The sequence below is a fragment of the Salvelinus alpinus genome, chromosome 5 (genome assembly GCF_045679555.1).
Source record: "Salvelinus alpinus chromosome 5, SLU_Salpinus.1, whole genome shotgun sequence".
Lineage (NCBI taxonomy): Eukaryota > Metazoa > Chordata > Actinopteri > Salmoniformes > Salmonidae > Salvelinus > Salvelinus alpinus.
Window position 1 is genome coordinate 55,778,096 of NC_092090.1, and position 72,089 is coordinate 55,850,184.

The 72,089-nt window shown below is 41.8% G+C and overlaps 1 protein-coding gene across 2 annotated transcripts; it reads left to right on the top strand.

Moving 5' to 3' along the window:
• The first annotated feature begins 31,784 nt into the window (after window positions 1–31,784).
• Window positions 31,785–52,921, top strand: utp15 (UTP15 small subunit processome component). Of its 2 annotated transcripts, none has more exons than XM_071402372.1 (13): window positions 31,785–31,909; window positions 32,401–32,540; window positions 32,715–32,807; window positions 33,108–33,292; window positions 33,578–33,756; window positions 34,297–34,422; window positions 45,678–45,813; window positions 46,095–46,179; window positions 46,317–46,472; window positions 50,494–50,595; window positions 50,691–50,824; window positions 51,082–51,140; window positions 52,150–52,921. In XM_071402372.1, the coding sequence occupies exons 2-13, from the start codon at window positions 32,451–32,453 to the stop codon at window positions 52,389–52,391; spliced, it is 1,587 nt and encodes a 528-aa protein (XP_071258473.1). In that variant the 5' UTR covers window positions 31,785–31,909; window positions 32,401–32,450; the 3' UTR covers window positions 52,392–52,921. The 2 variants fall into 2 exon arrangements, with proteins under 2 accessions (XP_071258473.1, XP_071258472.1); XM_071402371.1 differs by having other exon boundaries at window positions 31,856–32,022.
• Window positions 52,922–72,089: the final 19,168 nt, after the last annotated feature.

A 72,089-nucleotide genomic window follows, 5' to 3' on the forward strand; every position in this document is an offset into this window, starting at 1 on the left:
ACACAAGTGGCTCAGGTAGTGCAGCTCATCCAGGATGGCACATCAATGCGAGCTGTGGCAAGAAGGTTTGCTGTGTCTGTCAGCGTAGTGTCCAGAGCATGGAGGCGCTACCAGGAGACAGGCCAGTACATCAGGAGACGTGGAGGAGGCCGTAGGAGGGCAACAACCCAGCAGCAGGACCGCTACCTCTGCCTTTGTGCAAGAAGAAGCAGGAGGAGCACTGCCAGAGCCCTGCAAAATGACCTCCAGCAGGCCACAAATGTGCATGTGTCTGCTCAAACGGTCAGAAACGGACTCCATGAGGGTGGTATGAGGGCCCGACGTCCACAGGTGGGGGTTGTGCTTACAGCCCAACACCGTGCAGGACGTTTGGCATTTGCCAGAGAACACCCAGATTGGCAAATTTGCCACTGGCGCCCTGTGCTCTTCACAGATGAAAGCAGGTTCACACTGAGCACATGTGACAGACGTGACAGTCTGGAGACGCCGTGGAGAACGTTCTGCTGCCTGCAACATCCTCCAGCATGACCGGTTTGGCGGTGGGTCAGTCATGGTGTGGGGTGGCATTTCTTTGGGGGGCCGCACAGCCCTCCATAGGCTCGCCAGAGGTAGCCTGACTGCCATTAGGTACCGAGATGTGATCCTCAGACCCCTTGTGAGACCATATGCTGGTGCGGTTGGCCGTGGGTTCCTCCTAATGCAAGACAATGCTAGACCTCATGTGGCTGGAGTGTGTCAGCAGTTTCTGCAAGAGATAGGCATTGATGCTATGGACTGGCCCACCCGTTCCCCAGACCTGAATCCAATTGAGCACATCTGGGACATCATGTCTCGCTCCATCCACCAATGCCACGTTGCACCACAGACTGTCCAGGAGTTGGCGGATGCTTTAGTCCAGGTCTGGGAGGAGATCCCTCAGGAGACCATCCGCCACCTCATCAGGAGCATGCCCAGGCGTTGTAGGGAGGTCATACAGGCACGTGGAGGCCACACACACTACTGAGCCTCATTTTGACTTGATTTAAGGACATTACATCAAAGTTGGATCAGCCTGTAGTGTGGTTTTCCACTTTAATTTTGAGTGTGACTCCAAATCCAGACCTCCATGGGTTGATAAATTTGATTTCCATTGATCATTTTTGTGTGATTTTGTTGTCAGCACATTCAACTATGTAAAGAAAAAAGTATTTAATAAGAATAGTTCATTCATTCAGATCTAGGATGTGTTATTTTAATGTTCCCTTTATTTTTTTGAGCAGTGTATATATACGTATATATATATATTATATATATTTATACATACAAATACATACACAGGGGTGCAACTTTGGTTTTAGAAGTGTCATTATAATTTTTTTATCCTCTCGGATAAACACTCCAAACGCTCTTATGCGTCCGTACAGTCATAAAGCACACCGTTGCCTCGTTTTGTATCACGTTTCAATGATAAAACCGGGGGGAATGCAATTATGACTCATTTCAGGAAACTAGGCATATGTCGCATGTCACTGATTCACAGGAGCGCCATTTGAACGTAAACATAACTATTTTTATCAAAATGCATTTTTTGGCAGAAATACCTTCTGGAACATATAAACTTTCATGTGCCTTAATAACAAACTTCTCTTCCATCCATAAATACTAATAAAATGGTTAACTTCTTATGGCTGCAGGGCGGTGCCGGTACACTTATGCACGTCCAAGTGCAGGGCGCGAAATTCAAAAGATATTTTTTAGAAATATTTAACTTTCACACATTAACAAGTCCAATACAGCAAATGAAAGATACACATCTTGTGAATCCAGCCAACATGTCCAATTTTCAAAATGTTTTACAGCGAAAAATCCACGTATATTTATGTTAGCTCACCACCAAATACAAAAAAGAACAGACATTTTTCACAGCACAGGTAGCCTTCACAAAACCAACCTAACTAACCAAGAACCAACCAAACTAACCAAGAAACAACTTCATCAGATGACAGTCTTATAACAAGTTATACAATAAATCTATGTTTTGTTCGAAAAATGTGCATATTTGAGGTATAAATCATAGTTTTACATTGCAGCTACAATCGGAAATAGCACCGAAGCAGCTAGAACAATTACAGAGACCAAATTGAAATACCTAAATACTCATCATAAAACATTTATGAAAAATACATGGTGTACAGCAAATTAAAGACAAACATCTTGTGAATCCAGCCAATATTTTCGATTCTTTAAGTGTTTTACAGCGAAAACACAATATAGCATTATATTAGCTTACCACAATAGCCAAAAACACAACAGCATTGATTCAAGCCAACAGTAGCGATAACTAATAAACCAGCAAAAGATATTAATTTTTTCACTAACCTTCTCAAAATTCATCAGATGACAGTCCTATAACATCATATTACACAATACATATATTGTTTGTTCGAAAATTTGCATATTTAGCGGCACAAATCGTGGTTATACAATGTGAATACTAGGCAAAATGCAATAACAATGTCCGGAGAAATCTTGGAGAGGCACCTAATCTAATTTACATTTACATTTAAGTCATTTAGCAGACGCTCTTATCCAGAGCGACTTACAAATTGGTGCATTCACCTTATGATATCCAGTGGAACAACCACTTTACAATAGTGCATCTAACTCTTTTAAGGGGGGGGGGGGGGTTAGAAGGATTACTTTATCCTATCCTAGGTATTCCTTAAAGAGGTGGGGTTTCAGGTGTCTCCGGAAGGTGGTGATTGACTCCGCTGACCTGGCGTCGTGAGGGAGTTTGTTCCACCATTGGGGTGCCAGAGCAGCGAACAGTTTTGACTGGGCTGAGCGGGAACTGTACTTCCTCAGAGGTAGGGAGGCGAGCAGGCCAGAGGTGGATGAACGCAGTGCCCTTGTTTGGGTGTAGGGCCTGATCAGAGCCTGAAGGTACGGAGGTGCCGTTCCCCTCACAGCTCCGTAGGCAAGCACCATGGTCTTGTAGCGGATGCGAGCTTCAACTGGAAGCCAGTGGAGAGAGCGGAGGAGCGGGGTGACGTGAGAGAACTTGGGAAAGTTGAACACCAGACGGGCTGCGGCGTTCTGGATGAGTTGTAGGGGTTTAATGGCACAGGCAGGGAGCCCAGCCAACAGCGAGTTGCAGTAATCCAGACGGGAGATGACAAGTGCCTGGATTAGGACCTGCGCCGCTTCCTGCGTGAGGCAGGGTCGTACTCTGCGAATGTTGTAGAGCATGAACCTACAGGAACGGGTCACCGCCTTGATGTTAGTTGAGAACGACAGGGTGTTGTCCAGGATCACGCCAAGGTTCTTAGCACTCTGGGAGGAGGACACAATGGAGTTGTCAACCGTGATGGCGAGATCATGGAACGGGCAGTCCTTCCCCGGGAGGAAGAGCAGCTCCGTCTTGCCGAGGTTCAGCTTGAGGTGGTGATCCGTTATCCACACTGATATGTCTGCCAGACATGCAGAGATGCGATTCACCACCTGGTCATCAGAGGGGGGAAAGGAGAAGATTAATTGTGTGTCGTCTGCATAGCAATGATAGGAGAGACCATGTGAGGATATGACAGAGCCAAGTGACTTGGTGTATAGCGAGAATAGGAGAGGGCCTAGAACAGAGCCCTGGGGGACACCAGTGGTGAGAGCACGTGGTGCGGAGACAGATTCTCGCCACGCCACCTGGTAGGAGCGACCTGTCAGGTAGGACGCAATCCAAGCGTGGGCCGCGCCGGACATGCCCAGCTCGGAGAGGGTGGAGAGGAGGATCTGATGGTTCACAGTATCAAAGGCAGCCGATAGGTCTAGAAGGATGAGAGCAGAGGAGAGAGAGTTAGCTTTAGCAGTGCGGAGCGCCTCCGTGACACAGAGAAGAGCAGTCTCAGTTGAATGACTAGTCTTGAAACCTGACTGATTTGGATCAAGAAGGTCATTCTGAGAGAGATAGCAGGAGAGCTGGCCAAGGACGGCACGTTCAAGAGTTTTGGAGAGAAAAGAAAGAAGGGATACTGGTCTGTAGTTGTTGACATCGGAGGGATCGAGTGTAGGTTTTTTCAGAAGGGGTGCAACTCTCGCTCTCTTGAAGACGGAAGGGACGTAGCCAGCGGTCAAGGATGAGTTGATGAGCGAGGTGAGGTAAGGGAGAAGGTCTCCGGAAATGGTCTGGAGAAGAGAGAAATTAATCAAATAACTATTCATAAACGTTACTAAAAAATACATGTTGGACAGCAAATTAAAGATAGCTTAGTTCTTAATGCAATCGCCGTGTTAGAATTCTAAAAATAACTTCATTACGACATGCAGCTTACGTTATGGCGAGAGAGCGCCCAAAATCTGGGCGCAAACTAATAGTACACATGTTCGACAGATATATGAAATAACATCATAAATGGGTCCTACTTTTGATGATCTTCCATCAGAATGTTGTACAAGGGGTTCTTTGTCGGGAACAATCGTTGTTTGGTTTTAGAATGGCATTTTTCCCTCTTGAATTAGCAAGCACACTAGCCAAGTGGCGCGAAGCTCTCCTTCCTGAACAAACGCAGAGAACGCAACACGCCTAACCTCCCGGAAAAATTTCAATAATATGATAAAACTATATTGAAAAAACATACTTTACGATGATATTGTCACATTTATCAAATAAAATCAAAGCCGGAGATAGTAGCCGTCTATAATGACAGCTTTTCAGAAGGCAATCCCCGGTTCCTTCTCGCGCCTTCCAGAAAACAGGAAATTGGTGTCACGTCATGCCAAGAGCTCTTATTCGACCTCAGATCAAGCTATACACACCATTTCTTCTCTCACTGCCTATTGACATCTAGTGGAAGGCGTATGAAGTGCATGTATACTAATACATATAAAGCAAATGAATAGGGATGCCCGGGAACAGAGCATCGATTTCAGATTTTCCACTTCCTATCAGGAAGTTTGCTGCAAAATGAGTTCTGTTTTACTCACAGATATAATTCAAAACGGTTTTAGAAACTAGAGAGTGTTTTCTATCCAACAGTAATAATAATATGCATATTGTACGAGCAAGAATTGAGTACGAGGCCGTTTGAAATGGGCACCTTTCATCCAAGCTACTCAATACTGCCCCTGCAGCCCAAAGAAGTTAAACTACAAGTCTAGTTGGTTAAGCCACGGAAAAAGGCAAGAACCTTCCTGCTAGCCATGATTGGCTGAGATAATGGATGAGCTGGACATTAGTTTGGATTGGTCTGTCATGTAGCATGCTTCTGTCTATAATGTGAGCTGTTCAGTATGTGTTGACAGTCCTTTCTACCACACTGTTTTTGAAAGATATAACATTAGCCATCGATAACTACAAAAGCTTTGCTACTTTTCTCGACAACATTGATGCCCTGAATTTAGCAAGCACTATCAACAGATCAGTTGGAAAAAGTGATGGGCTACTTTCTGCACACGCCACTGTCAGTGTGAAATGGAGTGCCTTAACACAACGCTGGCCAAGCAAGACATAGCTATAAACAAAATCCGTTAAATGGTTCTTGTCTGCCGTGAAGCATTCATCTATGTTTACGGGTAAGAGTCTAGCTACATTTTCAGATATAAGTTTCTAATTTTGTAAGAAAGTCGTTTTAGCTAACATTGAACCTATTTTGTTAGCTTTAGCTACCTACAGATTCATACTACAGCTATGACAATGTTCATATTGGTAGTAGTATGAGTTGGGATTATGCCGGTTCATTGTTTAGCGAGCTAGCTAGCTACATGTCTAAACAAAAGACTCCACTTCAGACGGATTATTACATGACCCATCAAATTAGCCAGGTGTGTCTGGGGGTGATAACAGACATCTATTGTATTTGATGAACATGTGTACATGTCTTGACAATAGTGACCCATACACTTAGTTAGACGTGTCAGTTAAGTATCATCTAATAATGATAAAATATTTTCTGCACACTTTGATGTTTTTGATATTGCTACTTTGCAAGTAACTTCTTATGGCTGAAGGGGCAGTATTGAGTAGCTTGGATGAAAGGTGCCCATTTCAAACGGCCTGCTCCTCAGTCATAGTTCCTAATATTTGCATATTATTATTAGTATTGGATAGAAAACACTCCAAAGTTTCTAAAACTGTTTGAATGATGTCTGTGAGATTAACAGAACTCATATTGGCAGGCAAAATCCTGAGTTGAAATCAAAACAGGAAGTCAGAAATCTGAGCTTGTCTGTATTCACCAGAGTCCCTTAACTTGGGTCTGGCCCGAAACCAGCAACATTGCATAAAATATTCTGGGCCCTCAGAGTTTACTGAGCCAGTGAGCTGCACCTAAATATAAACAGTACCAGCACCCAAAATGAGTACCAGAACCTATTTCACTCCAAGTCAAGCACTGATAAGAAGCCTATTTTATGACGTTTCCACTGGATCAGAGCATAACATTTTCCCCTTTCACGCTGAGTGGTTATCGAAAGGATTTTTCAAATACAGTACATTGAACTATTGGAATTCTCAATGGATGTAAATGTTTGAGGTAAAGAAAACATTACTTTGAGATGCTCCACAGGTCATTAGTGGTGGTGCTTTAAGCCAACCAGAAATACTATCAAATCCCCAAATGGGCACATTTATATGCCTACATTTGCATGTAGGCCAGGTAGCCTATAGGCCTACTACTATGTGTGCGCATCCTTACTCAACATTGACAGGGGTGCTCCAAACAAAAGACAATTACTAAATTGACAGAACTCTTAAATGGAATTAAATAAACCAAAACTTGTTTCTCACAAATGTAGCATAGGTTGTGCGCTCTGCAAACAATGTGTCCACTCTGACAATGAGAACAGAAAGACTGGAATAATAATTTTGAATGCATTAAAATAAATTACCATAACCAAAGTAACAAACATTGTAGATTAGAAATTATAGGAATTAATGATAAATGTACTACTGGTGATATATGTAATGGGGAATTGATATACACTAACAATTAAAAAACAAAAACAATTCACACAATGAAGTTATGAAACAATGAATGTGCACAAATTTGGCGGGAGAATGCACATTCTGGAGAGAGAACTGCATTGTGAATCTGGGCGGATGGTCAATCTGACTTCTGCATTGGCCATGCAGCATATACGGTGTACGGCCCCAGCAGAAGGCAGGGCATTCATACTTCTTGCGCTTCCCGGAGCAGCGCAGAGCTGTTGTCAAGGAAGTGAGTTTGTGTTTATACAGGATGTACCACCCCCACCTACCGTCAACTAATCATGGCAATGCAGAGCTATACAGAGCCCTCCGCATTGTTACAACATTTGGGAGGTGCATGGCGATGTGGTACAGAGCTCGATTTGGCCTCTGTATGCCTCTGGATGCTCAGCAATTGCGTCAGACCCTCCATATGGAGCCTCTGACCACATTTTAGAATCAATAATAAATTGGCTTTTAGTCTAGGCCTCTGTAATGGATTTGTTCACTGAGATGGGTGCATGTATACATACAGTACCAGTCAAAAGTTTGGAGACACCTACTCATTTAAGGGGTTTTCTTTATTTTTACAATTTTCTACATTGTAGATTAACAGTGAAGACATCAAAACTATGAAATAACACATATAGTATATCATGTAGTAACCAAAAAAAGTGTTAAACAAATTAAAATATATTTTTGAGGTTCTTCAAAGTAGCCACCCTTTGCCTTGATGAGAGCTTTGCACACTCTTGGCACTTTTTTGTTTGTTTTTAAATCAAATTTTACTGTTTGCATCAGTTACTTGATGTGGAATAGAGTTCCATGTAGTCATGGCTCTATGAAATACTGTGCACCTCCCATAGTCTGTTCTGGACTTGGGGACTGTGAAGAGACCTCTGGGGACATGTGTTGTGGGGTGTGCATGGGTGTCCAAGCTGTGTACCAGTAGTTTAAACAGACAGCTCGGTGCATTTAACATGTCAATACCTCTCACAAATACAAGTAGTGATGAAGTCAATCTCTCCTCCACTTTGAGCCAGGAGAGACTGACATGCATATTATTAACATTAGCTCTCTGTGTACATCCAAGGGCCAGCCGTGCTGCCCTGTTCTGAGCCAATTGCAAATTTCCTAATTGTGGCACCTGATCACACTACTGAACAGTAGTCCAAGTGCAACAAAACCAGCACCTGTAGGACCTGCCTTTTTGATAGTGCTGTTAAGAATTCAGAACAGCGCTTTATTATGGACAGACTTCTCCCCATCCTAGCTACTGTTGAATCAATATGTTCTGACCATGACAGTTTAAAATCCAGGGTTAATCCAAGCAGTTTAGTCTCCTCAACTTGCTCAATTACCACATTATGCATGACAAGATTTAGTTGAGGTTTAGGGTTTAGTGAATGATTTGTCCCAAATATGTAGGACTAACTTATTCCTTGCCACCCATTCTGAAACTAAATGCAGCTCTTTGCTAAGTGTTGAAGTCATTTCAGTCGCTGTGGTAGCTAACATGTATAGTGTTGAGTCATCCGCATACATCCACACACTGGCTTGTGATGCCTAAGTTTGCTAATCTTGCCAATAAAAAATCATTAAAGCAGTTGGCATTATCAGTGGGTTTTGTGATGAATGATGGAGCGAAGTTTGCCTTTTTGCAGAAAATGTAGTTTAAGGTGCTCCAAAGCTTTTACTATCATTCTTTATGTCATTTATCTTTGTTTCATAGTGTAGTTTCTTCTTCTTTTCATACAGTTTAGTGACACAATTTCTTAATTTGCGGTACGTTTGCCAATCCGTTGTACAGCCAGACCTATTTGCCATTTCTTTTGCCTCATCCCTCTCAAGCATACAGTTTTTCAATTCCTAATCAATCCATGGGGATTTAACAGTTTTAGTAATTTCCTAATGGGTGCATGCTTATTAGTAACTGGGATAAGCAATTTCATAAAAGTGCAGCGTCTGGTTGCTCCTCATTACACACCACGGACCAACATATTGTTTACATCAACAACACAAGAATTGCTACAGAACTTCTTGTATGACCTTTTATACGCTATATTAGGCCCAGCCTTTGGAACTTCGGTTTTCCTAGATATGGGTACTATATTGTGGTCACTACATCTGATGGATTTGGATACTGCTTCCAAACTAATTTATGGAGCATTAGTAAAGATGTGATCAAAACATGTTGATTATTTAATTCCTGTGCTTTTTGTAACTACCATGGTAGGTTGATTGATAACCTGAACCAGGTTGCAGGCACTAGTTACAGTTTGAAGCTTTCTTGAGCTTTCTTGAGTGGGCAGCCTGATGAAAGCCAGAAGGACAACCATCTCTGCAGCGCTCCACCAATCCGGCCTGGAGTGGTCAGACTGAAGACACATTTCTGTTTTTTCTGTAGATCTTATAACCATGTATTGCTACTACTGTATCATCAACATTATTATTTAAGTGAGTTTCAGAGATTGTCAGAATATGAATGTCATCTGTTACTAGCAAATTATTGATTTCATGAACCTTGTTTCTTAAGATACTGTACATATGTTAACGTGGGCAATTTGAACACTTTTCTGGGATTCTTGATTGTTTTTCTTGCTTTACTAGGAAGCTTAGCAGAGGCAGACATGCACAGGTTATTTGTGTTAGTGCAGGGTGAGCTGCACACAGTGGACTTCCTATTAGGGCACACAACCTCAGTGCTAACAGTATAACTCTGGTTCATAGGCATATGATTACTGCATAGAATAGCTGTAGGATCAGCAGAGGCTTCAGGACAGTAAGAGGGACATACATTAGGTTGCTTACATTGTGTTTTCCAACGCCCCTTGGGATAATGTATATTTGCTGAAGCGTTATGACAACTCATCGACACAATGGTAGGGATTAAAGGAGCTGAGCTTGCATCATTGATAAGTCATTGTCTCAACGCAGACTTATAATACTGTGAAAGGATCCAGGGGTTCTCATTTATCAATGTTGTGTACAAACAGAAATGTTCCTAAACCATGTGTGTGATCATTTCTAAGCAAAGTGTGGGATTTATCAATTTGTATTTATACTTGAGAATGTGCGGACATTTAAGCACACCTCTGACCATGCGTGGGTGAAAAGTCAAACTCCTAATGAAATAACATCCCCAAAATGGAGAAAGGCTTGACATACTGGACAAAATCATAAACTATGAAGAAAAAAGGTTATACATTAATAGTTTATTCATGTATTTCTTTTATAGACACTATAGCTACTAATAGTTTTCTCAGGGTGCTATCGAATTCATAAACATGAAACCATTTAAGCCAAATTGAATAATAAAGTCAATTAGAAAGAGAGTGGAATGTAACGTTGGAGGCAATTTAGTTAAACCAGTTAAATAGTATAAAAGGTAACACTGAGACATTGTGACTTGTCCAAAATGGCAAATCTTGCATTGTTGTCTGGCACAAGCTGCAATAAGCAGGGAGCGTGTTTTTAATGAGCGTGCAGATTTTTTTGCTGAGAGCGACGCTTGGTTTATTAGTAGATGTATTTTTCAAAGGCATATTTTATTGTATCTCTGCAACCAACTCTCTCTAATATTAGAAAGGGAGCGGAAACGCACCAATGCCATCCCAGTGCATACCCAAGTCCTCTCCAACCTGGGATTTTTGGCCACTGGAACATTCCAACGGGAGATTGCGGATCGGTCTGGCAGTCCTTCATGGCATTATTTTATTGACCCCACAATACATACAGTTTCCATACACTGCTGTGCAAAAGGCCAGAGTGAAAAGGGATTTACATACCATAGCTGGATTTACCTATGTCATTGGAGCAATTGACTGCACACACATCGCAGGTAAAAGCACATCATTGAATGAATTCAACTACGTCAACAGAAAAGGTTTCCATTCTGTCAATGTGCAGGTCATCTGTGAATCACATTTGGCTATGTTGAATGTAGTGGCCAGGTGGGACACATGATTCATTCATTGTGCAGAACAGTTCAGTTGGCCTTATCCTCCAGGAAGGAGCTGTTGAGGATGGATGGCTTATTGGTAAGTGACTTATGTTTTATTTGCAAGGTTTTATTTGCCATGTTAGACCTCTACTGGGAAACAATATCTGAATGTTGTGTTCATAACTGCAGGAGACCGGGGCTACCCGTTAAGAACATGGCTGATGACTCCCCTCACAAACCCCTCAAACCAACAAGAGGCAAGGTACAACCAAGTCCACACACGCACAAGAAAGACAGTGGAGCGCACCATAGGCCTGCTGAAAGGGCGATGGCTGTGCTTGTCTGGAACAGGAGGCACACACTGCAATACCAGCCTAGCAAGGTTTGCCTCTGAAATGACATTCCTTCAAATGCCATCACGTGAATGTAATACAATGTGCAAATTCCTTTTTAGGTTTGCTACATTGTCAAGGCTTGCAGTGTGCTCCACAACATTGCAATCAAAAATGGCATTCTACTGAATGATCCACCCAGACCCGATGAGCCCATGCCTGACAGGGAGTGTTTCCCACCACCCATAGCTCTGGCACTGAGGGCAAGATTCAATATCATACAACTGTTTTAGGTATCTGTTCTTCCAAATATGGTAATCAAATCGGCAAGGAAAACACTTATTATTTCAAATTTAACTAGGCAAGTCAGTTAAGAACAAATTCTTATTTACAATGACGGCCTAGGAACAGTGAGTTAACTGCCTTGTTCAGGGGCAGAATGACAGATTTTTACTTTGTCAGCTCTGGGATTTTATCTAGCAACCATTTCGGTTACTAGCCCAACGCTCTAACCACTAGGCTACCTGCCGCCCCATTTTTGTAAAAAAATAATTTGTTCCTAACTGACTTGCCTAGTTAAATAAAGGTTAAATAAAAATTCTTAAATGGGAGAAGTTTGGAACCACCAAACTTCTTCCTAGAGCTGGCCAAACTGAGCAATTGGGGGAGAAGGGCCTTGGTTAGGGAGGTGACAATGAACACTCTGACAGAGCTTCAGAATTCCTCTGTTGAGATGGGAGACCAGAAGGACAACCATCTCTTCAGAACTCCACCAATCAGGCCTTTACACTAGAGTGGCCAGATGGTAGACACTCCTCAGTAAAAGGTACACGACAGCCTGCTTGGAGTTCGCCAAATTGCACCTAAAGGACACACACCTGGCACCATCGCTACGGTGAAGCATGGTGGTGGCAGCATCATGCTGTCAGGAGCAGGGTCTAGGAGACTAGTCAGGACCGAGGGAAAGATGAACAGAGCAAAGTACAGAGAGATCCTAGATGAAAACCTGCTCCAGAGCACGCAGGACCTCAGACTGGGGCGAGGGTTCACCTTCCAACAGTACAACGATCCTAAGTACACAGCCAAGACAATGCAATCTCTGACAAGTCTCTGAATGTCATTGAGTGCCCCAGCCAGAGCCCGGGCTTGAACCCGATTGAACATCACTGGAGAGACCTGAAAATAGCTGTTCAGCAACACTCCCCATCCAACCTGATAGAGCTTGAGAGGATCTGCAGAGAAGAATGGGAGAAGCTCCCCAAATACAGGTGTGCCAAGCTTTTATCATCATACTCAAGAATAATCTAGGCTGTAATCTCTGCCAAAGATGCTTCAGCAAAGTACTGAGTGAAGGGTCTGAATACTTATGTAAATGTGATATTTCAGTTTTTTACTTTTAGTAAATTAGCAAACATTTTGCTTTGTCATTATGGGGTATTTGTGTGTAAATTGATGAAGGAAAAAACAATTGAATCAATTTTAGAATAAGGCTGTAATGTAACAAAATGTGGAAAAGGTCAAGGGTCCTGAATACTTTCCGAATGCACTGTCCCCCACACATTCTGAAATTGTAACTGAGCACCTCGATTCGATCTTACTTAGCAAAATACATTTTTACATTAGATAAAAGTAAAGACTCAGAGCTAGAAAATGGTATATCATACACTGCAGTTGAGGAACAATGGGAAAGTAATTCAGTTTTGAAAGTTGATAAACTTTTGAGAAAATGGCCCTTGAAGCTTTTGGTACACCTAGTGGGGAGCTCTTCTTTGTCTACACCCATTCGGCATTGTTCACTCCCTCTTAAGCCTTAGCCCCACCTGTCTCTTTAAGGATTCACATGTGAGGCCATGTGGTAAACACACGCTATATCAAATAAAATCTACGTTTATTTGTCACATGCAGAGGATACAGAATGTGTAAACGGTACAGTGAAGTGGTTAACTTCTTATGGCTGCAGTCCCGTTAACGGGATCGATATGACAACAGCCAGTCGAAGTGCAGGGTGCCAAATTCAAAAAACAGAAATCTCATAATTTAAATTCCTCAGACATTCATGTGTCTTATATCATTTTAAAGGTAATCTTGTTGTTAATCCCACCAAAGTGTCCGATTTCAAATAGGCTTTTCAGCGAAAGCACTACAAACGATTATGTTAGGTCACCACAAAACCACAATAACCACAGCCATTTTTTCCAGCTAAAGATAGCTTCACAAAAACCAGAATAGAGATTAAATTAATCACTAACCTTCGATTATTTTAATCAGATGACACTCATAGGACTACATGTTACACAATACATGCATGTTTTGTTTGATTATATTTAATAAAAAAATCTGAGTTTACATTGAAGCGTTAGATTCACTAGTTGCAAAAACATCAAGTGACTTTGCACAGCCACATCGTTTCAACAGAAATACTCAGCGTAAATATAAATGATAACACAAGTAATACACATAGAATTATAGATATACCTCTCCTTAATGCAAACGCTGTGTCAGATTTCAAAAAAACTTTACGGAAATATAAACCATGCAATAATCTGAGACGGAGCTCAGATGATTAGCCAAAATAGCCACCATGTTGGACTCAACAGAAACCAGAAAATACATGATATATGTTTCCTTACCTTTGATGAATTCATCAGAATGCAGTCCTAGGAATCCCAGGTCCACAATAAATGCTTGATTTGTTCGTTCATGTCCGTTATTTATGTCAAATTAGCTACTTTCGAATTGTTTACCAAATACCCTAACCAAAGTCTCAAAGCGTGACCACTATAACGTGACGAAATGTCCAAACGTTCCGTTACAGTCAGTAGAAACATGGCAAACGATGTACTGAATCAATCTTTAGAATGTTGTTAACATACATCTTGAATAACGTTCCAACCGGAGAATTAAATCGACTTCAATTGAGAGATGGAACAGAGCTGCCTCTCACGTGAACGCGCGTGTTGAATGCATGGTCACCTCATGGCACCTCATACTAAATTCTGTCTCCTTCGACCCCCCTTCACATTAGAGTAATCTATTGACTGCTGACATCTAGTGGAAGCCGTAGGAAGTGAAACCCATCATAAAGTAGGTTTTTTCAACCGAGTTTTATCAGTTTATTCAACGTTTATTGGGACTTTTGGAGTTTTCTGTTCTTTGCACCAAGAGAGGATGGGAATGTTAGCAACCTTGGCTAGCATTGTGGCGCGAATTCGACATAAGAAATGGACATTCTAAAACCAAACAACGATTTATTCTGGACCAAGGACTCCTTGTACAACATTCTGATGGAAGCTCAGCAAAAGTAAGAAAACATTTATGATGTTATTTCGTATTTCTGTTTAAAATGTTGACTCCTATTCTCCGCCGTGTTGGTGAGTGCTGTCTCACAATAACGCAAGCTGTATGTTATGGTAAAGTTATTTTTAAAAATCGAACACAGCGGTTGCATTAAGAACCAGTGTATCTTTCATTTGCCATACAACAAGGATTTTTATGTAAAGTTTATGATGAGTTCTTTGGTCAGATTAGGTGAGTGTCCAAAATATCTCCGGACATTCTGGGAAAATGTTGCTACGTATTCACAATGTATAACCACGATTTGCAGCTCTAAATATGCAAATTTTCGAACAAAACATAAATATATTGTATAACATGATGTTATAAGACTGTCATCTGATGAAGTTGTCCAAAGGTTAGTGATTAATTTTATATATTTTGCTGGTTTTTGCAAAAGCTACCTTTGCGGTGAATAAATGTGTTTGTGTGTTTGGCTATTGTGGTAAGCTAATATAATTCTGTATTGTGTTTTCGCTATAAAACACTTAAAAAATCGGAAATATTGGCTGGATTCACAAGATGTTTATCTTTCATTTGCTGTACACCATGTATTTTTCATAAATGTTTTATGATGAGTATTTATTTATTTCACGTTGCTCTCTGTAATTATTCTGGCTGCTTTGGTGCTATTTTTGATGGTGGCTGCAATGTAAAACTATGATTTATACCTCAAATATGCACATTTTCGAACAACACATAAATGTATTGTATAACATGTTATAAGACTGTCATCTGATGAAGTTGTTTCTTGGTTAGTGACTAATTTTATCTCTATTTTGTCGGTTTTGTGAAAGCTACTGTCGTGACGTTGTATTAGTTAATGTGGCGACTGTTGCTCATCGAATGATTACAAGTTTCTAATTACGTGATTAACTGAATCAAGCAATTATTAACTCATTAACCTGGGGCACCATGGGAAAACTAGTTTTTATTGAGTTTCTATTTCCCAAATTAACTCAAAGAATATCAGAATATCGATTTTACCACAGCCGCTAATTAACCAGTTGCCTCTAACAGTCTCGTTCTGAACGTCGCATAGCCCGGGATTCTGCACGGACCCGGGTCTCACTAATGAATTCGCACCACACCAATCTTAGTTGAATGTTTATTTACTAAAAAGCTAAAATGATGATAAAAGATACACATACACAAAAACACATTCTAGGCTATTGATTAGAACTTAGTATAACGGGCCAACACACTAGGGCGTGTGTTACCCAAAATGGGGATTTAAAAGAGAGAGAAAGAGAGAAAGTACACAAGGGGAATATACATTTGGGTGAAATTGTCAGCTATGCTCATTCTAACCCTAGCCTTGCCCCAAACTGCCGCTGTTATGAGTCAGAATATAATGATGTAATTACTTGTGGAAGGTCTCCGTGGATTTTCCCGCGTGGACCGTTCAAGCTGCTCAATGACGCACATCTCCTGCGCACCTCTCTAGGTGTCCTCACGATGTCCGTGTCCTTTGGTTTACTGGCCTGTTCCCTTGCTCCGGAAGGGGTCTTCGGAGGACAGATAGCTCTGTAGCTCAGAGCTCACAGCGTAAAGATGAAAGAGTGTAGGTACCACGATTCGATGGGGAGTGGAGGCTAGGTGGTTCGGCTTGAATTCACCCACTTTAGACACCGCTACTCATCCGTAGCTTGGGTAGAAAAATATTTATTTGTCTTCAAATTTGTTGCGTTTTGGGTTCGTTGACCTTTTAGACCTTTGGCTGCAGCTCGGGTCACTTAGTCTAATCTGTTAATTCTGCACTCACAGGTTTTATACCCTCGGGTCAGAAGTGGGCGTAACCGCCTTCAGGGCAATTCTCTGGCCGTACCAAGTTTAAGGGGAAAGGTATAGATTTTACTGGAATCCAATTGTAGACAACTAACTTCACATTTCATCTTTACCGAAACATTCTCTTTGATTTGGACATTTTCCACACAACGTACAATGTTTTCATAATAACGTAATCTATTAACCTTTAATAACAAAACAAAAATGACATACATTTTCATATTCCATCTATCGTCATGGCCACCATTGTAGTTGACGGAAACCATTGTTCCAAAGTCCCTTTATTGCATGTTTACAGTTATGAGGCTAGTTCTCCATAGTGAGAGGGACAAAGGAATGTGGTCTGTGGCTTCAGAATTACCATGGGTGTGAGGGGTCATAAAACCCCCACATCTTCAAACCCCTAGATCTCTCCTCCTCTGTTGGGGTTGAGAGGTAATCTGTAGAGTTGTGGTCTCCTGTAACCTGACCTGATCAGGACAGTCATGACACTACCTATGCGGTGGAAACATGGTGAAAATATCAAATCAAGTTTATTTTATATAGCCCTTCGTACATCAGCTAATATCTCGAAGTGCTGTACAGAAACCCAGCCTAAAACCCCAAACAGCAAGCAATGCAGGTGTAGAAGCACGGTGGCTAGGAAAAACTCCCTAGAAAGGCCAAAACCTAGGAAGAAACCTAGAGAGGATCCAGGCTATGGTGGCCAGTCCTCTTCTGGCTGTGCCGGGTGGAGATTATAACAGAACTATGCCAAGATGTTCAAAATGTTCATAAGTGACAAGCATGGTCAAATAATAATCATGAATAATTTTCAGTTGGCTTTTCATAAGAGTTAAGAGTTGAAAATAGCAGGTCTGGGACAGGTGGCGGTTCCATATCCGCAGGCAGAACAGAACACACAACCGAAAATATGCGGTTGTGTGTTTGGCTATTGTAGTTAGCTAATAGAAATACATATTGTGTTTTCGCTGTAAAACATTAAAAAAATCGGAAATGATGGCTGGATTCACAAGATGTTTAACTTTCATTTGCTGTATTGGACTTGTGATTTCATGAAAATTAAATTATATGATATCCCTGTCCCGTTAGGCTAGACTATGCTAGTCAGCTTTTTTGATGAGGAGGATCCCGGATCCGGGAGAGAGAAGCGGTAGAGGTTATGTTAGCTCACCACAACTCCCAAAACACAACGCCATTTTTTCACCGCAAAGATAGCTTTCACAAAACCCACAAATAAAGATAAAATTCATCACTAACCTTTGAACAACTTCATCAGATGACAGTCTTATGACATCATGTTATACAATACATTTATGTTTTGTTCGAAAATGTGCATATTTATAGCTACAAATCGGGGTTTTACATTGGCGCCATGGTCAGAAATGGCTCCAAAACAGACAGAATAATTACAGAGAGCAACGTGAAATACAGAAATACTCATCATAAAACATTTATGAAAAATACATGTTGTACACATAATTAAAGATAAACATCTTGTGAATCCAGCCAACATGTCCGATTTTTTAAATGTTTTACAGCGAAAACACAACATATATTTATGTTAGCTCACCACAATAGCCCAAAACATGGTCAGAAATGGCTCCAAAATATACGGAGAAATTTTAGAGAGCCACGTAATCTAACAGAAAAACTCATCATAAACTTTGATGAAAAATACATGTTGTACATATAATTAAAGATACACTGGTTCTTAATGCAACCGCTGTGTTAGATTTAAAAAAAATACTTTAGTAAAAAGCACAGCATGCAATAATCTGAGACAGCGCTCAGCCATTCTCCGCCATGTTGGAGTCAACAGAGTCAACAAAAATACGAAATAACATCATAAATATTCCCTTACCTTTGATGAACTTTCATCAGAATGCAGAGCCAGGAATCCTAGTTCCACAATAAATCGTTGTTTTGTTTTAGAATGTCCATTTCTTCTGTCGAATTAGCAACTTTGGCTCACGTGTCCATGAAGATTTGACGCATTGAACGAAAACTTCTAAATGTGATAATAAAAGTCAAATAAACTGGTCAAACTCAGTTGAGAATCAATCTTCAGGATGTTTTTCTCATATATATCCAATGACGTCCCAGACGGAGCATTTCTTCGTGTCTATCTAACGATTTGCAGACAAAGATATGACATACCCAAGTGCGTGGCCAAATACTGCCAATATGGCTGACCTGTCACTCCAAAGGCTCTCATTCGGTCCCACATAAGGCTAGACACTTCATTCCACATTCTACTGCCTGTTGACATCTAGTGGAAGGCGTATGAAGTGCATACAGATCCATAAATACAAGGCAATTGAATAGGCGATGCCTTTCACAGAGACCCATTTCAGAATTTTCACTTCCTGTTTGGAAGTTTGCCTGCCAAATGAGTTCTGTGTTACTCACAGATATAATTCAAACAGTTTTCGAAACTTCAGAGTGTTTTCTATCCAATAGTAATAATAATATGCATATCATATGATCTAGGACAGAGTACGAGGCCGTTTAATTCGGGCACCATTTTATCCAAAAGTGAATATGGCGCCCCCTATTTCCAAGAGGTTTTAATCTCACAGACTTAATTCAAACAGTTTTAGAAACTTTAGAGTGTTTTCTATCCAATACTAATAATAATATGCATATATTAGCAACTGAGACTGAGGAGCTGGCCGTTTACAATGGGCACCTTTCATCCAAGCTACTCAATACTGCCCCTTCAGCCATAAGAAGTTAATAGTTTATACAATGTTTCAAGTTAGTTGCAGACAAGCCAATGTGATTTATAGGATATTTATTTTTATCAGGATATTTTCTACCTGCAGGCTGCAAGGTTTTTATTTGTTTGCTTTATGTAGGCTAGTTTTGTATTGTTGGCAATGGCAATAGAAGATGCTTTTTAGGTTTGTATAATTTTCATTTAGATTTGGATAAAATTTTGATTAACCACATGACAATGATTTTGAGAAATGAAACTGTTATTAGAAATTAAGAACCAGTGTATCTTTCATTTGCCACACAACAAGTATTTTTATGTAAAGTTTATGATGAGTTCTTTGGTCAGATTAGGTGAGTGTCCAAAATATCTCTGGAGATTCTGGTGAATCGATGCTACGTATTCACAATGTATAATCAGGATTTGTAGCTATAAATATGCACATTTTTGAACAAAACATAATTGTATTGTATAACATGATGTTATAAGACTGTCATCTGATGAATTTGTTCAAGGTTAGTGATTAATTTTATCTCTATTTTGTCGGTTTTGTGCAAGCTATTTTTGCGGGGAGTAAATTGCGTTGTGTGTTTGGCAACTGTAGTGTGTCTATATATGGAAAAATACACGTTTAAAAGTTTTGTGCATTGATTGGTCGAAAGAAGAGAGGACTTTCAGCAGACTAAGATTTTTTTTTGTCGCGGACAGCCCTAATCTGCACATCTAAAATCCTACTATATAGATGGGAAATTTCTGTTGGGGTGGAGGAATTTTCTGGAATGCTCAACTAGATGATCAAGACAGTCTAGGGTACTGTTTTCCCGAATAGGTGACGTATATAGGACTGTACTTCTGATTCTAATTCTCAAGAGGAAAGTTAAAACCCTTAGCTATGAGGTCACTGACCAACAGTGATAAGGGGATCGCCTGAAAGGGACTGACACACAGGGATGTAACATAAGGATTTTGGGCACTGGCCAGCAGACCACGATTTCTACATTCAGGTCCTAAATATGTGGCATGTGCTGTTTGTAAAGGCACAATTTCACTGCTGTGTCAGGCTAGTTTGGCACATTGTCTACTAGCCCAGTTTAAAAAGTTCTAACCTTGGGCTATCTTAATAAGGATCCGCCCCTTTTTTCAATTTTCGTCTAAAATGACATACCCAAATCTAACTGCCTGTAACACAGGCCCTGAAGCAAGGATATGCATATTATTGGTTCCATTTGAAAGGAAACACTTTGAAGTTTGTGGAAATGTGAAAGAAATGTAGGATAATATAACACAATAGATCTGGTTAAAGATAATACAAAGAAAAAACCAACCGTTCTTTTGTATTTTTTTTTGCACCATCATCTTTGAAATGCAAGAGAAAGGCCGTAATGTATTATTCCAGCCCAGCTGCAATTTAGATTTCGGCCACTAGATGGCAACAGTGTATGTGCACAGTTTTAGACTGATCCAATGAACCATTGCATTTGTGTTCATTTGTGTGTCAAGACTACCCAAATTAGGCTAAGTTGTTTATTAATAACTTTTCATGTTCAAAACTGTGCACTCTCCTCAAACAATAGCATGGTATTCTTTCACTCTAATAGCTACTGTAAATTGGACAGTGCAGTTAGATTAACACGAATTTAAGCTTTCTGCCAATATCAGATATGTCTACGTCCTTGGAAATGTTATTGTTACTTACAACCTCATGCTAATCGCATTAGCCTACGTTTGCTCAACAGTCCTGTGGAAAGGACACCAATCCCTAAGAAGTTTTAATTTACATCCCTGCTGACATGTATAACTGACTTCAAAGGTTACTTGATTAGTCATGTACAACAGATGCATTTGTGGAATAAAACTGTTTATGTGTTTTGTACGGGGAAAACACAAGTCCTTTGTGAGCTAGCTAGCTAGCCAACATATAAAACAAAAGATAAAACAGTATATCATATAACATTATTACACTACTACATATCTACAATACAAAATGTTTGATACCACCATAAAACAATATCACAATGCATGCGTATGCATGTGTCTGTACCTTTGTGTGTGTCTCTTCACAGTCCCCGTTGTTCCATAAGGTGTATTTCTACCTGCTTTTTAATTCTGATTCTACTGCTTGCATCAGTTACCTGATGTGGAATAGAGTTCCATGTAGTCATGGCTCTATGTAGTACTGTGCGCCTCCCATAGTCTGTTCTGGACTGTGAAGAGACCTCTGGTGGCATGTCTTGTGGGGTATGCATGGGTGTCCGAGCCGTGTGATAGTATTTTAACTTCTAGTTGCACACATTCCCGGATCCGGGAGCACCCTCATCAGTAAAAAAGCTGACTAGCATAGCCTAGCATAGCGCCACAAGTAAATACTAGCATCTAAATATCATGAAATCACAAGTCCAAGACACCAGATGAAAGATACACATCTTGTGAATCCAGCCATCATTTCTGATTTTTAAAATGTTTTACAGGGAAGACACAATATGTATTTCTATTAGCTAACCACGATAGCAAAAGACACAACTTTTTTTTCTCCACCATTTTTTTACTGCATAGGTAGCTATCACAAATTCGACCAAATAAAGATATAAATAGTCACTAACCAAGAAACAAATTCATCAGATGACAGTCTGATAACATATTTATTGTATAGCATATGTTTTGTTAGAAAAATGTGCATATTTCAGGTATAAATCACAGTTCTACATTGCAGCTGCAATCTGAAATAGCGCCGAAGCAGCCAGAATAATTACAGAGACCAATGTCAAATACCTAAATACTCATCATAAAACATTTCTGAAAAATACACAGCATACAGCAAATGAAAGACCAACATCTTGTGAATCCAGCCATTATTTCAGATTTTTTAAGTGTTTTACAGCGAAAACACAATATAGCATTATATTAGCTTACCACAATAGCCAGAAACACAATCCATTTACCAGCAGCAAAGGTTAGCGATCGTAACAAACCAGCAAAAGATATATAATTTTTGACTAACCTTCATAAACTTCTTCAGATGACAGTCCTGTAACATCATATTACACAATGCATATAGGGTTTGTTCGAAAATGTGCATATGTAGCGGCACAAATCGTGGTTATACAATGTGATTAGTAGCCAAACTTCAAGCAATCTGTCCGGCGCCATCTTGGAGAGGCACCTAATCTAATCAATAACTAATCATAAACTTGACTAAAAAATACAGGTTGGAGAGCAAATGAAAGATACATTAGTTCTTAATGCAACCGCTGTGTTAGATTTTTAAAATTAACGTTACTACGACATACAGCGTGCGCTAAAGCGAGACCGCACCGAAATTCATGGCGGAATTATTGTTTAACATTTTTCAACATAAATACGAATTAACAGCATAAAGACTTCTTACTATTTGATGAGCTTCCATCAGAATCTTGGGCAAGGTGTCCTTTGTCCAGAACAATCGTTTTTTGGTTGAAAGATGTCCTCTTCTCCTGTAGAATTAGCAGCTAACGCCAGCCATGTGCCGGAGAGGTGTCCAACTCGCGATAGCGCGTGACAATGAAATTCCAGAAAATCGCAATAAACTGATATAAACTGCTATAAGTCGGTTTAAATTAACTACCTTATGAAGTTTTTAAGACAAAAATCTAATTAAATCAGAGCCGGAGATATAGAATGGCTAAAACGAAAGCTTTTCAGGACGCCATGGTGATGTCCCTCCTGCGTCAGGCCCCCCGTTGAAAAAGTCGGACCTTCCGTTCCAAGAGCTTTTATAGTGCCCCAGATGGTGCAATCCACTCCATTCAAATTCTCACCGCTTACTGACATCTAGGGGAAGGCGTATGCAGTGCATGTAGCCCCATAGCTTACATGGGAATTTATAAACTGACCCTAGAACAGAGACCTCGATTTCAGAAATCTCACTTCCTGACAGGAAGTGTGCTGCAGAATGAGTTCTGTTTCACTCAGAGAAATAATTCAAACGGTTTTAGAAACTAGAGAGTGTTTTCTATCCAATAGTAATAATAATATGCATATTGTACGAGCAAGAATTGAGTACGAGGCAGTTTAATTTGGGAACGAATTTTTACAAAGTGAAAACAGCACCCCCTATTGAGAAAAGGTTAAACAGACAGCTCGGTACATTCAGCTTGTCAACACCTCTTACAAATGCATGTAATGATGAAGTCAATCTCTCTTCCACTTTGAGCCAGGAGAGATTGACATGCATGTCATTAATGTTAGCTCTCTGTGTACTTTTAAGAGCCAGCCGTACTGCCCTGTTCTGAGCCAACTGCAATTTTCCTAAGTCCCTCTTTGTGTACAGTAGTGTAGGTGCGACAAAACTAGGGCATGTAGGACTTGCCTTGTTGATAGTGTTGTAGGGCAGAGCAACGCTTTATTATGAACAGACATTTGATCTAATCTCAAAACTAAAAGTTTTGAGATTATGCTGCGGGACGTAGAGGTAATTTGTGGTTTAGTACGGTACCCTGTGTCACCACTTCATTGCTCCAGACCAGCGCAAGGGGGAGTTAGAGCACTGATTATGCTTTTGGGTCCCAAGGCGCTACTGTGTCTCTAACTGACAATGAATAAGCAATATAAACCAAATAGAAACTGATAATTGTGCACAACTTCAACATTGAATTTCAATTAACTGAATGATGAGGATGAAGAAGGTGATTGAATTTAGAACAATAGTGTAAGAATTGCTATTCCTCTGTCCTGCACGCACACCTGGAAAAATACACTTATTTTTTTGTTTCTACTCATCAGTATTACTTACTGAAACTTTTGTTACACTAAGGTTTTTATTCTAAGAGATATGAAAATGTTAAATTATATTCCATGATATTCTTAAGATATATGTGCTGACTGAATATAAGAAAGTGATGTCTGCTAAATAATCAAGTTGATGGCGCAGTCATATAGCCTCGGCACCTACATAAAGCTGAGTGACTCACTCATTCATGGCTTTGGATAAAAATAAATAAGTACCAACATTCTTTCTGATAGTCTTTAACAAAGAAATGTTTGGTTATCCTGACCTGGATACAATGTATTATATATATATACACTGCTCAAAAAAATAAAGGGAACACTTAAACAACACAATGTAACTCCAAGTCAATCACACTTCTGTGAAATCAAACTGTCCACTTAGGAAGCAACACTGATTGATAATAAATTTCACATGCTGTTGTGCAAATGGAATAGACAAAAGGTGGAAATTATAGGCAATTAGCAAGACACCCCCAATAAAGGAGTGGTTCTGCAGGTGGTGACCACAGACCACTTCTCAGTTCCTATGCTTCCTGGCTGATGTTTTGGTCACTTTTGAATGCTGGCGGTGCTTTCACTCTAGTGGTAGCATGAGACGGAGTCTACAACCCACACAAGTGGCTCAGGTAGTGCAGCTCATCCAGGATGGCACATCAATGCGAGCTGTGGCAAGAAGGTTTGCTGTGTCTGTCAGCGTAGTGTCCAGAGCATGGAGGCGCTACCAGGAGACAGGCCAGTACATCAGGAGACGTGGAGGAGGCCGTAGGAGGGCAACAACCCAGCAGCAGGACCGCTACCTCCGCCTTTGTGCAAGGAGGAGCAGGAGGAACACTGCCAGAGCCCTGCAAAATGACCTCCAGCAGGCCATAAATGTGCATGTGTCTGCTCAAACGGTCAGAAACAGACTCCATGAGGGTGGTATGAGGGCCCGACGTCCACAGGTGGGGGTTGTGCTTACAGCCAAGCAATAGCCTATCCAGGTGTGGTCAACTATTTCAGCACCATTTCGCGCTGCTCTGAGACAAGCATGGGGACTGGTCTTGATAAATCAATGAGATTTTTTTTTTCACTGAATTTCCGTTTGTGTATTGGGTAGCCTACAATCAGGGTCTGGAAACAGTCACATTGTACAGCGCCATATTTTCCAAACAGAAACACTGAGGGTTTCGTTTTTTTGTTTTTCTTAGAATAGAAACACCATAATATTAATCTAATTAATTAAGCTACATTTAAAATCAATCCCATTTTTGTTCATCAAAAATCTCTAGTACAGCCAATATTGCAAAAAGTAAAATGCTTCTCAAAGATGCCCTCTGGTGGTCAAACTAGCACTAACTAGCATTAATGGCAACAATGGCTGACACTTAAATAACGTGCCACAGAATTCTGCGGCAGCCCACAAGGAGTGCTGCAGTATGATGCAACTTTTACAGGAAGAACCACTGTACTGTTGTATCAATATGTTTTGACCATGACAGTTTACAATACAGGGTTACTCCAAGCAGTTTAGTCACATCAACTTGCTCAATTTCCACATTATTCATTACGAAATGTAGTTGAGGTTAAGAGTTTAGTGAATGATTTGTCCCAAATACAATGCTTTTAGTTTTGGAAATATTTAAGGACTGACTTATTCCTTGCTACCTATTCCGAAACTAATTGCAGCTCTTTGTTAAGTGTTGCAGTCATTTCAGTTGCTGTGGTAGTTGACGTGTATAGTTTTGAGTAGACGTGTAATAGTTTTGAGTATAGTTTTATCTTTACTCAAAGCCAGTGGCATGTCATTAGTAAAGATTGAAAAAAGTAAGGGGACTAAACAGCTATCCTGAGGAATTCCTGATTCTACCTGGATTATGTTTGAGAGAATTCCCTTAGAGAACACCCTCTGTGTTCTGTTAGAAAGGTAACTCTTTATCCACAATATAGCAGGGCTGTAAAGCCATAACACAAAGCCATAACACATTTTTTCCAGCATTAGACTATGATCAATAATGTCAAAAGTTGTACTGAAGCCTACAAGACAGCCCCCACAATCATTTTATCATCAATTTCTCTCAGCCAATCATCAGTAATTTGTGTAAGTGCTGTGCTTGTTGAGTGTCCTTCCCTATAATCGTGCCGAAAGTCTGTTGTCAATTTCTTTACTGTGAAGTAACATTGTATCTGGTCAAACACATTTTTTCCCAGAAGTTTACTAAGGGTTGGTAAAAGGCTGATTGGTTGGCTATTTGAAACAGTAAAGAGGGCTTTACTTGGGTAGGGGAATGACTTTTGCTTCCCTCCAGGCCTCAGGGCACACACTTTCTAGTAGGCTTACATTAAAGATGTGGCAAATAGGAGTGGCAATATTCTCCACTATTATCCTCAGTAATTTTCCATCCAGATTGTCAGACCTTGGGGGCTTGTCATTGTTGATAGACAACAATCATTTTTTCACCTCTTTTTTCTTGTCTTTCATGATTTGGTCAGATATACTGTGATGTGTCGTGTCAGCGTTTGTTACTGGCATGTCATACCAGTAATGGCATGCCATTACTGGCATGTTTGCTAATCTTGCCAATGAAAAAATCATAAAAGTAGTTGACAATATCAGTGGGTTTTGTGATGAACGAGCCATCTTATTCAATGAATGATGGAGCCGAGTTAGCCTTTTTTCCCAAAATGTCAATTAATGTAGGTAACTAGCCAACCAAGGTGCCTAACTAGCTCCCCCACCAGGCAATTTTTATCTAGCTAGTTAACATTAGCTCACCATTCATGTAGTGAGACTTTTCTAAGTGGTGGCATGCTAGCTAACCAACTATCCTTGCCATGGTGCCGATTTAACGTTAGTTAGCAAGTCTGACTACACAAAAGGTGAGTTAACATTAACTAGCTAGATAAATATCCCTTTCCTGGTGGGCTAACGATAGCTAGCCTGCCAGCACATGAAAAAGTATGTCTACACAAACCGTGAGCTAACGTTAACTGGCTGGCTAGCTCACTAAAGACTTGTCAATTAAAGGTCATTAAACAGTCATTAAGCTAGCCTATGCTGGTTTTCTTTTTACTTGTAAGGAAGGTAACATGCGTCGTACACGTAACTACAGCCAGTGGGTATCTAGTTAATTTGCATAAGCACCTAGCTAACCACATATCTTTGACTTACTAAAATTGCTTGTTAGTAGCTAGCAAACAGGGCTTACCTTATCACACGTCTCCAGCGATGCCTCTCGCTTACAGAGGTCGTAAATCTATAAAATGCACGTGTGCTTATTGGAGTAGTGGTTACAATCCGGTACATAGCACAGAACAATCCTTACTTTTAGCCTAAAGTTAACTAGTTCGCTACAAAAGGCCTATTTAAAAAATGTAAGTAACAAAACAATTCTAAGGTTGCTGGGTAGGTAATTTGAAAAATGCGAAACAAGAATACACACAGAAATACACCATATCAATTATTTACACAATAAACTGAAAAGGCTATAATATCTACTTGCTAGGTTACTTGCTACTTGTCGATGAGCTTGCATTGAGAAATGTGCCTTGCGGGATAATGTCAAAGCTTGCGACAAGATGTGTAGTTCTGTATGATAGTCACATTAGCGGCTAATTAGTATTTCATTTTGGGGGGGTATTTACAGTAGAATATATTGATAAAAGTTACCTTATCCGAGAGAGAATTACGCAGTTATCAAAACATCACGCCAGGGTAAGCCTACACGAAACACTCCCTTACGCAAAATTGAATTGTGTAAAAACTATTGGAAACATTTCAGGGTTTTACTGCTAGGTTTTATGGGTATTATGACTCATACTGTGGAACTCAATGAAGAAGAAGAAAAATGTACTACTTTAAAATGGAGATAGCCTCAATTCCCATGATGTCACAGATGCTATAGTTGCTAGTTACACATACAAAGATGAGTCCTTGATCTATCTCTATGGCCTGTTGATCACACACGTATCTGCCCTCTCATTGGCTAGAATGGTCCCACCTGATCTCGCAGCCTCCCACCTGCCTTCCATATTTGAGGATATGTTTTGCCATTAGAGCGGTCACTTAACTATCTTATCAATGTAATAGACAATCTTTGCTTTCCCTACCAGAAAACATGTGTTACCGCAAGGTGTTGTGTATTTACGCATCCTAATTCAGGAAGGAAATAATGTTTTTTGTTATTTTCTATTTAAATGTTCTTGTTTTTATTTATTATTATTTATTTATAATTTTTTATTAACAACAAATCAATACAAAAAGTACATGGGGGAACACAAGTATATATAAAGAATATTACAAAGGACAATTGGGCGAGGGGGTACAGTATCACATATACACATGTTTAGCTGATGTTATTGCAGGTGTAGTGAAATGCTTGTGTTTCTAGCTCCAATAGTGCAGTAATATCTAACAATTCACAACAATACACACAACTTAAAAGTAAAAGAATGGAATTAAGGAATATATAAATATTAGGATGAGCAATGTCGGAGAGGCATTGACTAAAATACAGTAGAATAGAATACAGTATATACTACATGAGATGAGCAAAGCAAAAATATGTTAACATTATTAAAGTGACTAGTGTTCCATTATTAAAGTGGCCAGTGATTTCAAGTCTATGTATATGAGGCAGCAGCCTATAAGGTACAGGGTTACGTAACCGGGTGGAAGCTGCCTAGTGATGGCTATTTAACAGTTTGATGGCCTTGAGATAGAAGCTGTTTTTCAGTCTCTCGGTCCCAGCTTTGATGCACCTGTACTGACCTCGCCTTCTGGATGATAGTCGGGTGAACAGGCAGTGGCATGGGTGGTTGTTGTCCTTGATGATCTTTTTGGTCTTCATGTGACATTGGTGTCCTGGAGGGCAGGTTGTTTGCCCCCCGGTGATACGTTGGGCAGACCACACCACCCTCTGGAGAGCCCTGCGGTTGAGGGCGGAGCAGTTGCCTACCAGGAGGTGATACAGCCAACAGAATGCTCTCAATTGTGCATCTGTAACAGTTTGTGAGGGTTTTAGGTGCCAAGACAAATTTCTTCAGTCTCCAGAGGTTGAAGAGTCGCTGTTGAGCCTTCTTCACCACACTGTCTGTGTGGGTGGACCATTTTAGATTGTCAGTGATGTGTACGCCGAGGAACTTTAAGCTTTTCACCTGCTCCACTGCGGTCCCGTCAATGTGGATAGGGGCGTGCTCCCTCTGCTGTTTCCTGAAGTCCACGATCAGCTCCGTTGTTTTGTCGACATTGAGTGAGAGGTTATTTTCCGGTCACCATACTCCTAGGGCCCTTTCCTCCTCTCTGTAGGCTGTCTCGTCAATGTTGGTAATCAGGCCTACTACTGTTGTGTCGTCTGCAAACTTGATGATTGAGTTGGAGGTCGTGCATGGCCACGCAGTCATGGGTAAACAGGGAGTACAGGAGGGGGCTGAGCACTTACCCTTGTGGGGCCCCTTTGTTGAGGATCAGCGGAGTGGAGATGTTGTTTCCTACCTTCACCCCCTGGGGACAGCCCGTCAGGAAGTCCAGGACACAGTAGCACAGGGTCCCGAGCTTAATGATGTGCTTGGAGGGTACTATGGTGTTGAAGGCTGAGCTATGGTGAATGAACAGCATTCTTACATAGGTATTCCTCTTGTCCAGATGGGATGGGGCAATGGTGATTGCATCGTCTGTGAATCTATTGGGGCGGTAAGCAAACTGAAGTGGGTCTAGGGTGTCAGGTAAGGTAAAGATGATATGATCCTTATTAACTAGCCTTTCAAAGCACTTCATGATGACAGAAGTGAGTGCTACAGGGCGATAGTAATTTAGTTCAGTTACCTTTGCTTTCTTGGGTACAGGAACAGTGGTGGACATCTTGAAGCAAGTGGGGACAGCAGAGTGGGATAGGGAGAGATTGAATATGTCCGTAAATACTCCAGCCAGGTGGTCTGCACATGCTCTGAGGACGCGGCTAGGGATGCCGTCTGGGCCGGCAGCCTTGCGAGGGTTAACACGCTTAAATGTCTTTCTCACGTCGGCCATGGAGAAGGAGAGCCCACAGTCCTTGGTAGGTTGGTCGGTGGCACTGTGTTATCTTCAAAGCGGGCAAAGAAGGTGTTTAGCTTGTCCGGAAGCAAGACGTCTGTGTCCGCAACGTGGCTGGTTTTCCCTTTGTAGTCCATGATTGTCTGTAGACCCTGCAACATAGGTCTCGTGTCTGAGCCGTTGAATTGCGACTCCAGTTTGTCTCTATACTGACGTTTTGCCTGTCTTATTTGGCCATATTCCCAGTCACCTTGCCATGGTTAAATGCGGTGGTTCGCGCTTTCAGTTTTGCACGAATGCTGCCATGGTTTCTGGTTAGGGTAGGTACAGTGGGTACAACATCTCCTATACACTTCCTGATAAACTCAGTCACCGTATCTGTGTATTCGTTGATGTTCTTCTCAGAGGCTACCCAGAACATATCCCAGTCCTCGTGATCAAAACAATCTTGAAATATGGATTCCAATTGGTCAGACCAAGATCGAATAGTCCTTAGCATGGATACTTCCTGTTTGAGTTTCTGCCTATAGGAAGGGAGGAGCTAAATGGAGTCGTGATCAGATTTGCCGAAGGGAGGGCGGGGAAGGGCCTTGTAGGCATTTTGAAAAGCTGAGTAGCAGTGGTCTAATGTTTTCTGAGAATGAGTGCTACAGTCAATGTGTTGGTAGAACTTCGGTAGCGTTTTCCTCAAATTTGCTTTGTTAAAATCCCCAGCTACAATAAATGCGGCCTCAGGATATGTGGTTTCCAGTTCGCATAAAGTCCAGTGAAGTTCTTTGAGGGCCGTCGTGGTATCGGCTTGAGGGGGAATCTACACGGCTGTGACTATAACCGAAGATAATTTTCTTGGGATGTAATATGGTCTGCATTTTACTGTGAGGTATTCTAGGTCGGGTGAACAAAGGGACTTGAGTTTCTGTATGTTATCACAATCACACCATGCGCGATACACAGAGAACCCAGCTGGCTGTATGGACAAAGACAGTATATCCTGAGAGAGCCATGTCACAAGAAAACAAAATACTGCAAAGTTGCTTAGGAGCTAGAAGCAGAGCTTCCTTATCTGTCAACACCATCTTGCTCATCTCAAGGACCTTAAGGGACATACACACATGTATAATGGGGCTCCCGAGTGGCGCAGCAGTCTATCTCAGTGCCAGGTGTCACTACAGTCCCTGGTTTGAATCCAGGCTGAATCACATCTGGCCGTGATTGGGAGTCCCTTAGGGCGGTGCCCAATTGGCCCAGCATCGTCTGGGTTTGGCCGGGGTAGGCCTTCATTGTAAATAAGAATTTGTTCTTAACTGACTTGCCTAGCCAAATAAAGGTTAACAACTTTTTGTTGGTAGAGTATTTATTTTGTCTTAAAATATATTTCAATTTAAATAATTTTTATTTGGATGGTTTGACTGCTTTTGTGAGGAACTGACGCACTTTGACATTAAATTTGACAGGGAGATGAGAGAATCAAATTAAAGCCAATGAATGAATCAACTGAATCACATTTGAATTAGTTATTCAAATAAGTCATCGAGTTAAATAAGCGTATGAACTGATTGGAATTGACCAGAATGTATCAATTGGACATGCACGGTGGACAGCTACCCAGGGAGGAGATGGTTGTTTGGCCAATGAAACAGTAAACAATAACGTAATTTTTTTTTACGGAAGTGGAGATCTTAAACACGGCTGCATCACAGAGTTTCTAAACCCAGAGACGCAACATCGCAAGACTTCCGGGAACGCTTGTGAAACAGACCAAGCAGACCAGGCCGGGCTTGAGAAGTCAGATAGAAATGAAAAGTAGTAGTTTAACATGTTACTACTCCAACCGCGTGAAAGTGATAAACTGACAAGTTATCATTTCCGTCAAAAACAGCTTGATTTCGAAATAGTACCTTTGAGTTGACGGCTTGCACATGCGCAGTTCGACTGATAGACCCAACGACGTGTTTCTGTGCATCAGCCTAGCCAGCCAACGTCGCCATGACATCGCCTACATGTGTGATCAGGGATTTTTATTGGAGAAGCAGTTTCTGCCTCTCTTTACTGTACTGTCTTTGACTGGAGCCTGTGGGCACAGAACAAGGTGATAACTTTTTAAACATGAATGCATTTTGGTTTATCTAACGCAAACCTATTTCTGAATTGAATCAAGTGGATTACGATCTACTGAGTTTAGTCAAGGAATACCACCCAAAGGTGAGAAACCTTATTTGAAAAAGTATTTATGTTAAATCTTGTTGGCATGCGGACCGCTATTGGACCACGTTGTGCATGCTAGTTAGCTAGCCATTTTCAATGCTATACTCCTGTTTTTCCATTTCAATAAAGTGATCGAAGAAAAAGGTTACTTCCATACGTTAAGTATGTGTAGACGCTAGTGGGTAGCTAACTTAAGCATAATCAACTCCAAGCTGTCTGATGTTGCAGACTTAAATTGTTAATACTTGGTAGCTAGCTAGCTAGTTAGCTAGCACATGCTGCTCTGCATACAACAACGCTGTAGGTAGTGGTTCTGCCTGCTCAGTTTTAGATTTGGTTTGTGTTCATATTTTATGTGTTCGTCACATAAATTAGGTGGGCGCAAACTATCCGAAGATTAAGAGGAGCCTTATCAACATACAGAAATGGCTTCATTCAAATCCACAAAAATCCCAATATATCCCAAACTTGGAGAGAAAGTTACTCCGGACACATTGTATTGGAAAAACTACAAGGTAAGCCGGTCACACTGTCGATGCAAGTGTTGTTGGTGGCAGCATGAGCATACTAACTATTACGTTTCCATATTGCAGTAACAAGACAATAATAGCCTACTATTGAACTGATGAAGTTGACTTGTCTTTTGATTGTGATCTCTCAACTATTCTCTGTTGCTGAGTGTTTTTCAGGCCCCAGTCCAGATAAAGGAATTTGGAGCAGTCACAAGCATTGACTTCTCCCCCCTGGCACCACACAACTATGCAGTGACGGCTTCTACACGGGTAGGTTGGTCTCACTGCCATTCACATACACGTTAGTAGACTTAGTAGACTCTAGGAAAACAATGGTGGTTAGTTTAGGTTCTGACCTATATCCGCTCATTAAATCCATGATGACAATGGCATATAAAGTGATTCCTTCTGTGATCCATCGACTGAACTACAAATGATGATCTAAACATTTCTGACCATAGCCTCTACTAGCCATCTTAAACAATCATAGTCTTGATAGTGTTGGTTTGCCATCTACACAAACTGAAAGTGTGTGTCCCTCACTCACTCTAAACCCGCTGCCTGTTTCAGATCCACATCTACGGACCGTTTTCTCAGGAGCCAGTCAAGACTTTTACTCGCTTCAAGGACACGGCGTACAGCGGAAAGTTCCGGTCAGATGGTCAGCTCTTGGTGGCAGGATGCGAGGACTCCGTGGTGCGGCTCTTTGATGTCAGCGGCAAGGTGGCGCTCAGGGTGTTCAAAGGGCACACAAAGTAGGTCCTCAATTCAACGTCACCGGGTTCTCAATGTCTGGTTGGAAAATGTCCCCTAATCCTTCCCTATCAGCGGGCAAAAATAAAATTGCTATTCTCAGCAGCAGGCTGAGGTTGAGTGACGATTCCTTGAGTGATCCATCAACTGAACTAAAAATGATGGTCTCAACAACTCTGACAACAGCCTCTGATGAGTGTCTTGTGTGGATGTTTTGGATCCTATTTTTCATTCCTTTTTCTGGTGTTCTTTACTACATTTAACTGAACTGTTTGTCTCTGCTCAAGGGGGGTGCATGTAACAGATTTCACCTCAGACTGTTATCACATCCTGACGGGCTCAGACGACTACACTTGTCGCCTGTGGGACATCCCCAATTCCACTGAACTGACCTCGTACAAGGAACACACAGACTATATCCGCTGTGGCACCACCAGCAAACTCAACAGAGATATCTTCATAACTGGTGAAATGAAACGCATTTACTGATACAACGCCATGTTTTCAGAAATCATAATTTCACACAACTGCCTCTACCAGCCATTGTAAAGGGATCATTTGGGATTTTGGCAATGAAGCCCTTTATCTACTTCCCCACAGCTGGATGAACTCGTGGATGCCATTTTTATGTCTGCGTTCAGTTTTAAGAAAGTTGCCAAATAGCATTAGCGCAATTGCTAACTAGCGTTGGTGTAATGACTGGAAGTCTTTTGGAAGAGCTAGCATGCTAGCTGTTTCTGTAAACTTACAGTCATTGCGCTAATGCTAGTTAGCATTGGCTTGTGAAGCTACCTCTTAGTTCCTTTATACTGGACACAGAGACATTAAAATGGTATCCACAAGTTCTTTTGACTCTGAGGTAGTCGGTAAAGGGCTTCATTGCCAAAATCCAGAATTATCCCTTTAAACACCCATACATTCTTGATAGTGTTGGTTTGCTATCTACACACACGCTGAAAGTGTGTTGTTTGTGTGTCACTGTACTGTCTCTGTCCCCTACCCTCAGGGTCCTATGACCACACACTAAGGGTGTTTGATGCCAGAGTGGAAAAGAGTGTGATGACCATGGACCACAGCCAGCCTGTGGAGAGCGTTCTGCTCTACCCCTCTGAAGGACTACTGGTTTCAGCAGGTAAGCTGTAACAGCATAGCTGCATAACCATAATATTGTACTGTGATTTTGAGTTCCATAACCATTTGTGGTCCTCAAGATGAAGACCAGACACCACACATTTAGTATGGTATGTTAGGTTTCGTAGGATATGTATTAATTTGTGCATGTCCATCACCCATTTCGTATGATTTATGAATTACAATTCATATTATATATTACAAATTTGCAAAGCGTACAATTTGTTGCGAATTTACAAAATGTTTGATATGCTAGCTGGCTAACGTTAGCTAGGCTAGGGGTTAGGGTTAAATGGGAAGGGTTAGCTGACACGCAAAATAGTTGCAAAAAAGTAGTAAATCATTAGCTAGAATGCTAAAGTTGTTTGTGATGAGATTTTAACTTGCAACCTTTTAGTTGCTAGACGTTTGCGTTATACGCCCAACCAACCACCCTACTTTTGTTTTTGCCTTAAGTCTGAGACCAGGCTACCTATACGTACAGTGCCTTCAGAAAGTATTCATACCCCTTGACTTATTCCATATTTTGTTGTTACAGCCTGAATTCAAAATGTACAATAAAAATCAAATTTGCCCATCTACACACTACCCATAATGACAAAGTGAAAACTTTTTTTTTTTTTTTAAAGTTTTAATTCAGAATTATCTCATTTACAAAAGTATTCACACCCCTGAGTCAATTATTTGTAGTTTTTGAATTTATTAAGGATCCCCATTCTCTTCCTGGTGTCCAGCACCATTTAGACAGTTATATACAGTTAAAAGAATTACACATTACATTTCATAACACTTTACCCAATACATTTAGTGTGTTCCCTTGCATCAGTTACCTGATGTGGGTTCCATGTAACCATGGTTCTATGTAGTATTGTGCGCCTCCCATAGTCTGTTCTTGAGATTGTGAAGAGACCTCTGGTGGGTGGCATGTCTTGTGGGGTGTGCATGTCTTGTGGAGTTGCATGTCTTGTGGGGTGTGCATGGATGTCCGAACTGTGTGCTAGTAGTTTAAACAGACACCTCGGTACATTCAGCATGTTAACACTTCTTACAAAAACAAGTAGTGATGAAGTCCATCCCTCCTCCACTTTGAGCCATGAGAGATGTATTAATGTTAGCTCTCCGTGTACATGTAAGGACCAGCCCTGCTGCCCTGTTCTCAGCCAATTGTAATTTTCTGAGGTCCCTCTGTGGCACCTGAACACACGACTGAACAGTAGTCCAGGTTTGACAAAACTAGGGCCTGTAGGACCCTAGTTGTTGATAATGCTGTTTAGAATTCAGAACAGCACTTTATTATCGACTGACTTCTCCCCATCCTAGCTCCTGTTGTATCAATATGTTTTGGCCATGACAGTTACTCCAAGCACTTTAGTCACCTCAATTTCCACATTATTTTTTACAAGATGTAGTTGAGGTTTAGTGAATGATTTGCCCCAAATACAATGCTTTTAGTTTTAGAAACATTTAGGACGAACTTCTTCCTTGCCACCCATTCTGAAACTAACTGCAGCTAGTTAGTTCAGTCATTTCAGTCGCTGTAGTAGCTGACGTGTATAGTGTTGAGCCATCTGCATACATAGCCACACTGGCTTTACTCAAGGCCGGTGGCATGTCGTTAGTAAATGAAAAAGTAAGAGGGCTAGACAGGTGCCCTGGGGAATTCCTGATTCTACCTGGTTTATGTTGGAGAGGCTTTCATTAATGAACGCCCTCTGTGTTTTGTTAGACAGGTAACATTTTATCCACAATATAGGATGGGGTGTAAAGCCATAACACATACGTTTTTCCAGCAGCAGACTATGATTGATAATGTCAAAAGCCGCACTGAAGTCTAACATAACAGCTCCCACAATCTTTTTATCATACATTTCTCTCAGCCAATCATCAGTAATTTGTGTACGTGCTGTGCTTGAATGTCCTTCCCTATAAGTGTGCTGAAAGTCTGTTGAAAGTCAATTTGTTTACAGTAAAATTGCATCTGATCAAATTTATTTTCCAAAAGTTTACTACGAGTTGGTAACAAACTGATTCGTCGGCTATTTGAGCCAGTAAAGGGGACAATACTTTTCTTGGTGCTGTTGTATGACTTGCTTCCCACCAGGCCGGAGTGCACACACTTTCTAGTAGGCTTAGATTGAAGATATGGCAAATAGGAGTTGCAAATCTTCCGCTATTATCCTCAGTAATTTTCCATCGACGGTGTCAGACTCCGGTGGCTTGTCGTTGTTGATAGACAACCATTTTTTCACCTCCTTCTTCCACACTTATTTTACGTAATTCAAAAGTACAGTGCTTGTCTTTCATAATTTAGTCAGTTATACTTGGATGTACAGTGACAGCTTTTGTTGCTGGCATGTCATCCCTAAATTTGAAAATTAAAATTTAAACTTGCCAATGAAAAAAACATTAAAGTAATTGCCAATATCAGTGGGTTTTGTGATGAATGAGCCATCTGATTCAATGAATGATGAAGCTGAGTTTGCCTTTTTTCAAAACATTTCATTGAAGGTGCTCCAAAGCTTTCTACTAACATTCTTTGTCATTTATTTTTGTTTCATAGTGTGGTGTCTTCTTTTTATTCAGATTAGTCACATTTTTTCTCAATTTGTGGTACGTTTGCCAATCGGTTGGGCAGCCAGACTTATTTACCATTCCTTTTGCCTCATCCCTCTCCACCATACCATTTTTTAAATTCCTCATCAATCCACAGGGATTTAACAGTTTTTAGTCCTTTTCTTAATGGGTGCATGCTTATTAGTAACTGGAATACGCAAATTCATAAATGTGTCAAGTGCAGCGTCTGGTTGCTTCTCATTACACACCACAGAACAACAAATATTCTTTACATCCACAACATAGGAATCACTACAAAACTTGGTATGACCTCTTATACACTACATTAGGCCCAGCCTTTGGAACTTGGTTTTCCTAGATATGGCTAATATATTGTGATCAATACATCCGATGGCTTTAAAGCAAATTTCTGCAGCATTAGTAAAGATGTGATCAATACATGTTGATTTCATTCCTGTGCTGTTTGTAACTACCCTGATAGGTTGACTGATAACCTGAGCCAGGTTGCAGACACTGGTTACAGTTCAAAGCTTTTTCTTGAGTTGGCAGCTTGATGAAAGCCAGTCAATATTTAAATCACCCAGAAAATATACCACCTCTGTTGTTATCACATACATTATCAAGCATTTCACACGTTATCCAGATTCTGACTGTTAGCACTTGGCGGTCTACAGCAGCTTCCCACCAGAATGGGCTTTAGGTGAGGCAGATGAACCTGCAGCCATTATACTTCAACAATATATAACATGAGATCCTCTCAAAGCTTTACATGAATGTGGTTCTGAATATAAACGGCAACACCTTTGGCATTTCTGTCTTTTCTGTAGATGTTATAACCATGTATTGCTACCACTGTATTCTCAAAGAAAGGTATTATCTAAATGAGTTTCAGAGATTGTCAGAATATGAATGTCATCTGTTACTATCAAATTATTGCAATCCCAGCGATGAAGGCGCAGGTAGATCAGGCACCAGTGCAGCGAAGCTATTCCTTATGTCAATCTGCTCTGAACCTCTCGCAGTCACTCCCATCCGCTTAACAGTATGCAGCTGCCTTCGATTTCCACAATTTGTGACATTGGACCAGTGCTGATTGGAACAATCCTCTTGCAGTTTTTACATGTTTTATTTATTTAACCTTTATTTAACTAGGCAAGTCGGTTAAGAACAAATTCTTATATACAGTGATGGCCTACACCGGCCAAACCCAGACGACGCTGGGCCAATTGTGTGCTGCCCTATAGGACTTCCAATCACGGCCAGTTGTGATACAGCCTGGATTCGAACCAGGGTGTCTGTAGTGACGCATCTAGCACTGAGATGCAGTGCCTTAGACTGCTGCGCCACTCGGGAGCAGTTCTCCGTCTACTCCACTACAAAATGGAGGTGGAGAAGCAGATGGAGACGACTTCCTTGTCAGGGATGTTTCAGGTAGCACAGGCTATTAGAAAAGGGACAGATGACAAGGCGGGGAAACATCCATCAGGCCTGAGCAGCGTCCAGCCACAGGAGTTGAAAATGAGAAAGTTCCAATTATCTTTTCCCCATAAGCTTGCGTAGAATTGAGATTTACTTGCTAAGCATAGCCACCTCATTTCTGTAATCCTCCGCTAGCAAACAATTGCTGCATTGGAACTCCGGATTGTCACTGTTGTCCCTTACAAGAGCGTAATAAACACAGCTTCTACAGCGCTGGAAAAGTTTGTTAGCTATTCCATGCGAAGTGGGCTCCATTGCAACCTAGCTAGCTTGTTGGTAGCAGGTGTTGACACAAACACTTATGAACAAAATAAAACTTCGGAAACAACAGTTTGTGGCGCCCGAGGCATCTGAGTTAGTGACAGGAATTGACGCGTCCAGGAAAATGTAGAAGCACCTTTGGCAGTGATTACAGTTATAAGTCTATAATAGCTTTCCATTGCTACACAACCATTTTCAGATCTTGCAAGCCGATTTAATTCAAAACTGTAACTTGGCCACTTGGTAAGCAACTCCAGTGTAGATTGGGCCTTGTGTTTTACGTTATTGTCCTGCTGAAAGGTGAATTCATCGCCCAGTGTCTGGTAGAAAGCAGACTGAACCAGGTTTTCCTCTAGGATTTTGCCTGTACTTAGCTCCATTCCGTAAAAATGTTTATCCTAAAAGACTCCCCATTCCTTAACGGTTACAAGTAGGGATGCACCGATATGACATTTTTGGCTGATATCCGATATTTTCCTTGCCAAGACACCCATACCGATAACCAATGTTTTTACATTTTAGCAGCCTTTTAGGCATTCCAGTACAGTTAAATAGTTAACACACACACACACACACACACATGGACGCAGCATTGCACTGCATCTCAGTGCGTCACTACAGTTCATGGTTCAAATCCAGGCTGTATCACATCCGGCCGTGATCGGGAGTCCCATAGGGCGGCACACAATTGACCCAGCGTCGTCTGGGTTTGGCTGGGGTAGGCTGTCATGGTAAATAAGAATTTGTTCTTAACTGACTTGCTAGTTAAATAAAGGTTACACCACACCACACTGACCAAAAAGTTATTTTGTTGGCGTTTACGTACAGTTGAAGTCGGAAGTTTACATACACTTAGGTTGGAGTCATTAAAACTCGTTTTTCAACCACTCCACACATTTCTTGTTAACAAACTATAGTTTTGGCAAGTCGGTTAGGACATCTGCTTTGTGCACGGCACAAGACATTTTTCCAACAATTATTTACAGACAGATTATTTCACTTATAATTCACTGTATTACAATTCCAGTGGGTCAGACGTTTACATACACTAAGTTGACTGTGCCTTTAAACTACTATGGAAAATTCCATAAAATGATGTCATGGCTTTAGAAGCTTCTGATAGGCTAATTGACATCATATGATTCAATTGGAGGTGTACTTGTGGATGTATTTCAAGGCCTACCTTCAACCTCCGTGCCTCTTTGCTTGACATGGAAAAATCTAAAGAAATCAGCCAAGATTGTAGACCTCCACAAGTCTTGTTCATCCTTGGGAGCAATTTCCAAACGCCTGAAGGTACCACGTTCATCTGTACAAACAACAGTACGCAAGTATAAACACCATGGGACCACGCAGCCGCCATACCGCTCAGGGAGGAGATGCGTTCTGTCTCCTAGAGATGAACGTACTTTGGTGCGAAAAGTGCAAATCAATCCCAGAACAACAGCAAAGGACCTTGTGAAGATGCTGGAGGAAACGGGTACAAAAGTATCTATATCCACAGTAAAACGAATCCTATATCAACATAACATGAAAGGCCTCTCAGCAAGGAAGAAGCCACTGCTCCAAAACCGCCACAAAAAAAGACAGACTACGGTTTGCAACTGCACATGGGGACAAAGATCGTACTTTTTGGAGAAATGTCCTCTGGTCTGATGAAACAAAAATAGAACTGTTTGGCCATAATGACCATCGTTATGTTTGGAGGAAAAAGGGGGGATGCTTGCAAGCCGAAGAACACCATCCCAACCGTAAAGCACGGGGGTTGCAGCATCATGTTGTGGGGGTGCTTTGCTGCAGGAGGGACTGGTGCACTTCACAAAATAGATGGCATCAGGAAAATGATGGGGATATATTGAAGCAACATCTCAAGACAGTCAGGAAGTTAAAGCTTGGTCGCAAATGGGTCTTCCAAATGGTCAATGACCCCAAGCATACTTCCAAAGTTGTGGCAAAATGGCTTAAGGACAACAAAGTTGAGGTATTGGAGTAGCTATCACAAAGCCCTGACCTCAATCCAAGAGAGAATTTGTGGGCAGAACTGAAAAAGCGTGTGCGAGCAAGGAGGCCTACAAACCTGACTCAGTTACACCAGCTCTGTCAGGAGGAATGGGCCAAAATTCACCCAACTTATTGTGGGAAGCTTGTGGAAGGCTACCCAAAACGTTTGACCCAAGTTAGACAATTTAAAGGCAACGCTATCAAATACTAATTGAGTGTATGTAAACTTCTGACCCACTGGGAATGTGATGAATGAAATAAAAGCTGATATCATTTGCTCTACATTTCACATTCTTAAAATAGTGGTGATCCTAACTGACCAAAGACAGGGAATTTTTACTAGGATTAAATGTCAGGAATTGTGAAAATCAGAGAGAATACCACAGAATCAGTTGTTCACAGCCTCGAGTATTTTTGTAAGTTTTAACCCCAAGGTCTGTGTAGTTTTGTTGAGCAGGCGTTTCAATGCCATGACAGAGGGTATCACGTCTGCTGCAAACGCAGTTGATTATCTTATCAGTTGTTCGAATGGCACTAGGATTGTGTTCATGTTCTCAAATGCCATTGACATGGTAGCAGCGATGTGAGAACCAGCACATTCTTGAGCATGCAATACAGCTTTCCTGGGTACGAAATCTTCGTCGATTCACTGTGCTGTCAGACTCGGCATGCTCATGGGGCTGACATCGCTTGTCCAAATGTTAGTCGTGACACCCATAGCAAGTAGCATAATGAATTCCATTATCTTGGCGTTAATGGATTTCGCCTTTTGAGTTGTCTCGCTAAAATTCCTTTCAAATGACTGCTCAACTTGGAACATGTTTAGTTGTTGGTAGTGTGCGCTTAGTATTTTTCAGCTTTTGTTCTGTGTAGCACTGTATTTTTCGTGGCGTCATTACGTCATCTACTTACGTTATATACGTATGCAAGTCAGCTTTGACATTGGTTTTGCACATCGGCGTTAAACTAGACATCGGGCCGATGTTGGCATTTTTAGCTAATATCGTCCAATTCCGATATGCTCACAAATATATATTGTGCATCCCTAGTTACAAGCATACCCATAACATGATGCAGCCACCACTATCCTTGAAAATATGGAGAGTGGTACTCCGTAATTATAGGATTTGCCCCAAACTTAACACATTGTATTTAGGAGAAAGTTTATTGCTTTGCCGCATTTTATTGCAGTATTACTTTTGGAATATGTTTATTCTGTTCAGGCTTCCTTTTCACTCTCAATTAGGTTAGTATTGTGGATTAAATACAATGCTGTTCATCCACCCTCAGTTTTCTCCTGTTACAGCCATTAACCTCTCTAGGGGGTGTGGGACGCTACCGTCCACCTGGCCAACATCCAGTGAAATTGCAGTGCGCCAAATTCAAAAACAGAAATACTCATTATATAAATTCATAAAACATACAAGTGTTACACATCAGCTTAAAGATGAACTTCTTGTTAACCCAACCGCGGTGTCAGATTTCAAAAAGGCTTTACGACGAAAGCATACCATGAGATTATCTGAGGACAGCGCCCAGCACACAAAACATTACAAACAGTAACCAGCCAAGTAGAAGAGTAACAAAAGTCAGAAGTAGCGATAAAATTAATCACTTACCTTTGATCTTCATATGGTTGCACTCCCAAGACTCCATGTTACACAATAAATGTTTGTTTGTTCGATAAAGTCCCTCTTTATATTCAAAAACCTCAGTTTTGTTGGTGAGTTTTGTTCAGTAATCCATTGGAACAATGCGCGGTCCCAACAGACAGACAAAATCTAAAAAGTACTATAAAAGTTCATAGAAACATGTCAAACGATGTTTATAATCAATCCTCAGGTTGTTTTTGTCATAAATATTTAGATCATATTTCAACAGGACAATAGCTTCATCAATAGAAAAGGAAAAACAAGAAAGGCACACTCCCGGTCACGCGCAGGACTCATGTCTGGAAATTTCCATTGTCCTCTCATTGAAAGTGGTGTTTCACCCTCATTTTAAAAGCCTGAAACAATGCCTAAAGACTGGCCACATGTAGTGGAAGCCACAGGGATCGTGAACTGGGTCATAAGTCTTTGTATGGTGGATAGGCTTTCAATAGAAAACAGCCATTTCATAATAATAGCTCTTCCTGGATGGATTTTCCTCAGGTTTTCGCCTGCCATATCAGTTCTGTTATACTCACAGACATTATTTTAACAGTTTTGGGAACTTTAGAGTTTTCTATCCAAATCTATCAATTATATGCATTTTCTAACTTCTGGGCCTAAGTAGCAGGCAGTTTTCTTTAGGCACGCTTTTCATCCACAATTCCGAATGCTGCCCCCTACCCTAGTGAAGTTAAACTCTAACTGTTTTAAAGTCCCCATTGGGCTCATGGTGAAATCCCTGAGCGGTTTCCTTCCTCTCCGGCAACTGAGTTAGGAAGGACGCCTGTATCTTTGTATTAACTGGGTGTATTGAAACACCATCCAAAGTCTCATTAATAACTTCACCATGCTTAAGGGGATATTCAATGTCACTTTTTTTTTTACCCATCTACCAGTAGGTGCCCTTCTTTGCAAGGCATTGGAAAAACTCCCTGGCCTTTAATTATTTTTTATTTTTTATTGAACCTTTATTTAACTAGGTAAGTCAGTTAAGAACAAATTCTTATTTACAATGACAGCTTACCCTGTCCAAACCCTAACCCGGACAACGCTGGGCCAATTGTGCACCGCCCTATGGGACTCCCAATCACAGCCTGGAATCGAACCAGGGTCTGTAGTGACACCTCTAGCAATGAGAAACAGTGCCTTAGATGGCTGTGCCACTGGTTGAATATGTTTGAAATTCACTGCTCGACTAAGGGACCTTACAGATAATTTTATATGTGGGGTACAGAGATGAGGTAGTCATAAAAAAAATGTTAAACACTTATTGCACACAGTGAATCCATGTGACTTAAGAAGAATTTTACCTCCTGAACTTATTTACTCCTGAACCCCCCTTGCCATAACAAAGGGGTTGAATGCTTATTGACTCAAGGCATTTCAGCTTTTCATTTTAAATGAATTTGTCATATTTTTTTTAAACATAATTCCCCTTTGCCATTATGGGGTTTTGTGTGTAGGCCAGTGAGAAAACATCTCAATTTAAACCATTTTAAATTCAGGCTGTAACGCAACAAAATGGGGGAAAGTCAAGGGGTGTGAATACTTTCTGAAGTTACTGTATTACTGTTATTAATGAAGCACAGTTACTCTCACAAAGGCATGTTGAATGATGATTTCTTTAGCGATCCATCAACTGAACAATACAAATGGTGAGCTCAACATTTCTGACAACAGCCTCCACCAGCCATCTTGAACAATCATACAGAACTCACTTGAAAAAGAGATCAATGAGTCAATCTCAACTTGACTTCCCGGGTTAAATAAAGGATAACTTGTTCAATAAGGATGCGTTTGTCAATATTAAGCCATCCCCCTTACAGGATAATATAATTAACCTCATACCTGTGCCCCTTATCATGACTTTACTTTTTTAAACCCCAGCCTTACTTATGATTCAGTACTACACAAATTGGTTTAATTTATTTTCTAGGTGAGTAAATGATAACACAGGATAAACCTGCACACTTAATACATTAAAAGCAGGTCCCTAGCGGACTGACACAATATGGTGGCTTGTTACAAAAAGACATGGAGAGGGCGAGAGAGAGAGGAACAGAGACATAATACTTTTAGAAACTACTCTCACAGTAATCATATACTTTGCACACGAACCGCCGCCCGTTTGGAGTAAGAAATCATGAATGTATATGTGTGAATGCCTTGGTTCGCCGCGTATCTCTGTCGGAACCAAGCCTTCTTGGAAAGGGGTTTGGTTGGGCCTTTCCACGGCACGCTTGTAATGCTCTTATTGTCTTAAAGGGGTCCCCACCTATCTTCTACTGTTGTCCTCCTCTGCCGTCGTCCGGTATCTGTTGACTAGTCGTGTAGTCCTGAGTTTATTCTACTTTCCATTCGCTCCTGAAGCTGCCTCTTTGAAGATAGGCTAGCCAGCCATGTCGATGGTTCCCATTGGGGAATGAGAGTAGCATTCTAGGGTGATTTGAGAAGAGCAGTAGAATGGTCCCACTTAAGTTTACTTTTCTAGATAGTTTACATAGGACAGCTAATCAGCTATACCAGTGATTGTCCGGTAGGTGACTATCGTCTCTACCTCGTGTTGAGATTTCAGAGTTCGAACCACGTTGGATGTGAGCTGCAGCTACACGCCTCTCTGGTCTGATATGTTAATTCTTAACCCACCGTTTTATACAGTTCATTCAAAAGGGGCGGTTCGTGAGGCTGACAAGCTCTCTGACCTCACTCAAGGGGGCGGTGACTACTCGTACAAAGTTATAGAAACAATTTCCTCTTATTGTTTCTAAGATCACATCCTTCTCTTTAACAAAAAAACACATCATTTTCATATTTCATACACAGCGTAGAAGATGGACACGTCACACAGTGTGTATACTTTTCAAGTTACAGTATTTCCTTTATAACATGTTTAATGACATCAGAAAATAACAACCCATATGACATTAGTGTTCTTTTAGGTCACCTCTGCCCATTCCCCACTTTCTTTGTTAGAAATATTGTTCCAGTATTCAGTTTAGAACATGTTAGAGTTTCGGCGTGGAAATGTCTGTTGAGACAAAGGCACATTCCTGTGTGAACATTGGAGAGGGATGTTCTCTCCTTGATTTACAACAGGGTGTGATCTAACCCTAACCCTTTGGGGGTGAGAGGGGGTCTGGCTGAAGTTATTTATTGCCAAGCTGATCTGACCAATTCAGATCCTCACAGGACAGTCATGACACCCTCCATTATTTGTTGTGCTCGTCACATCTGTGCTAATGGAGGAAATAACCATTTAAGACCAAGTTGTCTCCCCTCCCCCCTACAGGAGGGCGCTATGTGAAGGTGTGGGACCTGCTGAAGGGAGGTCAGCCTCTGGTGTCACTGAAGAACCACCACAAGACCGTCACCTGCCTCAGTCTCAGCAGCAACGGACAGAGACTGCTCTCTGCCTCCCTCGACAGGTGTGTGTGTGAGCAGCTCTAGACAGACGGCTATCTGCATGCCTGGACAGGTTTGTGTGTGTATTGCAGCAGGCATGTTGAGTGAAGGTTCCTTGAGTGATCCATCGACTGAACTACAAATGAGCTCTTCAACTCTGAAACAGCCTATGACAAACATATCATATTTTATTAACGAGATTATTTTTATCCGCACCATTGGGATGTTTTGATGGATCTCTTGATTAGATGAATATGCGTGTTTAATATATATATATATATATATATTTTTTTTTACCCTGCAGGCACGTGAAAATCTACAACACAACCAACTACAAGGTGGTTCATAACTTTGACTACGCCGCCTCCATTCTCAGTCTGGCCCTGGCTGTAAGTTCACAAGTACTGCCAAACTGAGACTGAGCAATCCACTATTATGATGCTGTTTGATATGTGGATTGTCTATTAAGGCTTTTCAGATATTAATAAAGTCACAAGGCTAATGGTTTCTGTCTGTGTATGTTTAGCCTGATGACGAGTCCATTGTCGTGGGGATGACCAATGGCGTCCTGAGCATCAAACATAGGAAGAGCCCTGAGGAGAAACGGGAAGTTGCTGGCAAACAGAGAAGGCGGCCAGTGTACCGCGTCTTTGTCAAAGGAAGAAACTACGTCCCAAAAAATGTAAGTGCCGATTCCCCCAACTGTTTTATTCTACTACAAAGAACAATTCTCACTACTGTATAAATGTTTGCAGGGGTTTTTAACCTGGTTTCTGGAAAGCTGCAGTGTGTAGAGCTGTGTTCGAATACTCATACTAACCACACTAACTGTACAATTTGTGACGTGAATTGAGTATATAGTATGCTTATTGGTCATAGTATGATCTAGTTAGTATGCCAAAATTTCCCTGATTTTTGTATTAAATTCGTCAAAATATGAAGTATACACGCAGAGGACAGTATTTTCCTACTCTAGGGCCCATAATGCAAATCTTCAGGGAATGGGCGTGGCTTCAAATCGTTTTCAGATTTGAAGGAAATGGCGGAGAATATACTGCCAAAGTCCATGAGAGTGCATACAAATGAATTGCTTTAACTGATCATGACAAATGTTAAGAAAATGTTGAGCAGTGTAATGAATTTTCAAATAAGTTACCGTACATGATATGTTGGCTGGCAATTTGTTAGCTATGCTGTCCTTATGAACCACATAGCATATCATTACAGCAGTATGTACCGGTATGTTAGCTAGCTTCCTAACGTTAGTTGGCTACTTATACATCAAACTTGACAGTATATTAACCTCTCTTGGGTAGGGGGCAGTATTTTGACATCCGGATGAAAAGCGTGCCCAAAGAAGCTAAGATATGCATATAATTGGTAGATTTGGATAGAAAACACTCTGAAGATTCTACAACTATTAAAATAATGTCTGTGAGTATAACAGAACTGATATGGCAGGCGAAAACCTGAGAAAAATCCATCCAGGAAGTGGGATTTGTTTATGTTTGTAGTCTTCTATTGAATGCCAATACAGTATCCATTGACTTAGGAATCAAATTGCACTTCCTATGGCTTCCACTAGATGTCAACAGTCTTTAGAAATTGTTTCAGGCTTGTATTCTGAAAAATTAGGGAGTAAGACCAGTCTGAGTGATTGGATAGTGGAAAGTCCCCAGACCTGTTTGGTGCACGCGACCTAGAGCGCGCCTTTCTTGTTTTTCTTTTATATTGACAAAGCTATTGTCCAGTTGAAATATTATTGATTATTATGACTAAAAACAGCCTGGTGATTGATTATAAACATCGTTTGACATGTTTCTATGAACTTTACTGATACTATTTGGATTTTTCGTCTGCCTGTTGTGACTGCCTTTGAGCCAATGGATTACTGAACAAAACGCGCCAACAAAACAGAGGTTTTTGAATATAAAGAGGGACTTTATCGAACAAACAAACATTTATTGTGTAACATGGAGTCTTGGGAGTGCAACCATATGAAGATCAAAGGTAAGTGATTAATTTTATCGCTATTTCTGACTTTTGTGACTCTACTTGGCTGGTAACTGTTTGTATTGTTTTGTGTGCTGGCCGCTGTCCTCAGATAATCGCATGGTATGCTTTCGCCATAAAGCCTTTTTGAAATCTGACACCGCGGTTGGATTAACAAGTAGTTAATCTTTAACCTGTCTTAATCTTGAACCCCGTTCCGCTAGCGGAACCCCTCGCCAAAAGCCAATAAAATTGCAGGACGCCAAATACAAATCAACAGAAATCGCATAAATCAAATTTCTCAAACATACAAGTATTAGGCACCATTTTAAAGATACAATTCTCGTTAATCCAGCCACAGTGTCTGATTTCAAAAATGCTGTACAGCGAAAGCACACCAAACGATTATGTTAGGTCACCACCAAGTCACAGAAAAACCCTGCCATTTTTCCCACCAAAGAGAGGAGTCACAAAAAGCACAAATACAGAAAATTTATCACTAACCTTTGATCTTCATCAGATGACACTCATAGGACTTCATGTTACACAATACATCTATGTTTTGTTCGGTAAAGTTCATATTTATATCCGAAAATCTGAGTTTAGGCGGGACGCTACTGTCTCACTTGGCAAAAAGCCAGAGAAAATGCAGAGCGCCAAATTCAAATAAATTACTATGAAAATTACTATAAAAATCTAACTTTCATTAAATCACACATGAAAGATACCAAATTAAAGCTACACTGGTTGTGAATCCAGCCAACATGTCAGAATTCAAATAGGCTTTTCGGCGAAAGCAAACGATGCTATTATCTGAGGATAGCACAATAGTAAACAAAGACAGAGAAGCATATTTCAACCCTGCAGGCGCGACACAAAACGCAGAAATAAAAAATATAATTCATGCCTTACCTTTGACGAGCTTCTGTTGTTGGCACTCCAATATGTCCCATAAACATCACAAATGGTCCTGTTGTTCGATTAATTCCATTTATTTGGCGCGTTTGATCCAGAGAATCACCGGTTCCAACTTGCTCAAACGCGACTACAAAATATCTCAAAGGTTACCTGTAAACTTTGCCAAAAAATGTCAAACTACTTTTGTAATACAACTTTAGGTATTTTTTAACGTTAATAATCGATAAAATTGAAGACGGGATGATCTGTGTTCAATACAGGATTTAAACCAACTATAGCTATCTTTCTGGTCACGCGCTTCTATCTAACAGGACACTTCATGTGACTCTCATTCAAGATGGCCGCACTTCTTCATTACACAAAGGAATAACCTCAACCAATTTCTCAAGACTGTTGACATCCAGTGGAAGCGGTAGGAACTGCAAGCAGGTCCCTTAGAAATCTGGTTTCCCAATGAAACTTCATTGAAAAGAGTGACCTCAAAAAAAAAAAATCTGAATGGTTTGTCCTCGGGGTTTCGCCTGCTAAATAAGTTCTGTTATACAGACATGATTCAAACAGTTTTAGAAACTTCAGAGTGTTTTCTATCCAAATCTACTAACAATATGCATATCTTATCTTCTGGGGATGAGTAGTTGGCAGTTGAATATGGGTATGCTTTTCATCCAAACGTGAAAATGCTGCCCCCTATCCTAGAGAAGTTAACAAAGAGCTGCAGTTAGTTTCAGAATGGGTAGCAAGGAATAAGTTAATCCTAAATATTTCCAAAACTAAAAGCATTGTATTTGGGGCAAATCATTCACTAAACCTCAACTACTCTCGTAATGAATCATGTGGAAATTGAGCAAGTTGGGGTAAATAAACCGCTGACTGGCTCGCAGTCGGCGTTCCAAATACTACTTTTTGCCAACACGGGCTCATTTCTGGAGAGGTATATTTGCAGGTGTGTGGTGCGCCCAGATCTCAAAATTGGTATTCATTTGCATTCCAAGTGGTATTAAAAGGTCTTGGGTCTTAAATTCAACTTCATGGAACCTGCAGATAGCCTGTATGTGCAAGTATTGATATAGTATCCATCCTATTGCCGTAAACTTGGAGTCAAAAGTGGGAGGACCACATATGGTGTGTGGTCCTCCCACTACGACTCGGGAAAGCATACAGTTTATTAGCCTACATACAGATTAAATAACTTATGAACTTCACAGGGTGATCTTGTTGCTGCTTTCCAATAACTATCGTCTGATTCTGGTGACATGATCGACGCTTGACTGCTGTTTGACAAATGTTCTTGCTCTTTTTCATAATATTATCATCATATAGACTAGCTTACTCGCACAGCCTACCCACACTGTATCTGCGAGCTGTTGGCTAGTGCGCACATGCCATGATCAGAGTAGGCACACTTGCTAAATAACGCAACAGTTCTTGTGACAAATCTATCAGTAGAATTGAAAACGTGATGGAAACACATTGAAAATTAGCCGGCTGGCTAAAACCGGCACTCTTACTGAAATGTTGATTAATGTGCACTGTCCTTGTAAACATAAACTCAACTCAAACTCAACATTTATATTTTTATTCTGTACATAAGAACTTAAGCGAAAAAGTACATTGTCTGCACTACATCACCACTCACTGTTTTTTATCTGCAACAATTCCCTTTGGTGGAAACACCACCGGCGGGAAAATGCACATTTTCTTTATGCAGATTTTAGAATATTCGCCTGAAACTCTGTCACCAATTGGATGGATACCTAGCTAGTGACCTGAAATCGAACCTCTTCCCTCCTTAGGATGACTTTCTTGTCAGCAAACCAGTGAAGAGCCTTCTGGCCAAATACGACAAACAGCTGAAGAGATTCAACATCTCCAATGCCTTGGATACCGCCCTGGAGGTACAATTACTTTTCTGATGATCTCAGCAACTCAGACATCTCTCTTGTACAATCTTGATCGTTTTTTAAGTGTGTGTGTGTGTGTGTGCTTGCAGTCGTGGCAGAGGAACAGAACGCCTGAGATCACGGTGGCGGTGATGAAGGAGTTGGATCGCCGAGGAACTTTGAAGAACGCTCTGGCAGGACGAGACGAGCAGAACCTCTCTCAACTCCTCAATTTCCTGATTGGGTAACACTCACTCAAATACCCAGTTCCAAATCAGCGCCTACCTACTCCCTAGTGTTTGTTTTTTAAAATGTGTATTTTTTTTATTGGTATTTTCTCTTTGAGATAAAGTGACGGGTAGACAGGTAAGAGGGATACAGATTTGAAGACACAGGCTAGAGGGGGAAATGTGTGGTCAGGAGTCTGCAGCACAACCACTACACCAGACTGTGGCACACCTGTTCATGCATCTTGACATAGTTTTATCTTCTCCTTCACAGGAATGTAGTTGATCCCAGGTTTACACCTGTCCTGGTCACCGCCACTGAGATGATTCTAGGTGAGTTTGTGACACAAATCTTAATTCTGAGTATGTATACAAACCTGCCAACCTGCACAAAATGTGGTACCATGCACGCAGTTTGTTGTTATGATGCCTTAGCTACTTTGACCTCAAAGGTAGTTAGCTACAGCGTTTAGTCAACTAAGCAAGGACACTTTTTTGCCTGCACATGCTTTGATCTCTGCAACGGTAGTAGGTGCAAGTGCATTGACGAGCAAGGAAATGTGAGGTGTTGCAGTAGTTTAGTGCACGTCCCTACGTGAATGGAAACAGACATCTCAGATGTTCCTCTAATACTGTCCTTCACAAAGACAGTTGTTTCATATTCCAAATAGCCTACAGTAAGCTAAACTACATTGCATCAAGTAATTTAATTATTCTGAATTTTCTCCCCAAACAAAATTAAGCCAGTTTCCATTTTCACTAGACTATGCACAAAGTATAAAATACTATTTAAAATAATCATTACCCCTAAATTTAACCTAAAAAATGTGTCATTGAGACCCTCAATTTAATTTAGGATCAAACCAGACGTCTGTGTTAGCTACATTATTTGATATAATTTAAGACTAGGTTTGAAGAAATGACAGTTACATGTTTTTCAAAAATACAAAAAGCTCCAACCTCCTGGGGGGGAAGTTGACTGACTTTCCCTTCCCAACCTTAGGCCTACATCAGCACCACCTTGTCAGAAAATCCTAGGGAGAGCTCTGATTTGTACATTTAAATGTATTTCGAGTTGGCTACTGAAGAGCAGCCAATGACCAAGTATCCATAACAGTCTGTAACCTACCATTTCTAATGAGGCAGTCATTTGCCAAATCATTATTAGGCAAAAAAAAATGCATTTGCCTATGATTTGAGCAGTGTTGGTGTCGCATGCATGCCGTTGTGGGGTCTGCATGGCCAGGGGTACTGCTGCCGCACTGAAGTTGTACTCTTAAAAATTCTTTAAGTTTGTTAGGTGTGTGTGTGTGTGTCATTCTCCTGCCCTCGGTTTCCTCAGACATCTACCAGGCAGTGGTGGGTCAGTCTTCAGTAGTGGACAGACAGCTTGTGCGTCTCCAGGAGCTAGTGGAGAGAGAGATTGACTACCAGCAGGAACTCCTGGAAGTTCTGGGGATGTTGGATACTCTATTCGCCGCATCCCTCCCCAGGAAAGAGGTGCCTTGCCCAGGCACCAGCCGGCCTAATGGCTTGGCAGAGGGGGGTTTGGGGGCTCCAGTACCACAGCTCCAGGCCGCCTGAGGCCCCTACAAAAGACTGTTCCACCGGGGTACCAGAGTGCCTGGGCTGCCCCCGTCACGACTAGTTCCGGAAGCGCTTCTCGGTCTTTGACGGAACATCGTCAGACTTCGAGAACCCATGACTACATCCTGCTATCTGAATTAACACCACCAACTAAAAAATAGATTTGAGCAACCAAGCTGAGCCTTGTTCCTGTTGTGCTCCCTGGTTTTAAAAGAAAGGGTATTTTAACTGGCTCCAGAGAGCGGACAAAATGGGTTTGACTCTTCAGAGACAGTGTTTTGTAAATGTACACATCTGTATGTATGACTAAATCTCTGTATCAGACTGGACACAAAGCGACAATTCATTTTATTGGAACGCTGTAAAATTGTCTTTCACAGCTAATGTTTCTCTAAACATTGACTGTGAGTGTATTCTGTTTCTCTTCGCCCTATCTGTTCATGTTTGGTTAGATTTTTTATAGAATTAGCATACATTTCCAATGTGCCGTAAATAAAAAGAAAGCTGAAGTAAACTATCAATGAAAACAAGGCGACCTGGATCCTCTTTGATCACACTTTCACATGCGCACCACACACAGTATACTTTCCCAATTGTCATTCTCTCCATCCTCACAAAGTGTGCACTTGTTCACCAAAGATGGTGAATCAACGAAGATGTCTTACTCAGGCGGTTTACCATTTGAAGAAAATGGTCACCGTTACGTACTGCTTTAAAGGGTAACCGTCAAACACAATTTCTGCCTTTGCCCAACCCCTTCCTCTCCTTTCATATTTAAATAAATAAAAGCATTCAGGTGGGTGGGTGTGGGGAATTGCTCATAAATATTCATTTTGGGTTTGGGTAAACATTGTCCCAGATCCCAACACTTTCACACTAAAGTATACTTATGCAAATATGCAAAACTGGGACATTTTGAGCTTCCAGGAATTGTGTACAGTTCCTTGTGACATGGGGCCGTGGATTATCATGCTGGAACATGAGGTGATGGCGACGGATGAATGGTACGATAATGGACCTCAAGATCTTGTCACGGTATCTCTGCATTCAAATTGCAATTGATAAAATGTAATTGCGTTCATTGTCCGTAGCTCATGCCTGCCTGTACCATAACCCCACCTGTCTGCAGTTCTGAGGCCTTACATGTTTTACCAAGACTTTACATGTTGCATTTATATTTTTGTTAAGTGTAGATAAATGCACCAAAAAATGACAGCCTTGTTCTAAAAAATACCTATATTTTTTCATTTGAGTAATGTAAAAACAAATCATGCAAGTTCGTGAAAAGTAAAAAACAAAGTCAAATGCCCATCCCTACTAGAGCAAATGGCCAAGGAGCTATTGAAATTAAGGATTTCTTTATAAATATAGAGTACTAGCCAAAAGTTGACACATACTCATTCCAGGGTTTTTCTTTATTTTTACTATTTTCTACAACTGTAAAATAACAGTGAAAACATCAAAAGTATGAAATAACAAATGGAATCATGTAGTAACCAAAAAAAGTGTTAAACAAATCAAAATATTTATCCACATATTTGAGATTCTTAAAAGTAGCCACCCTTTGCTTTGATGACAGCTTTGCACACTCTTAGCATTTTCACAACCAGCTTCCATGAGGTAGTCACCTGGAATGCTTTTCCAACAGTCTTGAAGAAGTTCCCACATATGGAAGGTGTAACGCAATTGCAGAGCCTCCAGAGGCATGCAGATGCCAAAACAAGTTAGCATCCCAAATTTTGTACCAATGCTGAGGGCTCTGTATAGCTTCTCCGCATTGACATAATTGGTTGACGGTAGGTGGGGGTGGTACAACTTGTATAAACAAACTAACTTCCTTGACAACAGCACTGCTCAGCGAAGCGCAAGAAGTATGAATGCTGGGGCCGTACACCGTAAATGTCGCATGGCCAATGTAGACGTCACCGGTTGTACATTTACCCGTAATTCCTAATCTACAATGTTTGTTTCAGTCATTTCTGTTAACAGTAGTCCACTGGCACGCTCTGATGATAAAATTATGTGAATCTCGGCCTGTCATGCCAAATAGTTTCCCCTTGCCAAAAAGTGCCCCTCCCCTCCGCGTCACATTGGGTTTCAATCCTATGGTTCTAACAAATGCAAATTAATTACTTAAAAATCATACAATGTGATTTTCTGGATTTTTGTTTTAGATTCCGTCTCTCACAGTTGAAGTGTACCTATGATAAAAATTAGAGACCTCTACATGCTTTGTAAGTAGGAAAACCTGCAAAATCGGCAGTGTGTCAAATACTTGTTCTCCCCACTGTATATATATATATATATATATAAACTGACATCTACATAACTATTCAGACCCTTTACTCAGTACTTTGTTGAAGCACCTTTGGCAGCGATTACAGCCTCAAGTCTTCTTGGGTATGACGCTACAAGCTTGGCACACCTGTATTTTGGTAGTTTCTCCCATTCTTCTCTGCAGATCCTCTCAAGCTATGTCAGGTTGGATGGGGAGCGTTACTTCACAGCTCTTTTCAGGTCTCTCCCAGAGATGTTCGATCTGTTTCAAGTCTGGGCTCTGGCGGGGCCACTCAAGGACATTCAGAGACTTGTCCCGAAGCCACTCCTTTGTTGTCTTGGCTGTGTGCTTAGGGTTGTTGTCCTGTTGGAAGGTGAACCTTTGTCCCAGTCTGAGATCCTGAGCGCTCTGGAGCACGTTTTCATCAAGGATCTCTGTACTTTGCTCTGCTCATCTTTGCCTCGATCCTGACTAGTCTCCCAGTCCCTGCCGCTGATAAACATCACCACAGCATGATGCTGCCACCACCATGCTTCACCGTAGGGATGGTGCCAAGTTTTCTCCAGATGTGACGCTTGGCATTCAGGCCAAAGAGTTAAATCTTGATTTCATCAGACCAGAGAATCTCTTGTTTTTCATGGTCAGAGTTCTTTAAGTGCCTTTTGGCAAACTCCTGTCATGTGCCTTTTACTGAGAACTGGCTTTCGTCTGGCCACTCTCCCATAAAGGCCTAATTTGTGGTGTGGTGCCGAGGTTGTTCTTCCGGAAGGTTCTCCAATCACCACAGAGGAACTCTAGAGCTCTGTCAGAGTGCCCATCCGGTTCACCTCCCTGACCAATGCCCTTCTCCCCCGATTGCTCAGTTTGGCCGGGTGGCCAGCGCTAGGAAGAGTCTTGGTGGTTACAAACTTCTTCCATTGAAGAATGATGGAGGCCGCTGTGTTCTTGGGGACCTTCAATGCTGCAGAAATGTTTTGGTACCCTTCCCCAGATCTGTTCCTCGACATAATCCTCTCTCGGTGCTGTACAAACACTTGCTTCGACCTCCTGGCTTGGTTTTTGCTCTGACATGCACTGTCAACTGTGGGACTTTATATAGAAAGTTGTGAGCCTTTCTAAATCATGTCCAATCAATTTAATTTCCCACAGGTGGACTCCAATCAAGTTGTAGAAACATCTCAAGGATGATCAATCGAAACAGGATACACCTGAGCTCAATTTCGAGTCTTGTAGCAAAGGGTCTGAATACTTATGTAACTAAGGTACAGTTGAAGTCTGAAGTTTACATACACCTTAACCAAATACATCTAAACTCAGTTATTTTTTTTATTTTTATTTTTTACAATTCCTGATATTTAATCCTAGTAAAAATTCCCTGTTTTAGGTCAGTTAGGATCACCACTTTATTTTAAGAATGTCAAATGTCATAATAGTAGTGATTTATTTCAGCTTTTATTTCTTCCATCACATTCCCAGTGGGTCAGAAGTTTACATACACTCAATTAGTATTTGGTAGCATTGCCTTTAAATAGATTAACTTGGGTCAAACGTTCCAGGTAGCCTTCCACAAGCTTCCCACAAGTCAGTTTTGTAGGCCTCCTTGCTCGCACATGTTTTTTCAATTTTGCCCACACATTTTCTATAGGATTGAGGTCAGGGCTTTGTAATGGCCATTCCAATACCTTGACTTTGTTGTTCTTAAGCCATTTTGCCACAACTTTGGAAGTATGCTTGGGGTCATGACCCATTTGCGACCAAGCTTTAACTTCCTGACTGATGTCTTGAGATGTTGCTTCAATATATCCACATAATTTTCCAGCCTCATGATGCCATCTATTTTGTGAAGTGCACCAGTCCCTCCTGCAGCAAAGCACCCCCACAACATGATGCTGCCACCCCTATGTTTCACATTTGGGATTGTGTTTTTCGGCTTGCAAGCCTCCTCCTTTTTTCTCCAAACATAACGATGGTCGTTATGGCCAAACAGTTCTATTTTTGTTTCATCAGACCAGAGGACATTTCTCCAAAAAGTACAATCTTTCTCCCCATGTGCAGTTAGTTGCAAACCGTAGTCTGGCTTTTTTATGGCGGTTTTGGAGCAGTGGTTTCTTCCTTGCTGAGCGGCCTTTCAGGTTATGTCCATATAGAACTCGTTTTACTGTGGATATAGATACTTTTGTACCTGTTTCCTCCAGCATCTTCACAAGGTCCTTTGCTGTTGTTCTGGGATAGATTTGCACTTTTCGCACCAAAGTACGTTCATCTCTAGGAGACAGAACACGTCTCCTTCCTGAGTGGTATGATGGCTGCATGGTCCCATGGTGTTTATACTTGCGCACTATTGTTTGTACAGATGAATGTGGTACCGTCAGGCGTTTGGAAATTGCTCCCAAGGATGAACCAGACTTGTGGAGGTCTACAATTTTTTTGCTGAGATCTTGGCTGATTTCTTTTGATTTTCCAATGATGTCAAGCAAAGAGGCACTGAGTTTGAAGGTAGGCCTTGAAATACATTCACAGGTACACCTCCAATTGACTCAAATTATGTCAATTAGCCTATCAGAAGCTTCTAAAGCCATGACATCATTTTCTGGAATTGTCCAAGTTGTTTAAAGGCACAGTCAACTTAGTGTATGTTAAACGTCTGACCCACTAGAATTGTGATACAGTGAATTATACGTGAAATAATCTGTCTGGAAACAATTGGTGAAAAAATTACTTGTCATGCACAAAGTAGATGTCCTAACCGACTTGCCAAAACTATAGTTTGTTAACTTCTTTCAGCTAGGGGGCAGAATTTTTATGTTTGGAAAAATAACGTTCCCAAGGTAAACAGACTATTTCTCAGGTCCAGATGCTACAATATGCATATAATTAACAGATTAGGATAGAAAACACTCTAAAGTTTCCAAAACGGTCAAAATATTGTCTGTGAGTATAACAGAACTGATTTTGCAGGCAAAAACCTGAGGAAATCCAACCCGGAAGTGACTTTTATTTGGAAAAATCCCTGTTCCGTTATCAACCAGATTCCCTTTCCAATTGCTTCCTCAGGCTGTGACCAGGCTTTAGACATAGTTTCAAGATTTTATTGAGCGAGATTTTTCAAAACGCGTCAGGTGTCCTTTGATTAGTTCCTGCGCGCGAGAGATGTAGCTCGACATTTTCTTTCTCTGCTGTATTGAATAGGTTACCGCCCGGTTGAAATATTATCGATTATGTATGTTAAAAACAACCTGAGGATTGATTATAAAAAACGTTTGACATGTTTCTACGAACATTACGGATACTTTTTGGAATTTTCGTCTGCCTTTCAGGACCGGAACGAGGCTGTGGTTTTCTGAACATAACGCGCAAACCAAATGGCGGTTTTTGTTTATAAAACAAATCTTTATCGTACAAAAATAACATTTCTTGTGTAACTGGGAGTCTCGTGAGTGCAAACATCCGAAGATTATCAAAGGTAAGCGATTAATTTGATTGCTTTTCTGACTTTCGTGACCAAGCTAATTTGAGGCTAGCTGTTCTTACTGTTTTGTCTAGTTATTGATAAACTCATTAACGCTTGGATTGCTTTCGCTGTAAAGCATATTTTCAAAATCTGACACGATAGGTGGATTAACAACAAGCTAAGCTGTGTTTTGGTATACTTCACTTGTGATTTCACGATTATAAATCTTTTTTGTATTTTTTTTGAATTTGGCGCTCTGAGATTCAGCGGTTGTTTACGGCAAGAAGTTAACAATAAATTTGTGGAGTGGTTGAAAAATGGGTTTTAATGACTCCAACCTAAGTGTACTTCCGACTTCAACTGTATGTCCCAGCTGCTTGCTGTAGGTTTTAAGTAATAGTGAAAAAACAGGCCTGCCAGCTACTATTAGTTATATTGAGCACCGTGGCACCAAATCAACTTCCGAACATTTTATTCTCAGCCCATTGTTCTGCGTGGGGATTGAACCAAAATGCAGCGTTGGAATAAGACATAATGAATTTATTGAACAAGACAAAACGAACTATACTTGACAACTAAACAAAATAACAAACCGAATGTAGACAGACTTGGACCACGAACTTACATGAAACACGAAGAACGAACGAACAAGTACTTACTACAAACAAAACGACGAACGAACGAAACAGTCCCGTATGGTGCAAACATAGACACAGACACAGGAGACAACCACCCACAAACAAACACTGTGAAACTACCTACCTTAATATGATTCTCAATCAGAGGAGATGAAAACCACCTGCCTCTAATTGAGAACCATATTAGGTACCCATTCACCAACATAGAAACAGAAAACATAGACTGCCCACCCAAACTCACGTCCTGACCAACTAACACATACAAAACTAACAGAAAACAGGTCAGGAACGTGACATAACCCCCCCCCCCTCAAGGTGCGTACTCCGAACGCACCACCAAAAGTCTAGGGGAGGGTCTGGGTGGGCATCTGACTACGGTGGTGGCTCAGGCTCTGGGCGAGGTCCACCCCCCACCATAGTCAATCCCAGCTTACGTCTCCCCCTTAGAATGACCACCCTCTTATTTCCCCCACCGATTTTAAGGGGCAACACCAAGATAAAGGACAGCTCCGGGACAAGGTAGCTCAGGACAGAGAGGTAGCTCAGGACAGAGGGATAGCTCAGGACAGAGAGGTAGCTCAGGATAGAGAGGTAGCTCAGGATAGAGGGGCAACTCCGGACTGAAGGGCAGCTCCGGACAGAGAGACAGCTCTGGACTGAGGGGCAGTTCCGGATTACTGGCAACTCCGGACGCTCATGACTGGCGGACGGCTCTGGACGCTCATGGCAGGCTGACGGCTCTGGACGCTCATGGCAGGCTGACGGCTCTGGACGCTCATGGCAGGCTGACGGCTCTGGACGCTCATGGCAGGCTGACGGCTCTGGACGCTCATGGCAGGCTGACGGCTCTGGACGCTCATGGCAGGCTGACGGCTCTGGCTGCTCATGGCTCACTGGCGGCTCTGGACGCTCATGGCTCACTGGCGGCTCTGGCAGATCCTGTCTGGCTGGCGGCTCTGGCAGATCCTGTCTGGTTGGCGGCTCTGGCAGATCCTGTCTGATTGGCGGCTCTGGCAGATCCTGTCTGGTTGGCGGCTCTGGCAGATCCTGTCTGGTTGGCGGCTCTGGCAGATCCTGTCTGGTTGGCGGCTCTGGCAGATCCTGTCTGGTTGGCGGCTCTGGCAGATCCTGACTGACGAACGGCTCTAGCGGCTCCTGACTGACTAACGGCTCTGACGGCTCGGGACAGACGGGCGGCTCTAATGGCTCGGGACAGACGGATGGCTCAGACGGCGCTGGGGAGACGGATGGCTCAGACGGCGCTGAGGAGACGGATGGCTCAGATGGCGCTGCGGAGACGGATGGCTCTGGCTGATCCTGTCTGGCGGAAGGCTTTGGTTGCTCCTGTCTGGCGGAAGGCTCTAGCGGCTCCTGTCTGGCGGAAGGCTCTAGCGGCTCCTGTCTGGCGGAAGGCTCTGTAGGCTCATGGCAGACGGGCGGCTTTGCAGGCTCATGGCAGACGGGCGGCTTTGAAGGCTCAATACAGACGGGCAGTTCATGCGGCGCTTGGCAGACGGACAGTTCAGGGGCCGTTGGGCAGACTCTGGCCGGCTGAGACGCACTGTAGGCCTGGTGCGTGGTGCCGGAACTGGAGGCACCGGACTGGAGACACGCACTTCAAGCCTAGTGCGGGGAGCAGGGACAGGGCACACTGACCTCTCGAAGCGCACTATAGGCCTGGTGCGTGGTACCGGCACTGGTGGCACCGGGCTGAGTGCACGCACCTCAGGACGAGTACGGGGAGAAGGAACAGTGCGTACAGGGCTCTGGAGACGCACAGGAGGCTTAGTGCGTGGTGCCGGAACTGGAGGCACTGGGCTGGAGACACGCACCATAGGGAGAGTGCGTGGAGGAGGAACAGGGCTCTGAAGACGCACTGGAAGCCTGGTGCGTGGTGTAGGCACTGGTGGTACTGGGCTGGGGCGGGGAGGTAGCGCCGGAAATACCGGACCGTGCAGGCGTACTGGCTCCCTTGAGCACCGAGCCTGCCCAACCTTACCTGGTTGAATACTCCCCGTCGCCCGACCAGTGCGGGGAGGTGGAATAACCCGCACCGGGCTATGTAGGCGAACCGGGGACACCATGCGTAAGGCTGGTGCCATGTAAGCCGGCCCGAGGAGACGCACTGGAGACCAGACGCGTTGAGCCGGCCTCATGACACCTGGCTCAATGCCCAATCTAGCCCTACCAGTGCGGGGAGGTGGAATAACCCGCACCGGGCAATGCACACGTACAGGAGACACCGTGCGCTCTACTGCGTAACACGGTGTCTGCCCGTACTCCCGCTCTCCACGGTAAGCCTGGGAAGTGGGCGCAGGTCTCCTACCTGCCCTTGGCCCACTACCTCTTAGCCCCCCCCCCCAAGAAATTTTTGGGGTTTCTTCTCGGGCTTCCAGCCACGTCTCCTTGCTGCCTCCTCATACCACCGCTGTTGGGCTCTCGCTGCCTCCATCTCCTCACGAGCGCGGCGATATTCCCCAATGTGCGCCCAGTGTCCTTTTCCCTCTAATACTTCCTCCCAAGTCCATGAGTCCTGATCTCTTGGCCGCTGCTCGAATTTCCGCTGCTTGGTTCTGGATTGGTGGGTGGTTCTGTAATGGCTTTCCTCCTCCTCTTCATCCGAAGAGGAGGAGCAGGGATTGAACCAAAATGCAGCGTTGGAATAAGACAATGAATTTATTGAACAAGACAAAACGAACTATACTTGACAACTAAACAAAATAACAAACCGAATGTAGACAGACTTGGACCACGAACTTACATGAAACACGAAGAACGAACGAACAAGTACTTACTACAAACAAAACGACGAACGAACGAAACAGTCCCGTATGGTGCAAACATAGACACAGACACAGGAGACAACCACCCACAAACAAACACTGTGAAACTACCTACCTTAATATGATTCTCAATCAGAGGAGATGAAAACCACCTGCCTCTAATTGAGAACCATATTAGGTACCCATTCACCAACATAGAAACAGAAAACATAGACTGCCCACCCAAACTCACGTCCTGACCAACTAACACATACAAAACTAACAGAAAACAGGTCAGGAACGTGACAGCACCTTAAATGAAATTTTGGGCAAAAAGGTGAACTTTGCTCCATCATTCATTGTATCAGATGGCTCATTCATAACGAAACCCACTGATATTGGCAACTACTTTAAAGATTTTTTTCACTGGCAAGATTTGCAAACTTATGCATGACATGCCAGCAACATATGCTGATGCTACACATCACAGTATATCTGACCAAATTATGAAAGACAAGAATTGTTCTTTTGAATTCCGTAAAGTGAGCGTGGAAGAGGTGAAAAAATGATTGTTGTGTATCAACAATGACAAGCCACCGGGGTCTGACAATCTCGATGGAAAATTACTGAGGCTGATATTGCCACTCCTACAATGCTATTTCACGTTAAGCAAATTGACAACAGGCTTTCAGAACACTTATAGGCAAGGACACACAACAAGTACAGCACTTGCACAAATGAGTGATGATTGGCTCAGAGAAATTAATGATAAAATGATTGTGTGGGCTGTCTTGTCAGACTTCAGTGCAGCTTTTGAGATTAACGATCATAGTCTGCTGCTGGAAAAACGTATGTGTTATGGTATAATCAGGAATTCCCCAGAGTAGCTGTTTAGGACCCTTGCTTTTTTCAATCTTTACTAACGACACGCCACTGGCCTTGAGTAAAGCCAGTGTGTCTGTGTATGCGGATGACTCAACACTATACACGTCAGCTACTACAGCGACTGAAATGACTGTAACACTTAACAAAGAGCTGAAGTTAGTTTCGAAATGGGTAGCTAGGAATAAGTTCGTCATAAATATTTCCAAAACTAAAAGCATTGTATTTGGGACAAATCATTCACTAAACCTCAACTACATCTCGTAATGAATAATGTGAAAATTGAGCACGTTGAGGTGACTAAACTGCTTAGACTTTTTTATCCGACTTTTTTTCCGAAAAGAAAACTCCTGATTAGCATTTTCAGTATCTTTCAATAGATTTTCACCATCTACATCCAAACTACTCTTTTCAAGAGCTGGCTTTGAAATACATTCAAATATAAAGCCTGCAGAGATAAAATGGTGATTAAATGCATTAATGATATCAATTCGGTGATTAACAGCTTTCCAAAATGTATCTGGGTTCCCTGTACATTCAGATAGTGTATTAAAAAAATAATCAGATTTAGCTTTTTTAACTAGTTTTACACACAGATTTCTCAACCGCCTAAAATACTGCCAGTCTGTGCCCGAGTCTGTGAATCTAGCTTTGGCCCAGGCAGCATCTCTGTTGTGTATGACTTCAGATAGATCTGGACTGAACGAAGGGCAAGTCCGATTTAAAGGGTGCATGTTTATCTAGAATAGAATTCATAACATTTGAGAAGTGGTTCAGAGCCAACTCTGGGTCAGGTATAGATGAAATACAATCAAAGTCCCCAAAATAAAGGTCACAAAATAGACCTGTTCATCAAAATGTAAAAAATGTCTCTTGGTGATAAAATGAGGTTTGGATCAAGGTATCTGTATATCCCTGACACATGCAATGGGACAGTGGTCACTAATATCCAAAGCAAATACCCCACTCCCAGCATATTTCTCTGGAGTATTTGTAAATATGAGGTCAATCAAAGTCGATTTCGAAGGGTCCTTTAACCTCTCTAGGGTACGTGAGACGTTAGCGTCCCACCTCTTCAACCGCCAGTGAAACTGCAGGGCGCCAAATTCAAATACAGAAATACTCATTATAAAAATTCAGAAAACAAAACATATTTTACATAATCTTTAAACCTAATTTCTTGTGAATCAAACCACGGTGTCAGATTTAAAAAATGCTTTACGGCGAAAGCATACCGTACGATTATTTGAGAACATAGCCCAGCAGACAAATCATTACAAACAGTAACCAGCCAAGTAGAAGAGTTACACAAGTCAGAAATAGAGATAAAATGAATCCCTTACCTTTGATGATCTTCATATGGTTGCACTCAGCAGACATTCATTTACTCAATAAATGTTCCTTTTGTTCGATAAAGTCTCTTTATAACCAAAAACCTCCGTTTTGTTTGTGTTTTCTTCAGTAATCCACAGGCTCAAACGCAGTCACAACAGGCAGACAAAAAATTCCAAATTGTATCCGTAAAGTTCATAGAAACATGTCAAACGATGTTTATATTCAATCCCCAGGTTGTTTTTAGCCTAAATAATCGATAATATTTCAACCGGACAATAACATTGTCAATATAAAAGGTAAACAAGAAAGGCACTCTCTCGGTCGCGCGCATGAAAAAGCTCTGTGACACTGCAGGGTCCACTCATTCAGACTGCTCTTACTCCCTCATTTTTCAGAATACAAGCCTGAAACAATTTCCAAAGACTGTTGACATCTAGTGGAAGGCATATGAACTGCAATTTGAGTCCTAAGTCAATGGATACTGTAATGGCATTGAATAGAAACTACAAAACCAGAAAAAATCCTACTTCCTGAAAGGATTTTCCCAGGTTTTCTCCTGACAAATCAGTTCTGTTATACTCACAGACACTATTTTAACAGTTTTGGAAACTTTAGAGTGTTTTCTATCCAAATATATCAGTTATATGCATATCATATCTTCTGGGCCCGAGAAGCAGGCAGTTTTTTTCTTTTTTTCATTTTTTTTATTTCACCTTTATTTGACCAGGTAGGCAAGTTGAGAACAAGTTCTCATTTACAATTGCGACCTGGCCAAGATAAAGCAAAGCAGTTCGACACATACAACAACACAGAGTTACACATGGAGTAAAACAAACATGCAGTCAATAATACAGTAGAAAAATAAGTCTATATACAATGTGAGCAAGTGAGGTGAGATAAGGGAGGTGAAGGCAAAAAAAAAGGCCATGGTGGCGAAGTAAGTACAGAAAAGCAAGTAAAACACTTGAATGGTAGATTTGCAGTGGAAGAATGTGCATAGTTGAGATAGAAATAATGGGGTGCAAAGGAGCAAAATAAATAAATAAATAACAGTAGGGAAAGAGGTAGTTGTTTGGGCTAAATTATAGATGGGCTATGTACAGGTGCAGTAATCTGTGAGCTGCTCTGACAGCTGGTGCTTAAAGCTAGTGAGGGAGATAAGTGTTTCCATTTTCAGAGATTTTTGTAGTTCGTTCCAGTCATTGGCAGCAGAGAACTGTAAGGAGAGGCGGTCAAAGGAAGAATTGGTTTTGGGGGTGACCAGAGAGATATACCTGCTGGAGCGCGTGCTACAGGTGGGTGCTGCTATGGTCACCAGCGAGCTGAGATAAGGGGGGACTTTACCTAGCAAGGTCTTGTAGATGACCTGGAGCCAGTGGGTTTGGCGACGAGTATGAAGCGAGGGCCAGCGAACGAGAGCGTACAGGTCGCAGTGGTGGGTAGTATATGGGGCTTTAGTGACAAAACGGATGGCACTGTGATAGACTGCATCCAACTTATTGAGTAGGGTATTGGAGGCTATTTTGTAAATGACATCACCGAAGTCGAGGATTGGTAGGATGGTCAGTTTTACAAGGGTATGTTTGGCAGCATGGGTGAAGGATGCTTTGTTGCGGAATAGGAAGCCAATTCTAGATGTAACTTTGGATTGGAGATGTTTGATGTGAGTCTGGAAGGAGAGTTTACAGTCTAACCAGACACCTAGGTATTTGTAGTTGTCCACATATTCTAAGTCAGAGCCGTCCAGAGTAGTGATGTTGGACAGGCGGGCAGGTGCAGGCAGCGATCGGTTGAAGAGCATGCATTTAGTTTGACTTGTATTTAAGAGCATTTGGAGGCCACGGAAGGAGAGTTGTATGGCATTGAAGCTCACCTGGAGGGTTGTTAACACAGTGTCCAAAGAAGGGCCAGAAGTATACAGAATGGTGTCGTCTGCGTATAGGTGGATCAGAGACTCACCAGCAGCAAGAGCGACATCATTGATGTATTCCTTAGAAGAGAGTCCGTCCAAAAATTTAACCCTGTGGCACCCCCATAGAGACTGCCAGAGGCCCGGACACAGACCCTCCGATTTGACACACTGAACTCTATCAGAGAAGTAGTTGGTGAACTAGGCAAGGCAATCATTTGAGAAACCAAGGCTGTCGAGTCTGCCGATGAGGATGTGGTGATTGACAGAGTCGAAAGCCTTGGCCAGGTCAATGAATACGGCTGCACAGTATTGTTTCTTATCGATGGCAGTTAAGATATCGTTTAGGACCTTGAGCGTGGCTGAGGTGCACCCATGACCAGCTCTGAAACCAGATTGCATAGCGGAGAAGGTACGGTGGGATTCGAAATGGTCGGTAATCTGTGTGTTGACTTGGCTTTCAAAGACCTTAGAAAGGCAGGGTAGGATAGGATAGATATAGGTCTGTAGCAGTTTGGGTCAAGAGTGTCCCCCCCTTTGAAGAGGGGAATGACCGCAGCTGCTTTCCAATCTTTGGGAATCTCAGACGACACGAAAGAGAGGTTGACCAGGCTAGTAATAGGGGTGGCAACAATTTCAGCAGATCATTTTAGAAAGAAAGGGTTCAGATTATCTAGCCCGTCTGATTTGTAGGGGTCCAGATTTTGCAGCTCTTTCAGAACATCAGCTGACTGGATTTGGGAGAAGGAGAAATGGGGAAGGCTTGGGCGAGTAGCTGTGGGGGGTGCAGTGCTGTTGACCGGGGTAGGGGTAGCCAGGTGGAAAGCATGGTCAGCCGTAGAAAAATGCTAATTGATATTTTCAATTATTGTGGATTTGAAAAAGCTAGCCTTGGCTTTTCTAACTGCCTGTGTATATTGGTTTCTAGCTTCCCTGAAAAGTTGCATAGCACGGGGGCTGTTCGATGCTAATGCAGAACACCATAGGATGTTTTTGTGTTGGTTAAGGGCAGTCAGGTCTGGAGAGAACCAAGGGCTATATCTGTTCCTGGTTCTAAATTTCTTGAATGGGGCATGCTTATTTAAGATGGTGAGGAAGGCATTCTTAAAAAATAACCAGGCATCCTCTACTGACGGGATGAGATCAATATCCTTCCAGGATACCCCGGCCAGGTCGATTAGAAAGGCCTGCTCGCTGAAGTGTTTCAGGGAGCATTTGACAGTGATGAGTGGAGGTCGTTTGACCGCTGACCCATTACGGATGCAGGCAATGAGGCAGTGATCGCTGAGATCTTGGTTGAAAACAGCAGAGGTGTATTTAGAGGGCAAGTTGGTTAGGATGATATTTATGAGGGTGCCCGTGTTTACGGCTTTGGGGTGGTACCTGGTAGGTTCATTGATAATTTGTGTGAGATTGAGGGCATCAAGCTTAGATTGTAGGGTGGCTGGGGTGTTAAGCATGTTCCAGTTTAGGTCGCCTAGCAGCACGAGCTCTGAAGATAGATGGGGGGCAATCAGTTCACATATGGTGTCCAGAGCACAGCTGGGGGCAGAGGGTGGTCTATAGCAGGCGGCAACAGTGAGAGACTTGTTTTTAGAGAGGTGGATTTTTAAAAGTAGAAGTTCAAATTGTTTGGGTACAGACCTGGATAGTAGGACAGAACTCTGCAGGCTATCTTTGCAGTAGATTGCAACACCGCCCCCTTTGGCCGTTCTATCTTGTCTGAAAATGTTGTAGTTAGGGAATTTTTGGTGGTTTTCCTAAGCCAGGATTCAGACACGGCTAGAACATCCGGGTGGGCGGAGTGTGCTAAAGCGTGCTAAACAAACTTAGGGAGGAGGCTTCTAATGTTAACATGCATGAAACCAAGGCTATTACGGTTACAGAAGTCATCAAAAGAGAGCGCCTGGGGAATAGGAGTGGAGCTAGGCACTGCAGGGCCTGGATTCACCTCTACATCACCAGAGGAACAGAGGAGGAGTAGGATAAGGGTACGGCTAAAAGCTATGAGAATTGGTCTAGAACGTCTAGAACAGAGAGTAAAAGGACGTTTCTGGGGGCGATAAAATAGTTTCAAGGTATAATGTATAGACAAAGGTATGGTAGGATGTGAATACAGTGGAGGTAAACCTAGGTATTGATCGACGTAAGCCAATAGACACACGGGTAGCAGCTAGCTAACTGCGAAATACAGATGTAAATGTCCAGAGCTTGCGGTTGAAATCCGGGGATATGGAGAAAAATAGGTCCGGTATGTTCTGGTCTGAGTCGCGTTGTACAAAAGTGGCGATAGATTTTCGAGCTAAAGGAATAGCTGATGACCACAAACCGTGGTTAGCTGAAATACTAACATTAGCCAGTAAACTGGCTAGCTTCTGGGTAGCTTCTGGCTAGCTTCTGGGTAGCTTCTGGCTGGCTTCTGGTTAGCTCCTGGCTAGCTTCTGTTTAGCTTCTGGTTAGCTTCTGTTTAGCTTCTGGATAGCTTCTGGTTAGCTTCTGATTAGCTTCTGGCTAGCTTCTATTGTGGATTTCAGATTTGAGGTAAATAATACTTTTTTTAATTTTTTATTGGTGAGGCGGGTTGCAGGAAAGTGTTTTGAAGTTGAGTTTTTGGAAAATAAAATATATAAAAGATATGCGAAGAAAGGTGTAAATATATATATATATATACGGGACACAACAAGACGAGGACAAAAAGACGTCTGACTGCTATGCCATCTTGGACGATATGTCTAATTTGGGTTTAATTTGGGCATGCTTTTCATCCAAAATTCCGAATGCTGCCCCCTACCGTAGAGAAGTTAACAGAGACACAGAAAGAACATTATTTGTGTAAATAGCAACACTACCACCTTTGCCTTTCCTATCAGCCCTAAACACATTGTAACCATCCATGGCAACATCAGAGTTCAGGGTTTTATCAGTTAGCCAGGTCTCAGATACAATAAAAAATATCAGGGTCTGCCTGAGAGGCCCAGATCTTGACATTATCAATTTTAGGTAATAAACTACAAATATTAAGATGTAAAAATGTCAAACCTTTCCTGCATTTAAAATCAGTTTCAATACTTAGAGATTTCAGAACAACATGATGCTCAAAGATTGGATTATACCTATTAGGAAAAGAAACAAAGTAGGAATAGCACTGACATTTCTCTGGTTAGCACCATTAGGCATGTCACCACTTTCAGATACAACATGTGGAACTCTCAAGTGACCAAAGAGGAGAGGGTAAAAACTTACTTACATGTAATGCTAATATTGTCCTCATATCAATTTAGTTGACCAACAACCTTTCCAATGTTTGATGACATCAGCCGGGAGCCATTTTCAACCAGCTTGTGCAAATCAGCTACTTTTGTATTCCCAACTTAGCGACTTCTTCTCTGTAGCCCTCCGTGAGTAGGCAATTGTCGCATTGAAAGTCAGGGTGTTCGACTTCATCCCGGAACAAGGTGAAGTATATACAACTCCTGCAGCGTTGATAGCGCAAGGAATCCTCCATCTTACTATACAATTAAACCAATAACCTATTTAATGAAAATGATTTCATAAAACAACAAACCGAGTGAAGGCAGTACACTGTTCTGTTGCACGCTCTGATGACGTCGTTAATCAAAGTTTGGTAGCACAGAATGATAAATCATGCAATTATTATTCTCAAGCTAACCAAAAACATTTAGCTATGAACGCCTGTTCTCGCCATTTTCAGTTGAATTCATCAAACTTTCTTTCATGGCAACTTCCATGATCTCGCCATCACGGTTGACAACTCCATTGTGTCCTCCTCCCAGAGTGCTAAGAACCTTGGCGTGATCCTGGACAACACCCTGTCGTTCTCAACTAACATCAAGGCGGTGACCCGTTCCTGTAGGTTCATGCTCTACAACATTCGCAGAGTACGACCCTGCCTCACGCAGGAAGCGGCGCAGGTCCTAATCCAGGCACTTGTCATCTCCCGTCTGGATTACTGCAACTCGCTGTTGGCTGGGCTCCCTGCCTGTGCCATTAAACCCCTACAACTCATCCAGAACGCCGCAGCCCGTCTGGTGTTCAACTTTCCAAAGTTCTCTCACGTCACCCCGCTCCTCCGCTCTCTCCACTGGCTTCCAGTTGAAGCTCGCATCCGTTACAAGACCATGGTGCTTGCCTACGGAGCTGTGAGGGGAACGGCACCTCCGTACCTTCAGGCTCTGATCAGGCCCTACACCCAAACAAGGGCACTGCGTTCATCCACCTCTGGCCTGCTCGCCTCCCTACCTCTGAGGAAGTACAGTTCCCGCTCAGCCCAGTCAAAACTGTTCGCTGCTCTGGCACCCCAATGGTGGAACAAACTCCCTCACGACGCCAGGTCAGCGGAGTCAATCACCACCTTCCGGAGACACCTGAAACCTCACCTCTTTAAGGAATACCTAGGATAGGATAAAGTAATCCTTCTAACCCCCCCCCCCCTTAAAAGAGTTAGATGCACTATTGTAAAGTGGTTGTTCCACTGGATATCATAAGGTGAATGCACCAATTTGTAAGTCGCTCTGGATAAGAGCGTCTGCTAAATGACTTAAATGTAAATGTAATGTAAATGCAACTCATAAGCAGGCCATGTCCTATTTGTTTTATAGTTGATATATAATCATGTTTCATGACAGTGTAACAGTTAGCGTTGTTTACAGAAGGATGAAAGAACACAATATGTCTGTCAGGGAATGCTATTCTGATATGTCAGATGAAGAGTTTGACCAGAAAGTCAGGGCCATTAAGGCAAGGATGCCCCATGTGGGCTTTAGAATGGTCAAAGGAAGTCTCCAAGCAATGGGCCATTGTGTACAATGTCGAAGAGTTAGGGAGTCTTTGTGTAGATGGTGCAGGTATCATTGCCAGAATGATCCAGCTTCGTCACATTGCTCGACAAAAATACTCTGTACCTGCTCCCGTCTCTCGTCCACATTGATACAAATCTGAGGTGATAAGGTGATAAGATGTATAATGTTTCCATCAAATCTAAGAAGTTATTTGAACTTTTTTATTCTTACTTATTCGTAGACAAATTTTCAATGATGTATGAAATTGGAGCTGTTCTTCATCAACTGGTAATACATAAATAATGAAGCAGGTTAATAGGTTAAATAACTACATTTTAATTCCAATGCTTTTTTTTCAAGATACAGCATTGTCAATTTTGGTATAGATGGATTTTCAAGGAAGGTAAGTATAGTATTTTGTATGCATATTGCATATTTCCCATCACCTAATGAACAACCACAATACCAGTCTGGTGTAAAGCTTTCTGTGCTGTATTGACGTATCCTGAAAATGACATCTGCTGCTTTAGATTGAACGGTCATATCTCAAGTAATGTTTTCATATCTACAAAAAATAAGCTATTTTCTGTACTTTCAGAGTGCGAGCTGATCAAGGGTTCAAAAATGTAGATATTGCCAGATGTTCACTGTCCGAGGAACAGGCCGTGGTAGCTTTATAGCTGGCAAAAGTGTCCATAACCAGAGGTAATTAAACTGTTCTGTGTTCTTTTTCTCCATCTCTACATGTCTTGTTGTATATGGAACCTGTCTCCCATGCATTAATTAAAAAACCCTTCAGATGTCTGCTGCTAATTTTAAGATTTACACCACATAAACACAGCCATTTTCACTGGACTATCAAGCACCTTTTGCTGACAAATTTATCTTCACTAATACAGATTTGTTTCTTTTGAGAATTCCAGATTCAGCAGGTGGAGGACCTGCTTTATCAGGAGGATAATCTGGAAACACTGACAATGGGGTCATTTTTCCTGACATCCCCTGTCTACTGAGAATCTTGCTGTGCTGCAACGTCAAGTGAACCCTACCACTGACTCCTCATCTTTTGGTCAGGACGTATACATGCATGCTCTTCAATTAGTTATGAGTCTCCATCCTTTTCAGGTGCAGTCCTCCCACACTATGTAGGATATTGTTTTAACCCCAGTGCCACTCTTGATAATGGCAAACATTTGTATTTTTTGGAGGAGGGTGAAAGGATAGCAGGCCGAGCTGTCAAAGTGAGAGAGTAGGCTATTCTGGATAGAGCAGGTACTTTTGTGTAGTCTATTTCTTGTGAGGTTTTCTGTCCTCAGATACAGAGAGCCTGTCTGCAGATTAAGAGGTCCCAATTAAGAGCAGCGGTTCTCAGTCCTGGTCCTGGGGACTCAAAGGGGTGCACATTTTTGTTTTTGCCTTAGCACTACACAGCTGATTCAAAAGTCATCATCAAGCTTCAAGTGGTATTTATGTATTCATTTGTGACGCTATCCTTGATATGATCCTGCTATTGTCACATGCTACACATGCACATGTATCTATCTATTAAATGTTATCATGATTTGTTATAAGGGATATTATACTTATATTATACAGGAAGAATTATTAAAGAGATACTTTACATTGAAATACAGATAGAGA

Bases quoted from the DNA above. Each gene is read 5' to 3' on its own strand.
- utp15 (XM_071402372.1), top strand. From the start codon at position 32,451: ATGGCTTCATTCAAATCCACAAAAATCCCAATATATCCCAAACTTGGA. The intron at 46,180-46,316 runs GTAAGTTCACAA...GTGTATGTTTAG, and splicing joins TTCTCAGTCTGGCCCTGGCT to CCTGATGACGAGTCCATTGT. The intron at 46,473-50,493 runs GTAAGTGCCGAT...TTCCCTCCTTAG, and splicing joins GAAACTACGTCCCAAAAAAT to GATGACTTTCTTGTCAGCAA.